Source organism: Epinephelus fuscoguttatus, linkage group LG1 (genome assembly GCF_011397635.1).
Source record: "Epinephelus fuscoguttatus linkage group LG1, E.fuscoguttatus.final_Chr_v1".
NCBI lineage: Eukaryota > Metazoa > Chordata > Actinopteri > Perciformes > Serranidae > Epinephelus > Epinephelus fuscoguttatus.
The window spans coordinates 15261073-15330804 of record NC_064752.1 but is presented as its reverse complement, the minus strand read 5'-3'; the positions used below and the strand labels follow the sequence as shown (position 1 = coordinate 15330804).

Here is a 69732-nt window from a genome sequence, read left to right as displayed (position 1 = left end):
GCGTTTAGGCACAAAAAACACTGGGTTACAGTCAGGAAAATATCATATTTTGGCTTAAAATACTCACTTCTGGGGGACACTCCCAGCTGGAAATGCAGCGATGTCTCTGTAACAAAGCAAACCACTTGTTGTAGCACCATCCAAGCTGGAAAAAATAGCAGTGGGTTGCTGAAGGACACTCACGTTTGGTGCCTAAAAAGTTGCTGGAAAACAGCGACAACTTGCTAAAAACACACTCATGGTGCCCAAAATGCCGCTGGAAAAACAGCAATGGGTCACTAAAAACATTCAGATTTAGTGCCTAAAAAGCAGCTTGTAAAACAGCCAGGAGTCGCTTAAAAACACTCATCTTTGGTGCCCAATAAGTCGCTGGAAAAACAGCAACAGGTCACTAAGAACACTCAGGATCGGTGCGTGAAAAGCAGCTTGTAAAACTGCTTGTAAAGCAGCTTGTAAAGCAGCTTGTAAAACAGCGATGAGTTGCTAGAAGACACTCATGCTTGGTGCCCATGCTTGGCCTGTTGCTGGAAAAACAGCAACAGGCCACTAAAAACACTCAGGTTTGGTCCCTAAAAGGCAGCTTGTAAAACAGCGACAAGTTGCTAGAAAACATTCATGTATGGTGTCCAAAAAGCTGCTTGAAAAACAGCAACAGGTCACTGAAAACACTCAGGATTGGTGCCCAAAAAGTTGCTGGAAAAACAGCAGCAGGTCACAAAAAACACTCAGGATTGTTGTCTAAAAAGCATCTTGTAAAACAGTGACTAGTCGCCTAAGAACACTTAAGTTTGGTGCCCAAAAAGTTGCTGGAAAAATGGCAACAGGTCACCAAAAACACTCACATTTGGTGACTTAAAAGCTGCTGGAAAACAGTGACCAGTTGCTAAAAAACACTCTCATTTGGCGCCTAAAAAGCTGCTGGAAAACAGTGATGGTTCGCTGAAACACAGGCACTTTCATTCATTGGTTGGTCTCAAACACTGCTCTGCAGCTTGATAGGCGACCTGCCAACGTGACACACTATCCACCATCCCTTCCACCTCCAGTTGACAAACTCAGCTCATACACTCTTTAGAAACATTGATATAATATGTATGAAACGTGCAGATGTAACGTGATTTGCAGAAACGTACAAAGCTGAAATTTTCTTGTGGCAACTGTGCCGCTCTGTTGCATTTGAAGCCCCAGAAGTGTTTTGGTAATAACGGCAAAAAATTCCCATTAACTTTATTATTTCATACGTCAGTGTCATCTACAGGGCTGCAACTAGTGATTACAGAAACAATATGACACTTTTGTGCATCCCTGAACATATTGAATTAAACAAGGGTGTGTTTTATTGCTTATGAGTTTGTAACGGGGAGACAGAGTTCTCATCTTAAAGTGATTCATGACAGACCGTGTTGTCGTTATTGTTCACAAACAAAAGCCGATAATTTCTAGGCGGTGTTAAAGGAAGCAGGAAACAAAACTCAAAGGGGACTTTATTACCGTCTTCCACTTGTTGACTCTACACAATGGGCCATCATTGTAGGGGTCGTCGCATCATTTCCTGAAATGCTTCTTCATCGAACAATAGGACCCCTGGGATGACAGAACGTGCCCCGCCATAGGTATTTTATCTCTTGACACAGAAACCAGAGGAGTGTGTGACGTGCGACTGTACATCCTTCACACTGTTAGATAACTTACTCTGTTAGATAACATTTTTTTATCTCCAGACATGTCTGTGGGGTGTGAGTTTAGATTAGATATTTAGTTTTAGATTAATTTGTAATGATCCCTATTGGAAAATTGGGTTGTTGGAGCTGCGGGAAATAAGTTATTGATCAGACTGGAGCAAGAATATTAAAGACAGTGCAACAAATTACCACAACAAATGAACACACTGAATATAAAATAGAAACTAAACAAAGATAAATGGTCTTTGTTGCAGATTTAAGTAGGAAAGAGGGACTTCATATCCATCCATCCATTTTCAACCACTTATCCAAAGCCGAGCTGAGCAAAGCATTCCAGACGCCCTCTCCCCAGCAACGCTTTCCAGCTCCTCCTGGGAGACCCTGAGGCATTCCTAGGCCAGATGAGGTAAGTAATCCCTCAAGCATGTTCTGGGTCTGCCCCGGGGCCTCCCACCAGTTGGTAGGGCTGCTTGATTATGTTAAAAAATCATAATCACAATTATTTTCGTCAAAATTGAAATCACGATTATGCAAACGATTGTTTTGACTTTGAAAACATGCTGTATTTATTATTTGTTGCCCAAAAACTTTGTAACAGAGGACATTTCGAAGTGCAAGGAGGTTCTCAAATGCCTGTTCTAGTAAACATAGTTAAGTCTCCTTAAAAAAATATACACAAACACAAAATCTCATTTCACTCAGTGCACTGCCACAATGTTTGAATTTCCCCTGATAACTTTCAAAATGCCTTTCCAAAACATTAAAAACTTAGTTCTAATGCGCAAAACTGCAAATGGTAGAAAATAAGACAAACAGAACACCATTTGTTGTAGTGCACTCTTACAGTATCTCTGAAACTGCTAACGAATAAAATAAAAAGCTGGAAGATAAAATCAGCCATAGTAAAACTTAAATTTTAGTGCAGTGCCACAATATATTGCATGTATCTAACTTTTTTTTTTTGTAAGAAACACTCAACGATTCCAGACAGTATTTACCGACCAGAATTCAGCATACCATCGCAAGTGCATATCTTACCTTTGTGATTTTAAAATAACTGAGGGAAACACACAGATGAACTGTTTTCTTGAATCTTTCATATTGTGTAGCCTCTGTAAATGCTTGTGTTATCCAGAGCTGCTTTGTGGAGGCACTTGTTGCTGGGCGATTTTTTTTGAGCCGTGCACTGTTCATATTCATTAACGTGATTGTGCTCCAAGTGCTGACACAGATCAGTGGTATTACCTTTGGTCGCTGAAACGTTTTTTCTGCAGTGTTTAGACTCAATTTTTTTCTGTTTGGTGTCGTCTTCACGAAAGCTAAAATGTGTCCAAACGAAGGACTTAGCATTTCTGTTTGTACAAGCTGCTCAAGTTGCTCAGTTGGCTCGGTGTTTGAGTTCTCCTCCATGTTGCTTCCAGGTCGCGGACTGGACAGGGCAGCGTCAGGTGACTACAGGCGCAGTCGTACATTTTTAAGGGGACACTACATGAACACACACACACACAGTGGGGAAGGTATTAACAGAATGTAAAATTTAAAAAAAAAGAAATTACCGACATGGGCAAGATTACATCGATTAAAGGTTCTGAATGTCGGTTTCGATTAATTTTGAAATTAATTTCCCAGCCCTACCTCAAAGATACATGCAGTGTGTTTAGGTGAGAAAGTGAAGTGACAATATCTGCAAAATTTTGATTTTGCGTCTATGACGTACATCGTCAGAAGGGCTGCAACTAATCATTATTCTGTTATTGATTAATCTTCCAATATTTTCACATTTAATCATTTAGTCTATAAAACATTCAAAAAAAAAAGTGAAAAATGCTCATCAAAATCCTCCAGGGTCATTGACGTCTTCAGATTGCGTCTTTTGTCCAACAAACAGCCCAGAACCTGAAGACTCTTCATTTACTTTCATAAATGACAAAGAAAAGCAGAAAATTCTCACATTTAAGAAACAAATGTTTGACATTTTTGCTTGAAAAATGGTTGAAACGATTAATCAAATTATTAAAATAATTGGCAATTTATTTTCTTTCGATCGTCTAGTCATTGGAGCTCTGATCGTCAGGTTGTATTTTAAGATGGAAGTATCCCGATATACTCAACATTAATAAAACACACCAGCCCCGACACAGGAAACTGCCCAGAACACAGCACACATGGCAGATGTGCTGACAAGTCCAGAGATAGAGAATAAAGAGAAAATCAACCCAGGGCTTTAAATCAGTGCACGTGCCCTCGGTTCAGTCCACCTTCTTGTTGGCCAAAGTTGAAGCCTTTATGGCAGCAAGCATTGTGCAGCCGGATATCTGACAGCACAAAGGAGTGCTTGAAGTGTTCAATAAGAGAGAAAGTATACACTGTGTGTGTATGATGGAAGGGAAGGAGGCTTGTAAACAAACAAAAGATCAAAACAAAGCTTGTGTGACGGAGGTGTTTATCAAAAACTCCTCTAGAGTTGTAGTTTCCGATCCTTTCACTGGCCACCTTTGTGGCGCCCACCGCTGTGTATCACCACCCGCCATGTGCGTCTCAGAACCTGCATGATAACATTGAAATGTGCTCTGACATGTAACAAAGCATTCAAATGCTCCCCCAAAAATGCCTTTGTAATTTGATGAAATACCTCCGGGCGTGATGCAGAGGCCCTGGCACAGACCTGCATGCTGGTCACATCAGGATGCACAATCACCCCGGTGTTCAGCCACACAACACGGTGCAAATTAGAAAGATTAAATTGTGTAATGGCATTAATGCACTCAGGTGTATCTAGAAAATGAGTGAGTGCTGTAGCTGTTGTAATCATTATCCAGGATGCCCCTTCGACTAAATGTTGACACTGTCGGCTCTTAGGATACGTGATCAGGTTCATTTTAAAGCTGCCATGGACACCAGGTTTTTAATCTCACCAGGAAATTTGAAGTTTGAAGATGAGGATAAATAATTGGGGGTCAGGTTCGTCAGTAGTAAAAGTAGTGCTGACAAAAATACTATTACTTTGAGGAATGTTAACACTTATTCTCCTCTCTTCTGGGTTCATGCTAATGTTGCATTATTTATACACAAGAACCACAGGCCTCCTAAAGCTCATGCCATATGTGTAAACATGTAAATATTGGACTTACATTCATCGGGGGTTCAGAAACACGACTCCAAAGGAATAGTAATGTACTGGATAAGTAAATAAGCAACTCTATGCCAACAAACTCTCGGCTGTAAAGGTGATACATCAGTGTTGTGTTTAAGCTTGTTTTCATTGACTTGAAGTGGTCAAAAAATTGATTCCTGTTGTTTTACATTTTACATAATTCATTTAAAATACTTGTCTCTGAGTCTGATCAAAGTTTAATACAGAAACTAGGCCTGTGATTCAGCTGTTTTTGCTAACTGGATATGGTTTAACTTCATAGTTATTGCAGGGAGTACAAGTACTGAGACAGTGTCATGCAGTTATTAGCATTTAACAGGAATGCAAAAAGCAATAAAGTGTAGAATAATGTCCATATTTACAGTGGCAGTATATAGAATAGGGCTGCAACTAACGATTATTTTCATTGTCGACTAATCTGTTGATTATTTCTTCGATTAGTCGACAAATCATTTTATCGAAAAATGTGTTAAGCTGTTGAAAAATGTCGGCCTGTCTCTCCCAAACCCCAAAATTATTATACTAAAATAGTCACAGATTATTTTAATAGTCGATTAGTAATCAATTAGTCAACTAATCATTGCAGCCCTAATATAGAATATAAAATAGATGTAGATATGAATACACTGATATGTATACAGTATGAGCATCTGCAGCAGTCAAGGGGTCATTTTGGGGTCTGAAAAGTGAAGCCAGTGCAAAGGAGCCTTAAACCTGCATTCTTTCTACCAGGAAAGACAACCAACAACCTCTGAATAGATAGAAATAGTTAAGGAAACGTGTGTCATAGAACAGCTGACTTTTTCTCTGAGATAGCCACTAAAAAATGTGAAAAATATTGGAAAAAAATTACAGATAGAATTGACTATAGATCATGAATGCTTGGAGGATTTCTCCTTACCTAAAATACCCTGGATTTCCAGGAATCAAAGTCAAGGATCTTCAGGACCTTTGTGATCTTACAAGACGTCCCATTATCTGTGATACTACAATTGTAGATTAAAGCTGCATTCTTTCTAATGGCCAGCAGGGGGAGACTTCACCAGTTGCAAAATTTGTCTGACTGTATAAAATCTATGAGGAAATGACTGGACTTCTCACTTGATTTATTACCTTAGTAAACATGTTCCTAATGAACTTCTGGTCTCAGTCGCTAGTTTGAAGTGTTCTTAAATACAGCATGATATTTGTTCTGTAAATTATGATCCCATTTAGAGTGAAATAGATGATAAAGCAGGGTATGCTTTAGGGCATGGCTACCTTGTGACTCACAAGACGCCACCAGAGCAGTGTCCTCAGGTTCTTAATCAAACCCCCTCCCCTCGCTCCACTCTCTCATCCCAATATGGTCACCTCTGGCTCCAAAAAAACAAAATGGTGACAGCCACAATGCCTAAATCGCCTAAACCACTGACGGGTGGGGTGAATAATATTGTACATCTTATTACAGTACATTGTTTTGCTGAGAAACCTTGTCTGCTGGATTTCATGTGGGTGGCACTTGACACATATCATCCACCCAAACACTGCTCAAGACAAGTACACCCCTTCACGGCAGCAGCCAATGCACAATGTCACACCATAGAAACTGCTCAGGAATGACCTGAAAAACATGACACAAAGCTCAAGGTGTCAATTTGGACTCCAAATTCCCCAGATCCCTATCCGATCGAGCTTGTGTGGGACGTGCTGGTTACGCCACCTCGCAACCCACAGGACTCAAAGGATCAGCCGCCAACACCCTGGTGCCAGACACCACAGGAATCCTGTGTTCGTGCCTCAACAGGTCAGAACCAGTCCCATCCAAGGAGGTCCCACTGTGGATCGGGGCTACCTCTGGGTTACCAGCACGTCAGCAGAAGCTCGATCGGATTAGGATCTAGGGATTTGGGGGCCAGGTTGATTGCTTGTGCTCTTTGTCACGTTCTTTGGGTCATTCTTGAGCAGTTTTTGGTGTGAGGCATGATGCAATTTCCTGCTGGATGTTCCTCTGCCCTCAGAGTGTGCTGATTACCATGAGGGGTTGAACTTTGTCTGCAACAGTGTGTGGGTGGGTGGTGCGTGGCAAGTGACGTCCATATGAGTGCTAGGACACAAGGTTCCCCAGAACATAGCATCATAACAAGATGATCAACGTCATTTACGTCATAGTAGCTTGGATGTCTTGTCTGGTCAGTGTGTAATACCATATATTGTGCAGGTGTAGTGGCAATAGTAAGATATATACAGAATAAACAGCTGGAGGTATCATTTTGGGGCAAGCAGGAAATATATATATTCTATAAAGGTCATTGCTAACCTTTGGTACCTGACTGCCTTTGATCAGTCAGTACCTATAAAGCAGGAATAGTTTGATCGCCAGCCACAGCCCTGTATATGGCTCTAGCTCTGGTCTCTAGAGATACAACAGACTTCATTTTTTAGAGTCCAAAAAGTGCATTGTATCCCAGTGTGATGAGTTTATTGTCTCGACTCTCAAGGATCTAATAAGTGCATTACATCCTTTAGTAAGCCATTCAAGAGACTAATGTCCCCTGAACTGCTTTCCTGAGCAGTTGATGCATTGCTGTTGAAGCCAGAGCTGGACAGACCTTCAGTCACTTTGAGGCTCAGTGTCTCAGTGACTCTGCTGCCTGGCGTCGTTCCACAGCAGAAAATGTCTGCTAAAAACGGCTTCTCTGTCCTGAGAGAAACACACACACACACACACACACACACACACACACACACACACACACGGTTTATGTGAATGTGTGTTTGAGCTGGAAATGCAGTAAGGCCTTTAAATACACTGTACCAGGTGAAAGCTCTCTTGTCGCTGCAGCCACTAACTGGAATAAATATTTTCCTACTTGTATGTGTGAGCTAATTGGCTTTTGCAACACTGTGCCCTCACCCTGACCCTTATTGAAGACCCCGCTCTCTCTCGGTTCAGTAAGCCAGGATTTACTCCAGTTTCATCCGCACCTCCATACCTGGGCGATAGGTAATTGCCACTGACTTTTGACCTGTGAGTGTCAATGCTGTTGGTGCAATTACACTCAGTCCAACTGAAGCTGGAAGTGATGCAATGTTTATGTGGGTCCTGGTTACACTGGTGGTATTGTTTTTGTTAAATAACCAACTTCACGAGCCACTTTATGGTCCTATAATATCACAAATCAGATTTATTTCGTAATACTTGAGAAAAAGAGGAGGTATATCCTGTGATTAACTTAATGAGATGGGATATACAGTACAGCAAAGCATTGCATTTAAGCTCCTAGTAATGAACAAAGAACACTAGTGGTGTATATTGATTGCTAATGTCCTCGTTTGAGAACATAGAGCAGTTTTACAGCAGATTATTATACTGTATAGGAGCTGTGTTTCACGTAGTTAAGCTAATCAATTTTAATCCCTCTTGACAATACTGTAGGGTCATTTACAGCAGTGGTTGCTAACCACCAAGCTGCAGACTGAACCAGACCTCTGAGGAAATGTTAAGATTAATCAGAAAAACTGAATCATAATTCTTTAACTGCATACTCTTCTGTCTTCTCTCTTCACTCCCTGTCATGCCTTCAGTGCGTCCTTAGCACATGAGGTCATCAGTTTGTCATCATCCACTTCCTCTCAGTTTACTGTGTTAGCATGCTAATATTTGCTTTTAAGCACTGAACACAAAGTACAGCTGAGGATGATGGGAAGTTTTGCAGGTATTTGGTCACAAACCAAAAAAGTTTGACCTGATTATGGTGCTAGATGAAAGGTTATTGGATCAGAGTCACTTTAATTCATCCTTGGAGGGGGGCAATGAATGTCTGAACCAAATTCAACAGCAATCCATCCAATAGTTCTTGAGACATATCACTAAAAAACATGAAGGTCAACTTCTCGGTGGTACTGGAGTAGGGGTGCCAAATATACGGCCCGTGGGCAAGAACCTGCCCACCAAAGGGTCCAATCCAGCTCACTGGATGACTCTGCACACCTAATATTGATGCACATGTGAAGGCTGAAAGTGCTTTCAGACCTTGAGTTGTCTTGCTTCAGTCCAAATCAGGGACTAAATTTGTAAGAAAGTTGTGCTCTCCAGCACCATGTACAAGCGGACCAGATCAAATGCCTTTGCAAGAAAGCTGCTCTTGATTGGTCAGAATTTCCATGTGGGAAAAATCCAGGAAGTAAACCAAACGTTGAAGAAGAGTACACTTGCAAGATAAATGTGACACTTTCTAATGTCACAATGGAGGGACAACTACGCAGGTTGATTTTAGCGCTGCTCATCGTTTTTAGTTAAACCATACAGTTTGAAAACGAGGCGCGGCTCCAACTAGAAAACAATGTTTTGATGCATTGGATGTGCTGAATGTGCATATTAAGGCAGTACAGGAGGAGGTGCACATTAATAATCCTCCAGGACTGTAACATGCTCATGTTTAACCCAAACAATGTGTCATGTGACTGCAGTTGGTTCAGATCGAGGTCGGAACATGTTCTCACCACAAATGAACGACACCAGAGTTCGTTTGTAAGCGGACTGAGACCTTCTTGAACAGGTGGTGTTTTGTTGCCCACCCAAGTGTGATTGCTGTGTTCACACCTGCCCAAACAAACCGTGCTTAGGGGGCAAATGAACTTGAGTTTGATTGAACCCAACCAAACAGGGCAGGTGTGAAAGCACCCTGAGTGGTGCCAGGTTTCAGGGGCAAGTTAAACAGTGAGTAGTCTACTTCATGTAAAATGCTATCCAGAGGCTTTTCCAACCTGACCAGAAAACGGCCCTCTGAAAAACAATGAATACTTGTTGTGGTCACGTTCAAAAATATTAAACATTGTGCAAAACTATTGTCAATCAGCAGCTTCACAACAGAAGGAATCTGTGTCGGACTTCTATCTTGAAGCAACGTTGGTGGAACAGTATTGCAAAGACACTGACACTTTCTAATCGTAAATGGCTTTTGAAGCAGGGGATAACTTAACTTAGCTTCCTCGATAGCTTCCACTTTAGTTTGGTTTGGTGATGCCAGCATTACTACGCAGGAGTGGAAATGTATGGTAATATGCACATGTAATGACAGAAAGAATTAGACTGAGTGAATGTGGAAAAACTGACACCTGACTTTAAGACACCCCAGGCTGTTCTTCATCTGTTATGCAAATATTTGAATTATTTCAGATTATACTTCTTTACACTAATAGAAAGGAAAAAATGTGGAGGTGTTGCTATTTATAGCAGTGGTTTCCAACTGGTTGGTCGCGATCCAAAAGTGGGTCACTGGTCCAAATTGAATGGACAGCAAGTGACTCGTAAACATGTCAAGTTTGTAAAAAACACACTTTATTTTAAAGTACAGTGACTTTTTCGCACAAAGCTTTTATTTTGAAGTCCCATTTCCTGCTGGATAGTAAGTCAGTAACAGACAGCTACTTAACAGAGACAACAAACTAGCTTGCCAACATGGCCAAACTCTGTTATGACATGAATATAATAAACTGTGTGGACCTTGAACTAATGACTAAAGAAAAATCTGGACCCTGTGACTGCACGAGCCGGGAACCACTGATTTATAGATTGTTATGCAATGGCTTTACTGGCTCGGCCATCTCAAGGTCAAATTGAGCTGTACGTGTCCCATGGACTAAAATAAGTTTGACACCACTGCACCAGAGGAACTCAGGGTGGTGCTGGTGGTGCTTCCAAAGTCGCCTGAGTTTATCCGTGAGGGACCTTGAATATATGGAGCAAATTTAATGGCAATCAATCCGATAACTGTCAAGATATTTCATTCTGGTGCACAAATTTTAACCTGGTGGTGGCAGTGTTGGGCTCTTTCCTCAAAAAATGTGAGGTATTACAAATTACTTGTTACTCTTTTCAAAAGTAATAATATTACTTTACTCATTACTTCCTGCCAACAGTAATTCGTTACACTACTCGTTATATTACTTTTCTGGTACACCTCATAAAGTTGCTAATTGCGTATCTCACCAAAATTCAGATAGATAGATAGCTTTTTTTAACCTGGGGGCTTTCTGTTGCCTGTGACCAGTATTTTCCCAGGGCTCTGCCCGAAAGACGGAGAGTCACACATGGAGCAACATTTCATCCACCACATATCCAACCACAAGCTTCATCACTTCTTTGTAGCCTGCAGCTGTCCACGATTAAAATCCAGTTTTGGTAGGGTGTATTTCCTGGAGCTTCACGTTGTTGTGCTGTCGATTGTACTCGCCGAAGTGTTTCAGACCGTGTTTTTTGCAGTGTAAAGAGTTTAAGTCCGACTACCTGCAGCAACAGTGTTCTTGTCATCTTACCTCCCGACAAAACTAAAGTAATGGGAATATTTCCAGTTGCTAAGGGAAGCATTTCCAACTAGCTTGCTGCTTTGTTCATCCGCAGCATGACAATTACTAAAATGGGTCCGCTGATGTGATGTCATATTTCAAGTCAGTCCTGATGTGATATCGAAAGTAATGTAACAAGTTGTTTGGTTTTGGGGTAACTGTAATATTATTACTGAAATTTCATTTGTTATTAGTTACACTACTCGTTACTGGAAAAAGTAATATTATTACTATCACCAACACTGGTGGTGGTGCTACAGGAAAAGTCAGGAATCACTAAGGGTCGGCAGGCTTCATCCTCTGGGGACCATGAATGTCTGTACAAAGTTTCAGGACAATTCATGTAGTAGCTGTTGAGATATTTCACTCTGGGTCAAAGTGGTGGACCAGCCTACGGAACAACTCTGGAGGCTGTCATTAGCATAGCTTTAAGATACGTCAGAGATTTGACAAAAAGTTTCTTTGTTTAGAATTTCTAAGCATGTATTTGAAGTTTGTGGGCAATCGCAGATTCCACGACTGCATGCAAATAAGCGTGTGGGTGTGTGTGTTTGAGTGTGTGTGTGTGTGTATTTGTGTGTACAAATATGAATGTCTTTGTCCTAAATCCATTCCCATTCTTCACACTCTTGCACTTGTGAATAAACGCTGGCCCAGGAGAAAACAGTGAATTGTAGGTGGTGCACTGCTGCATCCTCTGTTTGAAAAGCAATAAAAGTCCTTATTGGAGTGTAAAATATGAAGGGAACAACACAAAACAACGTAACAAAGAGAAATAATGTTTCAACGGTGTCAAGAATTTGAAGGCACTTTGCGAGTACACACTGTTTCAATAACCTCCTGTACTCAGGCCTTTCCTTTCCCAAGCTCCAATACAGACTCATTAATAGCACCTCAGGGAATTTCGGGATAAAGGCTCAACCATGTCTGACCCCTCAAGTGTTCAGAAATCTTTCTTTCAGGAGGATGAGGGTAAACAATGTCTGTTGTTTAGGTAAACCGGATTTCTTATAGCAGCAATAGTCAATTGAAAGGCGCTGATAAATCAGCTAATGCAGGAAATCAGCGTCTCCGAAAGCATCTTATCTCTTAGAGTGCAGACGGTACTCGATATCCTCTGGGGTCACACGTACTACAGGGCCGTGCAGTGAATTACTTCAACCATGTGTGTGTGTGTGTGTGTGAGCTCAGCACATGACAGAGGGGAGGAGAGAGTATTGTAGGGGCCCAGCACTAAGCCTCCCACAGCCAATAAGAACTTGACTGACCTCCACTTTTAGCCCCATAGTGTCCAGATCCTGTCCAGCTGTTTGATGTGGACACTGAATGAACTCAACTTTTCAGCTTCACTTAACTCACTTTACATGAGGTCTGAGGCTGAGGTGCCACTGGCAACTTTTGGACTGTCACAGTGGATATAGACCTACAGATAACGTCTGGAGTATCTGTGAAACATATGCAGTGACTTCTTTTTTTTTCTTCTTCATTTCATACATATTCAGAGACATTCAGTCCCATTCAATGATGTCTGCAGCGTGTTAACGTGCCTCCGAGACTGCTGTTTATCTGCACAGCTCATCTGGGCTTGTTCGAGAGCTGCTGCCAAGGTAAGACACTTGACACACAGACACTATGCACATTTAACATTTAACAGACATCAATTTAAAAATGATTACTTGCACAAATACTTATTATGTGAGTGTGTGATTTCTCTGAGCAAATATTTAACAAGCTATTCTCATCTATAATTAATCAGACAAATTTGCCAGATCTAATAAGTGGTATTAGAAACCTGGGGTCATAGAAGGCCCAAAGCATGGCTGCAGGGAAAATGAATGAAAACTGGGTTTCCTGCAGCACAAGAAATTAGGCGAAGATGTAGCAGTTCCTGTTCTTTCAAGATTATTCAAGCGACTTTTGTTGTGATAATTTCCAACCTTACTGTCAAGAAAAGAAACAACAGTTTGACGCAGAATGTAATAAATTAATTTTCTTCGACTCACACTTATTAATATTAATCATATTAGCTGAGGGACCTCCTGCTGTTTTGTCCTCAAATCATTAACTCACATTTGCAGAAACTGCATTGTTTCAGTCTTTTATTTTATATAATACAGGTCAATATTATTACTGTATGAATAATGAACATAGCTACCGTGACGTCACCCATTGGTTTGTGGACTGCCATTTTGAAGCCTTAAGTTCAGCCTTTTGGCTGTCACCATCTGCACATGGGAGACATTCTTGTAGGCGTTCTCCAAGAAACCTTTTCTGACAGAAATCGAATCATTTTTAAGCCAAACAGCGACTTTTTCTAACTTTAACCAAGAGATCCCTTTTTGGTAGAAAGCCCTCAAGGAAATTTTCTTCCGGCTGCTCACCGTCTTGGCTTTTTGGAGCCAGAAATGACCAAATTTATACACAGAGGTTAGACATCTCATCTCACAGACAACCTGTCACTCAAGTGGCCTGCCCCCTAAATATGTGTAACTTTGGACATTGATAAAATGTTAACAGGCGAGTACAGTTATCATGAATGTTGAATTAGCTACAGAGACTAAAAACATTTTTTGTACCAGGCTGTTAACACGTTTATTTCTGCTGTAAAGTTGGGCATTTTAACATGGGGGTGTATTGGGATTTACTCTGTTTTGGAGCCAGCCTCAAGTGGTCATTCTATGAACTGCAGTTTTTGGGACTTTCGCCACTGGCTTCATTTTTCAGCCTTAGAGGTTGCTGCTTGGTTCTGAGGGAGCGTTCCATTAGCATGCTGACTGTCCACCAGAGCTGTTGTCCCTGAATTAAAATTTAATTTCAGTACCACAAGCAGCCTCCAGTGTCGTTTCTATGAATTTGACAGTACATCCAAGCATCCACGGGACCTCCTCATCCAGCTTCTTCACCTGCAAGCCAGAGAATTTCTGCACAAATGGTCAGGCAGTGTCTCAGAGACGCTCATCTCAGTGACTGGTCTCAGATCCTCTTGCAGGTGTAGAAGCCAGGATGTGGAGCTCCGGGGCTGGCTCACTAGACAGGTTGAATGTACTGCCAAATTCTTGATAATGACATTGAGGTTACAGTAGTGAAATGATGAAATGATGATAGACATCCCTGCTGTCAGCATGCCAATCGCATGCTCCCTCAAAACTTGTGACATGTGTAGCATTGTGTTGTTTTTTACACTGCTCGCTTTAGAGTGACCTTTTGTTGTGACCAGCCAAGGCACACCAGTGTCATAATTATGCTGTTTAGTCAGCACACCTGTCAGGTGGATGCATTACGGTGGCAAAGTGCCCAACAACAGGGATTTTAAAAAAAGTTCTAAACAAAATTTTTGTGCATAGAGAAGCATTAAATCTTTATTTCAACTCATGAAATATGGGAGCAAAAAGGAGTGTTGCGTTTACATGGACCAGGTGTGTTTTGCCTTAATGTTGGTCAAGTCCAACAACAGGGTTTTATTGCCTCACATACCAAGTCCAGAGTCTCAGCCGTGCTCTGACTAGGTGACTCATGTTAATCAAATTAATTCCTTTATCTTATAAGCAGTGACACCAAATCCTCTTGTGTCTGTACTCCTCTGCTGAGCCTGCCCTTCTTTGTGCGGGTATATCTGTGTTGTCAAGTGGCACTTTGACTGCTTTATTTGGAGCTTTTACAGTGTGACGGGGGTTAGCGTCGCTGCCTTCGCCCATTTGTCTACTTATTTCCTTCTCCTGCACTCGTCTTAAATAAATCAACTCTGCAGTTTTCACTGAATTGTTTGACGCCTTTCTCTCCATTTTAAAGCGGAGCAATCAATCCTTAGTATGAAATTATCTGTTTTATTCATTATTTCAGCAGTTTTGCCATTTTATCTGGGGCCCTGTCCTTCTTAACTCGTCACTCTATTCATCATTTAAAGTCAACCACTGAATTTTTCATTCTTTAAAGAACACAACGTTGTCTCTGCTGCCACTTAAGAACTTTTCCCCAGCATACTGTCCGCCTGGTGGATGTGTGGTGACTGTATTCAGACAGTGAAAATCCTTCAACTGGCCTTATGTTTGTGCAGAACCTCAGTTACTATAGTAGGAAATCTGACAGGTGTGAAGGAACAGCCACCTTTTCTGTGTATCAGAGCTAACAACAATTTCATAACTGTTGCAATAAAGCACCTCATGACAACAATCATATTCATTGTTTAATAAAGTCAATGATGCAGTAGTAAAATTACTGATATTCAAGAGGTATAAACGAGACAGAGGGATGTTTTTCAGCTTAACATTAAAAGTGGAACGAGGTAGTGCACATGCTGATTGCTAAATAACATCACTTAGGTTAAATGTGTAACCAGAATAGACGCCGTTGATATCTAACAAACCTAATAATTTCAAATGAAAAAGTTTAACATCATAAAGGTATGTACAGATTAAATAAATATAATATCCTATCCTATCCTATGTGTTAATTAGAACTGTAGTATCTTGTGCTGTTATTTCAGGACAAGCAAAAAAAAAAAATCTGAATGCCTTTTATTGTCATTGTATTATCTTCGCCATCTTAACCTTATCTTTTTAAAAGTAAAAGCCTGACACAATTAACATGCTTCTGTTTTCATTTGAAGTTACTGTAGTCTTAGCAAAACATACCAACAAATCCTTGATCATCCAGTGTGAAACATGGAGCTGGGTGTTGTTTAAATCAGTGGTTCCCAACTGGTCCAGCCACGGGGTCCAGATTTGTCCTTAGTGATCAGATCAAGGTCCACACAGTTTGATATGTTCAGTGTAATACTTGCATTTGGCCATGGCGTCGAGCTAGTTTGCTGTCTCTGTCAAGTAGCTGTCTGTTCTTCACTCACTCTACAGCAGGAAACACCACTTCAGAGTAAAAGCTCTGTGCTGGATATTCACTGTACTTCAAAATAAAGTGTGTTTTTCCTGAACTTGACACAGCAGTCCACTCAGAATGGACCCTCGACCCACTTTTGGACCGCAACCCACCAGCTGGGAACCACTGGTTTAAAATAATGACAATATCTGTACCCTAAAGGTGATACTGATACCAAATAAAGCTCTTCATTTTATGTCTTTTTTTTCCTCCTACTTTATTCGATACCCATCATGTGAATAGGAAGCATTCAGTAAATAATAGTACATAAATACATTTTGAAAGTGTTCAAATTATTAGAATATTAATTAAATAACTGTATAAAAACTTAAAATGCTGAAATGCCAGTCCCATCAGATAAGCTTTCCTTGATTTGACTGTATAGTTTGCAGCTGCTGGGGTGGTGGGCCGATCCCATGTCACATTAAATTGAAGAACACATGCAGTGATTGGCTGCAAGCAAAACAATACAAACAGTCATTTTTTTCTAGATCTGGCTACACAAAGGACCAGGGGGTATCGTTTGACTGGAGAGGTTTACATCTTAGTGGGTTATGTCGTCAGTATGTTAAAGCAGTGGTTCCAGGCTCATTCTGAATGGACCACAAGTGACTCGCACACATGTCAAGTTTGTAAAAAAAACATACAGTGAGTACAGTGAATTTCTGGCCCAGGGCTTTTATTTTGAAGTGCTGTTTCCTTCGACAGCTACTTGACAGAGACAGAAAACTAGCTCGACAATATGGCCAAAAGCAAGTATGACGCTGAATATATTAAACTGTGTGGCACATGAACTAATGATGAAGGAGAAATCTGGACCCTGGGGCTGGACCAGTTGGGAACCACTGCCTTAAAGGTTTCTAGTACAGATACCCAGCTCTGAACATACAGCATATAAACACAGCAGTTTGTAGGTTATCTATATGCCACTATACCTTGTCTGGCTCAAGTGGTTACCATCTATTTATTTATTCCATGACCCTTAATGTCTGCATGAATAAATAAAAAACAAAAGTTGCTATTTTTCCCCCATTACCTACTGTATCTGTAGAATAATGCAGCAGGCACATTTACAGCTGCATAGCCGCAGCTAAAGTCCCAGCTCAATAACAAAAGTTCTTTAACACATTAAATATTCACTACTCGCTGCACACAACTGGCTTATCCAATAAGTTTTCAGAGCACTAAACCTATTCATCAACCAAATCAAGTCCTCCTCGGATGAAAAACACTATATCATCAGCGCCCTGAGCTACTGAACAGTGTGAATTCAACCAGTGTTCATGGTCTGATCGATGTTTTCTCTGGATAGTCTCCCCTGTGTAAACAATACAGTAAGTTGTTTGACTCTGCAGATGGACTCTTATTCATCACCTCTAAAGTGAGACTGTGGGAGAGCAGCGGGTGGGAGCTCAGTGGATACACGCAGAGAACATCAAAACAAAGGAAGGCCAAAAATGGCATCCTTAATCTTAAACCCTTTTATCGAGTTAGGGAGGTATTTTTGGACAATGCTGACCTCTTTCCAAAAAACATATGAGGTATCAGCAAAGCAGAAGCACTCCGCTGTACTTATATGTCAGTATACAGAGCACAAACTGTATTTAGCACATGTTGAGGTGCATTTATTCAGCAGTAGAAGTAAATTTGATCAGTCGACACTGATGAAAAGACATACCGGTCAGAGGGCATGAGACAGATGGAAAAAGACAAAGATTGATGCTGTCTGACAGGTTCTACACAGGAGGTAAAATACTTTTTAAAGAGTTCAAACAATGTGACAAGCACTTAATGGGTCTTAAAGAGATTAAAAAACTGGCTATAATTGAAGGGCAGTTAAAAGGAAAAAATAGTTAATACTTCTGTAAAAGCAATTTTGTCATACTTTGCTCTCCTCTTTCATTGTCTCTTTGAAGAACACAGTCTTTCCTCCTCAGCTTTGAATCATTTGACATCAGCAGTTCAGGATCAAATCTTAACATGAAAACCTTTTTAAACAACATTTAACTTTTAAACTGGTGCGCACCATCTTCCTCCATTCATGGTCATTGAAGCATAGCATGTAGACCCCTATACAGTAGAAGGAGCTTAAGAGTTATAAGGCAATGTGTTGGAGAATAAAAGATAAATGATTTATATGGAATTATCTAATACCTATATGATGATATAGGTTAGTCAGTCACCTTGACAGCCCAGGTCTCAAAAGGTTGTCTGTGAAAATAGTTAAATTGAATCACATCTGAAACACAGATCACAGCTGTGAGTCACATCTACCACCTTGGAAGATGGTAGAGTATGTAGGCATGCAGGTGTTAGCTAATTAGTGATCCTGTTACATTGGCAATTATTAACGATATCAACAAACTTCTGCTACAGGAAACACCCAAAGTGAACTCTTAATGATACACAGTGGGAAAATAGTTTTTAACAGAAAGATCCTTCTTTTCTGAAACCTTTGTAAAATGTCTATGAATTCAATTGTAACGTTGATTCTATGGTAAAACTGATTTACATTTATTCTGTGTTAAGTCTTTTTAATTCTTCTTCTTATTGCCCAATTAGATATCAGCTAATGAAATTCTTAATAACTATTTGCCATGCTCCTTATGCATGATTAGATCATCTTGAATCCAGGCTTCCAGGAAAGCCACGCAGCCTTGCTACCAGTTTTTCTCAATGGCTACTAGCGCTACTATGACGATAAAATCTCCTGTGGCCCACTGTGCGGAGTTTCCCCATGTCAGTGTGGGTCTTCTCAGGGTATTCCGGCTTCCTCCCCCAATCAAAAGACATGCAGGTTAGGTTAATTGGTGACTCAAAATTGAGCGTGAATGGTTGTCTGTCTCTATGTGTCAGCCCTGTGATGTTCTGGCGACCTGTCCAGGGTGTACCCCGCCTCTCGCCCAGTGTCAGCTGGGATAGGCTTCACTGAACTGCAACCAAGGTCAAATCTGACTCTTCCTATCATGAATTTTTGTACCATTGACGTCAAGTCAAGAAAAGTGATTTAAAAATCTGTGATGTCATCATAATATTAAGTCCATAACTGTGGGACCTCACAGGCGGGGTCTGAGGGGGAAACAATGCTGTGCATATTTAGAGGGCCACATGCCCTGAGAGTAAACCCTAGAAGCAGTAACTGAAACTGTATGTACCATACGAGCAGTTGTCATCGGACTGAGCAGATGCCATCTTAGGGTCCAGTATCCAGGTCTAATAATATAGCTGTTGAATCCCAAGTGAAATTCTTGTTGATGTTTGCCCTTCACAGAGCTGATACAAGAATGTTCTGAGCTCTTGATGTCAAACATTTCAAATCTGAGAAGTTTAAATAACTGAATTTGTTTTGTTTTTTGCTCCACAGGTCCTCATTTCTGTAAAACGTGTTGAAATCAAAGAGTTTTGTGAGAGAAAATGGCGCCTGCTGTCGGTGGTCCTGTAGGCTACACACCACCTGAGGGTGGCTGGGGATGGATGGTGGTAGCCGGGGCCTTCATCTCTATTGGCTTCTCCTATGCCTTCCCCAAGTCCATCACTGTCTTCTTTAAGGAGATTGAGGCGATTTTCGATGTGACCAGCAGCCAGGTGTCCTGGATCTCTTCCATCATGTTAGCCGTTATGTACGGCGGAGGTGAGCTACGACCCAAAATACAACCTGCCTAATATGGGTTTGTTAACTCTTGACATTTAGCACGTCAGGAAGATTTACAGATGGAATCAATTCTTGGCTCTTAGCTCAACTGTTAAAGATTTATTCCTGGAGTGCTAAAAGCCGATCCATTGCTCAAGCACAGAGTTGCATTGTTTCCTTCCAGCTTCAGTCAAAGAGGCCACAAATTCTCAGCGTTATAGTGTGGCTTAAATCAAACATTTCATACTGAGATAAAACAATACTGTAACTCCTCGACTGAAGTGTTGTTAGGAAAGTACAAACATTATCCGTCTCTGGAGAACATGAATCGGTTCAAGCCTTGTGTACGGGCTTATTGTTTTCTCCCTACGCTTCGAGAGCGGGAGACCACCGGGGGTTTGGTTGTGTTTCTGCACTGTTGAGATGAGTGAGGCGCTGCGTGATGTCACAGGTCAGGCCAGGTGATGATGAAGTTATTCATGTGCGTGACACTCAACAAGGAGAGAACAGAGTTCAAAGGAGTTCTCGTCATCCCTCAAGACCGTCTGCTCTGAAATCAAAACACTGCAGTTCTCTTTACTCTAACGTGTGATAACCTGGAAATATGATGACTTAGGCATCTTTTTCTAATCTCAGGGAGGTTTTAGGAAAGTTGCTTCAGTGTGCCAAACTGATGTGATGTGGAAAAGATTACACTATATGAAACTACCTCTATATATCAAATGTTCTGTTCGAGACCATAGTGGAAAATATATTTACAAGATCTGCAAGCAGTAAAATAAAGTTATTACACGGCCAGCATTGCATCCATTGCATAGTGTTGAACATTGCATCTAAACTTATCTTAACTGTATATCATATTTATAGATATAAGTTGCCAAATGTCTGCCATTAACTTCAACAGTATGACATGTTAAAGGCGAGCAGAGCTTCACTTTCAAGTGTAACTTTGGGATTTTTAACCTTGACTCAGTTTTCTGATGCTTTTGTGTCTAAGGGAACAACGGAAACAACAGTTTTTGAAACTGGTCCAGTATTGAGAGAGAGAGTGCTACAACCAGCAGCAGTGAAACAGGCTGCAATGTTATCCCCGTGGGCAGTTGAGCACCATAAATTACCACTAGGAGCACTTGTTTTTGCCACTGACAGGCTCAAAATATCATTGCAAGTGTGCAACAACTTATGGAAAGGATCCCTAGAGCTACAGACTTTATGTTAAAGAGTTAGATCCTTTTTGTGCAACCAGAAACAGCCCCGAAATCACCATCGTCAGACTCCATTTAAATAAAGAGTAATGTACTGTGTAAGGAGCCAGCATAGTTTCACATTTAACTAGATACTAAAGGGTTTGTTTCAACAGAACCAGAGTTGGAGATTGCTGCAACAGTGCAAAGATGAGGGTGGCTGCGAATCCTTAAAAAGCCTCAGAATGTCTGAAATACACATTTACCAATAAAAGGCCTTAAAAAGTATTAGATTGGAGTCTTACATTTTTGGTGTTGGTGCTATAGGAAACATAATCTTAACAGAAGGGAAACACTATTCGACGAAGTACCAGACTTCGACACAACACCTATATGTGCCCATTTAAGGCACTTAGATCACGTAATGAGTCTGCATCGTTAAACTAGGACCTTGCGAGCTGTGAAAAATGGGGAAATGCAAGTGAAAGGACAAAAATCTTAAAAGAATAATAACAGTTACTCGTGGTGAATGAAGCCAGTGCCCAAAAATGTTTACCAAGCAAACTGCACTGTATGTCAAAGGTGTTTCAAACGTGGTAGAGTGGGGTCTAGAAAAACACACTTTGAAGAATGAGATAGTCGTACGTTCGAGGACCGTCTTTATCTTATGATGCTCAAGAAAAAAGACAGGTGCTAAGAAAAGGTGTGTCACATGGGAGGAAAAAATGAACTTCAAGCACTCATGCATAGAGCAGGAACAGATGCATTTGAATTAAGTTAAGAAGCCTTTATTTCAAAACATGGCTGTTTACATTAAAACAGAGACCAGTTTCAACCCTAAGGTCTCTCTTCTCATTGTAATCCATCGCTGTCACCCACTTGCGCTCACTTATTAATCAAGATTGGGTGATACCCCTTACCAAGCTCAAACGTGATTGGTCAATATCACGCGGACTACAAACAGCCTACAGCCGGCAACCAGGGCTCTTCCGCTCTTCTTCCAGAGGCAAGATCTCCGGGGTTTGCCTACAGACTCTACATTCACTGAATGTAGAGTCTGTATATAGAGACTAACTTAATTCAAATGCATCTGTTCCTGTTCCACACAAGTGCCCTATGTTCATTTTTTCTACCCATGTAGTAAAATGGGGATCAGGGCAGTGGAATCGCACATGCAGAGCTGTGAGCACAGAAAGTATCGTCAGAGTCATTTTTACTATTCATTTTGAACTGACATCAATGTGTTTACTTGGGAAGAGTATATTTTTGCTTTTGGTGTGTATTTCTATCGTAAGTTTAGTCTTAAATTTCATTTAAAGTGGTATTAAATTTACCTGTAGACACCCTGAAAGATGAACCAATACAGCTTTTGGGAATTTATTTGTTGCTTCCCTCGACTTTGAATGAAGTGTTTATTTCAATGGAGTCTGGTGGGTTTGACGATAACAACTCCAGGGCTGTTTCTGTTTAAACAAAAATGATCTTCTGCTTTCAGAGAGTAATGTTGCTGTAGGGATCCTTTCCTTAAGTTATTAGACATCTAGAATAACAATTTGAGCCTGTCAGTGGCAAAACAACCAGTTTTGTAGACGTAAATTGACGGTGCTCAGTTGCCCACTGGGACTACATTGCATCCAGTTTTTCTTCTGCTGGCCACCGCAGTTCTGCTTTCTATTAGACAACTTTCACACGCTGTTGTTCTGATCAGACACTTGGACACAAAAACATGAGAAAATAGTGTCCAGGTTGAAAAATACCAAAGTTAGCCTTTAAGTCCTCAATGGGCTACTGTACAACAGAAGTACTGTAAAGGAATCAATTCAGCTTATGTTCAGACACTCATCCCCTGCAGTGGTTAAAGTTTACTGAGCTACACTGTGAGAACATTGGATTGTTCTTCACTTTTCCTCCACTTTGCAGTGCGTTGTTTAAAATTGTGTGTCAGTATTTATCAGCTTGTGTGAGTTTACCACCTTCTTCACAGCTGTAAGAGTGAGAGACGCGCCTGTCCTAACCCGTCCTCCCAGTTATGAGTCACAGTGGACTTAATATGCATATTCAGGTGTAACACTTTTAATTAATGCAAATGTTTAGGTCTAAATATACACAGATGAAAGCAAGCTATGCATGCTAATTGAAAGTAAGTGAGGAAATGTTTGTCAGCGCTGTGAGGAGATGACAGCCGAGTCGGTCGCTGTATGTTAAACATTCCGAGCACATCAGCAGGAGAAGTTCATTAACAACCTACTGTTGCGTACCTCTGTACTCCTTCAATTTTTGATTCATTACATTCATAATATTCTACATTGGTTTGTCTCCAACCTTTTTATCCTAAGCAACTCTCCCTGCAAGGCGGAAGGAAAGAACTCATTGTTAGTGTGGAGACTGCCTGCATTACAATTTAAAAACCCTTTGTCTTGCACCGTGCTGGCAAATGAGTCTGGACAACCTCTAAACAAAAACTGTCAGTTTCTATTTAGGTTCATTGGGTAGTGCAGGGATTTGGCAGGAAGGCAGAAGTGTCTTCCATGTGGGTCCTCATACTCATTTAGGCCGGTTGTTATAAGCTGTACATGGAGATGGTGTTTTGCAACCTGAGCCCTGCGTGCATTTTAGTCATTTGTTTACAAGTCATACTGATTTTTCTTGAATTGGAGTTGAGTTCAAGGTGTGCGCATATGAATAAGGTGATTTACTGTTACCTCATTCTGTCGCTCTTTCTTTGGTGCTCGTGAACCAGGTGCCAAAATTGCAAAAACTGTACTTACAAAGGTATTGGTTCTTATTTTAACCCCATACACACACCAGTCCCATAACCCCCACCCCTACAAACACACACACACTTATACACCCACCCGCTGGTCTCAACTGTACTTCCAGTCATGATTTTAAACGTATTCAGAGCCCATTTAAGAAGAATCCACCAACAAATGACTCCTCTGTCGACTTTTGAGAATCTCTAAAGCAGATAGATGCTCATTTCATCACGGTTTTCATGGTGTTTCTGACACATCGCATCATTAATGGCATGAGAACACATCTACTGCAGTGCAGCACTGACAAAAATGATTGCAGAAGTTGTCTGAATTTGCAGAGCCACAGCTGTGGCACTGGAGCCCTCTGGTGGTTAAATACACACCTGTGCATCAGTGACTGGAAGGAAATCACCATCTCTCAGCTTTTAATATGTGTGTGTTCATGCATTGTTCTTTGCTCCTCAGGTCCCATCAGCAGCATCCTGGTGAATAAATATGGGAGTCGTCCTGTTATGATTGCAGGAGGATGCCTGTCTGGACTGGGCCTCATTGGTGCTTCCTTCTGCAATTCAGTTCAAGCGCTGTACTTCTGTATTGGTGTGGTGGGAGGTACCTAATTTTAACTTTCTATATTTTTAAGTTTGGTCATGAGTCACTTATTTATTTTTTTACTGCGCGCTGTTGCCATCTAGTGTTCTTCAACAATAAAAGCACCAAGAAACACTTTGAATCTCCAAACACAGTATAATGCTCAAATCCTTCTTTTTCAACTCGGATATTAATTTATATTTTTTGTTTTATAAAATGTTTCTCTTAGGTTTGGGATTGGCCTTCAACCTCAACCCTGCCCTCACTATGATCGGCAGGTACTTCTACAATAAGCGGCCTATTGCTAACGGAATTGCCATGGCTGGCAGCCCTGTCTTTCTCTCCACCTTGGCTCCTATAAACACGTGGCTCTTTGACAAGTTTGGCTGGAGAGGAAGTTTCTTGATCCTGGGTGGCCTGCTCTTCAACTGCTGTGTTGCCGGCTCCCTCATGCGACCCATAGGACCGAAACCCAAACCTGCAGAGAAGACCACAGAGAGGATGACTGTAGCACAGAGAATTAACAGCTTCATCGACCTCTCTCTGTTCAAGCACCGTGGCTTTTTGCTTTATATTATTGGCAATATCATCATGTTCTTCGGCCTCTTTACACCACTGGTGTTCCTCAGTAATTACGCAAAGAGCAAAGACATCCCTAAAGAGAAGGCAGCTTTCTTACTGTCTGTGCTGGCCTTTGTGGACATGTTTGCTCGGCCCTCGATGGGCATTGTGGCGAACACCAAGTGGGTGCGGCCCAGAATACAGTACTTCTTTGCTGCCTCTGTGTTGTACAACGGCGTTTGCCACATTCTAGCACCAGTCTCAGTCGACTACAAAGGCTTTGTGATTTACTCCATCTTCTTTGGGTTTGCTTTTGGCTGGCTGAGCTCAGTGCTGTTTGAGACCCTGATGGACCTGGTGGGAGCCCAGCGGTTCTCCAGTGCTGTTGGGCTGGTCACTATCGTGGAGTGTGGTCCTGTGTTGTTAGGACCCCCTTTGCTCGGTGAGTACATTACTCACTGTACCAATTTTAATTTATTTCTGTGTAGTTACCAAAGCTTTAAGGGAAACTGTGCCGATTTTCAACCAGGTTTGTTTCAAAGTAATGTGGGCAGTATGTATAAATCAACTGCGGTAAACTGTCCTCCATCTTACCTGCTCATCTCAGCTGATGGTTTTTCGCTGGCTGTAGAGCTTTTGCTCAAACTACAGATTGTACTTCTGCCTTTTCGTATGGCTGCCACAACTGACACGAAGAGAAGTGGATTGCGAGAGACCCACCCCTTTCTCTTTCTCAAACTCAGACCATACTCAGATCAAACAGTAAATCTAGGCAGTGCTGATCAAATATAAACCAAGATTCTGTTTTCATAATGCCCATTTCTCACGTTTTATAGAGTTGAGTTGAACACTCGGATGAAACGAGTATCTGGTACAGATAATGTACTTTTTACAACTATGAGTACCATACCAGTAAAATGTGTCAATATCCGTATTCATGATGAAGAAAAAACTCATCTAGGTAGCTGTGTTCAGTGTTATAGGGTGCTTTCTCACCTGCCCTGTTTGGTTCGGTCCAATCAAACTCAAGTTTGTTTGCCTCCAAAGTGCGGCTCGTTTGGGCAGGTGTGAACACAGCAATCATACTTGGGTGCGCACCAGAACATCCAGACTGAGACCTTCTTGAAGAGGTGGTCTCAGCGCAGTTACAAATGAACTCTAGTGTGGTTCATTTGTGGTGAGAACGTGTTGCAACATCGATCTGAACCAACTACAGTCACATTACACATTGTTTGGGTTAAACATGAGCATGTTACAGTCCTGGAGGATTATTAATGTGCACCTCGCAAGTGAACTCTAGGTCTGAAAACAGCCTTACTCTTGTGATCAAAAATGATCTGAAGCTTGATTTTGAGATTTTTCAGTAAATACATTGTTAATAAGTAATAAATATAGCAGCTTCTGAATAACCAATGTCAATTTCAGGCTTAAAATAGAAATGGCAGAACTAAGCAGTGCTGATCAAATACGAACCATATCTTTAAATGCGTTGCCGATTTCTCGCCTTGGATGTTTTCAGAGACCTATTTTAGCTTACAATTTAACTGTAATTCAAGATCGTTTGTTACCAGCCAGTGGCCATATTGTTTTCTGTGTCAAAACAGACAAGCTCATGTTGCATCATTTATTGGTTGACTGTGGTGCAGTGCATTCTGGTAGTTGTAAGTTTTCAGCCCTTTTCCTCTTTCCTCTGATCATAACGCAACTATTAAAGTATTTGCATCTGTCTCCTGCATAGACAGCCCGGTTTTATGAAAAGACCATCTTTCCAGCAGTGACATACTTCTTAAATGTTGGCAGTGACTAAAAACTCTGCATTGTCTTTCTCTCTTCACAGGGAAGTTCAAAGACATCTATCACGATTACAAGTACACGTACCAGAGCTGCGGGGTCCTCCTCATTATCTCCAGTGTCCTCCTGTTTGTGGGAATGGGATGCAACTATCGACTGCTGGACAAAGAGAAAAAAGAGGAGGAGAGGAGGGCCAGGGTGGGAGGTAGAGAAGCAAAGTACACCAGGGAGAGTTCTACCAAAGAGGCTAAGACCACAGACGACACTGTCTAATATTATGTACCATCTTAAATTACATTATTGTTAATCTGAATTTGGTCTGTGAGGCGTATATATAAAAACAGATGGCTGAGTGAAACAGGACAGTGGATAAACATTATTTAGTCCTCTTCTGTTTCATAATGAATCATTTTTGGAAGACCACCACAAAAAGCCTCAAATACCTCCAATATTCTCATGGGGACTGTTATATGTGCTTTGTTGACAATTTTACATATCACTTATATTGTTAGGATATTACGGTATTTTTTAAATCTCAGATGGTATCACTACATTTTTTGCAGCACACCATTTCTAGTATTTTAACCTTATAAAATGTACCATCAGATAATTAAAGCTATTTTTCAATAGGGAGCATTCAAAGTGCCGCTCTCTTATTTTTTAAAAGCGATTGCAAAGAGTTTCTGTAAAAGTGCTTAATTATAGTATTCATCTCACTATGCTTGTATCACCGTCTCTCAGACCCATTTATAAAGACTTTCTGCTGTTCACATGGACCTGTTGGCTCTTGTGCAGTTTAGGAGGGTTTGAGGACATCCTTGGTGCCAATATCACTTTGTTAATTCCACAAATATATTCATATTAATTATCTATTTCTCATTTATATGTGTATGGTCCATTTTTTGGTGAAAAGTATCTATGATTCTGAGGGCTTTTAAGCTCATTATATATCTATTCATGGTAGGAAAATGTGCCACGGACTGCAAGTTACTGTATATGGAACACACCATAAAAACAAATAAACTGTCATTTGACAAGAATACAAAATGTATTTTGTGTTTCTCATTAATCTGAGATTAGAAAAATGTTTTTTAGAGATGAACTAACGCTATTTGTCTTCGTCACAACACCAGTATCATGTCATTAACCTTTATTAAGCAGACCAGATGGAGGAAGTGCATTTGTATAGTCATCTGTGACACTTGTATTATAAGATAAATGGCTCCACAGCATTAAGCCATTTAATCGAACTGTGCTCTTGGTGTTTTCTAACAACCACAGTAGGTAGAAAGAGGTTTCCACACGCTTACATCTATGCAGTGTTTCAGTCTATTTGACCTTTATCAGAGCATACATAAGGCAACAATGGACAGGCAGGTAAAAGTAACCAGTCTCAGTCTAATGACTGGCTGTATGCAACACACCTGTGCACAACCCTGGTGGTAGAAGCTCCAGAAATAGCTCCAGAAATACTGAATGGCAAACTGTGAGGCAAATAAATGGAAGTCATACTTGTCTTGTTACAATACCAGAATACTAGAAAGAGGGTGGAACACAGTGAATACAGAATAACATATAAAATCACAGTTAGTTTGATACTGTTAAAGGGTGCTTTGTGATTTTATGTTTTCTCTATTCACTGTGTGTGTATTATTTTTTAAATACTACAACTCCCAGAAGGTGGAGCTTCTGACACTAACAAGAAGTTAGGGATCTGGTTCTGCCATCTAACTAATACATGTCAGCTAATACGCTCAGTTCTTAAGGGACTGTTGGTTACTTATTCAGGGGAAGGGCGTGATGCAAAAAGGGGGAGGCATGTCAAATAATTTTTAAGCACTAAGGAGGGACTTATGTTTTTTTACTTTGGCTTAGGGAAGGGGCATACAACTTTAAATGGCTATATTTTATATTTATCTTCCCAAAATTTTTTAAAGAAAACGTTTGGAATGAATGTGTTCTTGAAAAATTGCCAAAATTACATTATTTATCATAGCCTGAAACTGTAAGATCAAAAATTATCATTGGATTTTCAAATTTCAAACAGTCCTTCACATCATGTGCGTCGAACACTTCCGTCTAGAAAAAAAAGTCATATATATTATAATAATATTTCATCAAAATCACTTTATTCTGGGTCTCTTTTAAAAGTTAAAAAAAAAAACAAAAAAAAAGAAAACAACTTAAGAGCATGCATTACAAGAGTGGAAAATATAGAACTTTTTTCAGCTCCAAGATTTCATCTTCAAAGTTTGATTTTTAACTTTCGGACATGGAAGGGTACGTTTTGAAAAAGAACATATTACTAATATATAATGGAGGGACGGTCATGCATTTAGGCCAGTCACTCAGAGATACTCAAAGAATTTAAATATATGTAGCTTTGGGGAAGGTCAAAATTAAAATAAATATATAAATCTAAATTTAAAAAAAAAAAAACAAAGTCCCTCCCCTGTCACCACTCTCCTTTAAGTAAAGAACAGTCCCTAAATGGCAACCAGGAGTCAGACCTATGCAAGTGACAAAGGGACAGTTGATTAACTTACTGTGTTGGGAAGGTTACTTTTGAAATATGATAGGTTATAGATTACTAGTTACCCTGATAAACATGTAATAAGCTGCAAAGTAACAATGAATATTGAACTCTGCATATAAACTTTTTAACTTTAAATAATGTATCCGAATGTGACCCCTTTGTAATCACCAATATTTTGATTTTTAGCTTACACATTTTGTTTTCTCAGTAACAGTAGCTGATTACTATATCATTTATTTTGTGATTTAATTACATGTAACAGGTTACTCTCCAACACTGTATCCTCAGTGCTGTTTCGTTACATAACATTATTAATTATACACGCAAATCGAGCATCTCTTGCGAGTGTGTCCGAGGAGACTCCATAAGAGCTGGTGCTGTTGTCTGATAATGGATCTAACGTTAATCATCGGAGCGGCCGTTAACACACAGTTTGAAATGAACCGTTAATGTCACGTTACATTTTAGAACGGGACAGTTGTTGCACGCGCCCGCACACAGTCGTCAGATAAAAACCGTTAAGGTGAGTAACTACCTGACCGTTGTTTAACGACATAATGTCGTGACAACTTTAAATGTTTTTGCCTGGTAGTTATTTCGACATGTTTCGTAGGAAATAATTAAGGTAGGTCATATTACTAACTAGCAAAGTAACGTAAGCTAACGTCAAGTGACGCCGGTTAACTTGTTAGCAAAACTGAATTGCTAGGAGAGAGCTAACGTTAACGTTTATTAGCTTATCGTTAGTTAACCTATCCTAAATAATGGTTAATATCATATTATTGGGTGAAATTAAATAATATGAAGACTGTCAGACATTTACGTTGCGTCTCATAGTTTATTCCGACAAAATGTCTCGCTGTTGATAAAAGTCTAATTTAGCCGTTAACCGTTAAGTGTCAGTTACACGCAGCTACTTTATCTGTGTGGTCATTTCAGGATGGACAGAGACCGAGGCTTTAACTTCAAACTGTTGGTACCTCCCCGGGTGAATAACATGAATACTGCACAGGTATCTGCTGTTCGACCTCAGGAAGTCGTTGAAAAAAGTGGTGATTTCACCAATACTTCGCAGCAGGTAATTTAATTAACCACCAGTAAATATTAATAAATAAAATCAAGGCACTTGGATGCTAACTTAGCACTGACACATTCCTTCAGTACAATAACAAGCCAACTTTTATTTATTTACTTTACTAGCAGTGGAAGTCATTAATATACAGTATGTACACTTGTACTTTTTGTTTCCCTTGTTCTAGGCTGAAAGGATTAATAAATGATTGCTGTCATGTAAGAGGTAATAATCATTAGCATAATTGTTTTCCCATAGGTTTGCAGTAAATATTTTGAGAAAGAGCAGAGCATGCCATTACCCAAGACAAATGTGGTGACACTAACCAAACCAACCAGACAAGGTATGTTCTATTAAACAGCACGGGCTATATACACTGCTCAAAATAATTACGGGAATATTTAAGGGTCACAGTATAACACCGGGTCGGTGAAACTTCAGGGATATCAATCTGTCACTTAGAAGGCAAAAGTGATTGTGAATCAGTTTCACCTGCTTTACTGCAAATGGAAGTGACAACAGGTGCAATGGAGAGGCAAAAGCAAGACAGCCCCCAAAAACTGAATGGTTTTACATGTGGTGGCCACAGACAGTTGCTCTCTCCTTATCTTTCCTGACTGATTCTTCTCTAGTTTTGTGTTCTGCAAGTGTCCTTGTCACTACTGGTGGCATGAGGTGGTACCTGCAGCCTAATCAGGGTGCACAGGTAGTCCAGCTCCTCCAGGATGGCACATCTATATGTGTAGTCACAAGAAGGTGGTCTCAAGAGCATGGAGCAGATACCAGGGGACTGACCATTACCAGAGGAGAGCTGGACAGGGCCGTAGAAGGGCATCAACCCAGCAGCAGGACCAGTATCTGCTCCTTTATGAGAGGAGGAACAGGAGGAGCACTGTCAGAGCCCTACAAAATGACCTCCAGCAGGCTACTGGTGTGCATGTCTCTGACTAAACTGTCAGAAACAGACTCCATGAGGGTGACATGAGTGCCCGACATCCTCTAGTGGGACCTGTGCTCACAGCCCAGCACCATGCAGCTCGACTGGCATTCGCCAGAGAACAGCAGAATTAGTGGGTCTGCCACTGGCACCCTGTTCTCTTCGCAGATGAGAGCAGGTTCACACTGAGCACATGTGACAGGTGTGAAGAGTCTGGAGACGCCGTGGTGAACAACACTGCCTGTAACATCATCCAGCATGACCGGCCTCATGTGGCCAGAGTGTGTAGGCAGTTCCTGGGTGACGAAGGCTAGATGACTGGCCCTCTGGTTCCCCTGACCTAAATCCAGTTGAGCACCTACAGAATGTTATGTATGGGTGCATGCAATACCGCAAAGTACCCCCACAAACTGCAGGATCCTGGTCTGGGAGTAGATTTCCCAGGAAACCATCCGCCGACTCATCAGGAGCATGCCCAGACATTGTCAGGAGTGCATACAGACCAAGGGGGCCATACACAATACTGAGTCACATTATGAGTTGCTGTGATGAAATTCATGCAAGTTGGATCAGCCTGTGATTTCAATTTTTTACTTTGATTTTCGATGTGATTTTGAATCCAGCTCTCATTTCCATCGACCTTTGTTACATCATTTTGTTCTCAACAAATAATGCAATGAATCAGTTACTTGAATAATTCCTTCATCAAGATCTGATGATTTAAGTGTTCCCTGCATTTTTTTGAGCAGTGTATTTTCAGGATAAAGAGTTGACAAGTATAATAAACCTTATAATGAATGAACTATTGTCTCTCCCCAAGACAATACCAAGGTGAAAGTCGTGCCACCAATGGAAAAAGGCAAGGTAATATTTTCATTGTACTAATGTGTGAAGCATGAATAGGATAGACTTGGCCTTTGCAACGTGTTTATTCAAAAGTGTCATTTTACTTCCCATTATTGTTAATATTCCCCAGAGTAATTGCAATCCTGGACAGCTTTATTCTGTGCTGTTTGATGAAGTGGACAAAATTAAGCGCTGGAAGGTCAAGGTAGACTCCGACACTGTGCAAAAGGAAAGGAAACTCCAAGACAACAAAAGAACAATTGAAACTCAGCGCAAAGTCATTCAGGAACTGCAGGTGTGTGCCTTAGTTTTCTCAGTCTTTCTCTCGCTCTAACCACATATTCTGTTCTTTTTTTAATCGAGGTATTACATATATATGAGAGGAATAGTATACTTAACACTTGATGTTGCTGTGTCTTATTGTGTGTGTGTGTGTGTGTGTGATGTCTTTACAGTTTGGACATGAAAGTCTCAGCGTAAAACTGGAGGAACAGATCAGTGAAAATGAGGATTTGAGGAAGAAGTATGGGCTTTGTTTGGTTTAGATAAACATCAATGTAATTTTTAAATCTTAATGTTTTGTCTGTATACATTTTTTTTTTTACTAATTTCAAATTCTAAATTTTGAATACAGAAACTGCGCAACAAGGAACTTGTGTAATGTACTGAAAGATACTCTGCAACACTCAGCTGAGAGAGTGCATCTCTGTAAGTAAATCACACTTTATATTTTTCTGCCAGGATATGGGTCTTAACCAGCCATATTAGTAAGAGGTTGAATATAATGACACATTGCTGCATATTTTATAACATATCTTTACACTCTCTAGTTGAATCTGAAAGAGAAGAAACACATGGTCTCTTTATGGAAAACAGTCGAAGTATTCAGGTAAAATACCTCCAAATCTATATCTTTTTTTCCTTTTTAAATAATAATGTGTGGCACAGAAGTCAGTAAAACAGCAGGACAGAAGGTTTGATAGTGAATTTACATGTCATTTTTTTTCTGTAGAAACTGATAGAAGCATTTGAAACCCTTCGCATTCAAGCAGAAGCTGATCAGCAAGAGATGCGGAAAGGTTTGGGTTTCTTTTACTGTAACTTTAGGCTTTTCACAACAGTAACTCTAAATATTAAGAGAAATTTTATCAGTCAAAAATAACTTAAACATCTACTGTGACATACGATGAATGAACAAGCAAGACAACATGTCCTCTAACAAGAAAAATGTACCATTTTATCTTCTTCCAGCCAAAGAGGCATTGCTGCAATTCGAAGATCTCAAAGAGAAATATCATCAAGGATATAATATGAAGGAGAAAGAAGTAAGTAAAATAAAATGGCCTTCAAATCACTTTATTGGTAACTTTTGAAACAGGCAGTTTAAGGATTAACACTCACATTCACAGGTTGCAGAACTTCAAACGAAAATTAAGGATAAGGAAAACGAGCTACAAACACTCCTGCTTGACCTCCATGAAACCCAGGAGCACTGCAAACAACTTCAGGATGCAACAAGTAAGATCATTATGCGTGTATGCCCCCTCACACACACACACACACACACACACACATTATCATTGACTAACTAATTGGCACTACTTACATTATTGTGCTGTATTTATTATGCATACACTCCATCTGATGCTCCTTTTGTGTTTTGCTGTTCATCACGACCTCAAATGCAACTGTAGCCAGTATTTCACTATCACTATCATCATTCATATTTTAAGAAGGAACAAATTATATTCAGCCACAAAGTAAGCCTGAAAATCCTGAAATCAAACTGAAGTACAGAGAGTTGTTGCATAGAGATGATACACTGTCTCATCTAGTTGCATTGGTGTGAACCAGCAGGTCTTTAAAACATTGCAGAACGGCGCATTGCAAATAGTTGCACGTTTCAACTCACCTCGTCGTGAATCTTTGGTCTGAACTGGGCATTACATTTCAGCTTTGACTGCAACATCAACAACTAAAATACTTGAACTATTACTAAAGTTAAAATAGTTCTTATTTCTTGTGTGTGAAATGTGTCAGTATTTTGCAATAGCTGCTTATGGAAAAGTAAACCTTGCTCTAAAATTATAGCACATTTTGTAGTATTAGTATATTTTGTCATTTGAGGGGACACTAAAGAAGGAGACCAAGGATTATATCATGAAATATTTACTAACTTTTCAGGTGAACAGAACGAACTTCTCAGAAGCTCAAAAACCGCTCAGGAATCCCTCCTTCAAAAACTGCAAACCACAGAACAGCGCTGTAAAGAAACTGAGGTGAGTGTGTTGAGATTCTTGTCATTTTCAGTGAAACTGGGCTCTGCCATACATTGTCTGCTTTGATTAGAAATGTCTCTACCCCTCAGAAAAATCGTGAAACTATTGCTGCAATGCTGGAACAAAGTAAAGAAAAATATGCAGAGATGATTCGAAACAAAGACTTACGCCTGCAGGAGCTCAGCAGAGTTAAAAATCAACAAGCAGAGAAGCTGGAGCAGATTCAGACAACCATTCAGGAGCTAGAGGATTCAATAGCCGTAGAAATACAGAGGTATAATTAGCTGCTGAAAATTCAGAGCATTTTCCTGACCAAATACAAAATTTTCCTCATGTTGTTATGCTCCTGTCATGACCCATTTTCAAGGGCCAAGGAGCTTGAGGATAAACTCGAGGCAAACAACAAGGAACTTGAAAGGAGAAACACACTTTTGGGTAAGCCTCACTGAGTGAAGTATGTAGATGTTTTTATTTCATGCTCTCCCAAGCTGAGGGAAAATGTTTCACTCAACAGGAGAGAGCATGGAGCAGAGTGCAAAGAGGGATGGGCAGATCAAAATCCTTGAAGGTGAATTGGTAGGGCGTGTTTTAATTTTCTAGAGGAGTGTATTCTTTGCTTCCCAACCATTCACTGAAGTCTGAATGTGACAGAAGAGAACTTGAAGATGCTCACAGTATGCCATTGTTGCTCTCAGGACAAAAAATCTCAGTCCATTGAGTCCATGAAGGTTAAGATAGACGTCACTGAAGTCAGAATGGAGGAACTCACAGCTGAGCTTTCAAGGAAAACCAAAGAAGCCCAGCTATTTAAGGTGATATAAGTAGATGCTTCATTTTAGAAGGACAAGGGATGTTTATTCCATAGTCAAGTACAGATACCTGGAAATTCATCCCCTATGTAACATTTTTTGTTGATACAGGATGAAGTAGAGGCTGCCTTTGTGGAAAATGACCAACTGAAAAAGGCTTGTGAAGCTGCTGAAAAGGCACAAGAAGATTTAAAGGGGAAGTCCACAGTGATCGAGGTTTTTACATGCATTTTCTTGTTGCACTCATCATCTCTTACCCACAGTGGAGATCCTTCTTAGCGAATAAAAATATTCACTAAGAAGATTGACTGTTAAATTAAGCTCAGTACATAGCTTCACCACACTGTGTTTTTGTATTATGCCCTCAGATCAGAGTGCAGCAGCTGGAGGGTCAACTGTCTACTGAAGTGAAGAAAAATGAAGAAAACACCCTTCAGATGGAGCAACTGAGAAAAGACATCTCACAGCATAAGTGAGTCCTAAATAGCCCGTTATTCCATAATGTTAGCACATAGAATATCATATTAAACTGTCGTTATCGTATCGTAATCTTGTCTAATGTTTAATTTATGTCATTTTTAAGAGTACAGTACAAAGAGCTATTATCCAACTTTAATGAGCTGCAGTCTGAGAAGACAGCCATTCAGCAGCAGTTTGAGAGCGGATCCTCCAATATAAAAGCCATTGAGGCAAATATGAAGGTCTGAATTATCCAACCAAATGTGATAGACCATTTTTGTGTGTACATTATCTGTTTGCGTTAGATGTCAATTTTGTTTTTAATTACTATCATTCTGAGTCTGTCTTGACTGATCAGGTGAGTAAGGAGAAGGCTGTGAAGCTCTCAAGAGAAATTCAAAGACTGGAAGAAGAAAACCTCAGTTTACAGTTAGTTTGCACTTTAATGATCTAAAGAGATTTGATAGTGTGTAGTTTTTTTTTTCGGATTTATATTTTTATATTTTCTCTAAATAGAGAGGAAGTAAACACCATTAAAAGCAAAACCCAGGGGAAATATCAGGAAACTGAGACTCTGCAGAAGAAAATTGAAGGAACTGTAAGTGTGCCAACTAAACCAGTTATCAATAGAAACTTAGGGCCATATAAAAATGCTTGTGCTAAAAGTATCAAATGATGATGTCTTTATGGTTATTGTCTTAGTGTAAAGAGCTGCAGGAGAAAATTACAGAAAAAGAAAACCGGATCAAATCCATGGAAACAAAGGTGTTTGAAAATCTGAACATGTGTAATACTGTTACTATTGACTTTTTTTTCTGCAAATAACAAGGAAATTGTTTGTTTTTTAGCTGTGCAACCTCAGGAAGAAATTTGAAGTAAAACTTAAAGCCCAGGAGGAATACCTGAAAGAGGTTTGTGATGACTGTCAAACTAAAGATTTACAGCACGTCGGATGACAAACAGCTAACAGCTGAATTGTGTATTTTCAGAATAAAATGCTTAAGAAACAAATGGCAAAGGGGACTGCAAAATCCAGTCAACTTGAAACTGTGGTATGGCAGTGTTTTATATGTGTCTGTCAGTTTTTAATATTGTTACAATTCATTTAGATTAATTAGTAGGCCTATGTACCTGATGGTTGTTTTGTCTTTAGATCCACAGTCTTCAGGAGGAGTTACAGAACCTTGAAAGACTGAATGAAGATGACCGTCAGAAATTGCTTCAGGATCTTGAGTCCAAATCAACCTTTGCAGCAGAGCTTGAGAATGAGGTTTATTATGTAATGTTATGTTGTGTCCCACATTTTAGGTGCTCAGGATAAACAAATGAAAACCAAAGCACCTGTTTTCCAGGTACAGACGCTCAGATCAACAGCAGTGGAGGCCATCAAGAACAAGGAGGACACAGAACTCAAGTGTCAACATAAGATAGCAGATATGGTGGCACTGATGGAGAAACATAAGGTAAGGTCATCATAAAGCATATGTTTTATTGTCTGGAAATGATTTTGTGCAGCATCACTGTCAATTTAAAGACGTTGTACTGGAGAGGATTTGACTTGTTTTCACTAGAGCCAGTATGACCGGATGGTTGAAGAAAAGGACGCAGAGCTTGATGAGTTCAAGAAGAAAGAGATGGAGGCTGTTGCCAATAGGAAATCACTGGTATGATGCTGAAAAGTGCTGAAAAATTATGTTTATTGATACATGATGAAATGATTAGATAATGAATAAATGATATCTTAACATTGTTGAAACTAAATTCTTAAAATCAGGAGTTGGCTCTCACCAAGCAGAAGACAGATAATGATCAGCTGAAGCAACAGCTGAAGACAGAACTGGTAGAGAAGGTATGTCCTAGTTTGAATCAGGTGCAGTGTATTTTTGGCTTTTTAATAAGTTGTACTTGAGGCAGTTTATTATTTGAGAAACACTTTTCATTGCGGTTAGGATAACATGCAGAAGGAGCTGACTGAGCTGAAGAAAGAAATGCCATCAGTGAAATTCACTCAGCTCACAGAAGCAAGAAACAAGCAGGTACAAACCTCCACATGAGCAAATAGACTACCACTGACGACATGGTTTGTTGGACATGTGCTTAACCAAGATTTAATCTTTAAAATTCTAGTCACCCACCTCAAACGAGAACCAAGGGAGATTTTCAGAGACTCCAAAAGAGAGGTCATCGAAGAGACACATATTTCAATTTTCCAAGGCCATGACAGTGTCCTCCCATAGCAAAGATGATGGAAGTGCTGCAGTTATGAAGAAAGCTGTGAGTTTAATCTACTTACATGTTTTTTTTAAGAGACTGAGAAAATTGTTTTATTTCAGGCATTTTCACAACTATTGAGGCTAGAAATCCAATCAAGTTGTCATAAAGGTGGAATCTGTGATTCTGGTGAAGGATTGTTAATATTTGAATTTAACACTCAAAATCATACACCTCACCCCAGAAGCTTCGTTTTACAGTTTCTCTCACTCCCACTGTCTTTCTCCTTATACATCTATGGCCTTTCCCCTATCCTGTGTATGAGCATTAACGCCCCCTACTGCTGATTGGCTGAAATAGTGTGTGCTGTTGGTTCTCAGCCACTTTGTTTCCCGTTTACAGAGCCAGGGACATGTTTTTTAAGTGCACACACAGAATGAACAGTAGGCCGTGAGGAGATATTTACTAAGTATTGGCAAAAAGTGTATTGGATTAGAATCTCTGACTGCACCTCTAATTTATTTTGCATTCTTGCATAATTATTACTGGAATTTTAATGTGTTTTCATGTTGAAGACAGGTCTAGTGAAAATACTGTGTACACTGTGTATTAACCCACCTGTTAGTCCCACTGAGTCCATCAGGGACACCAACTTATAATCTTTCAACAGCCCTTTTAGTCCAGACATACTGTCCATTTTTCACCTTAATTGTGAGTGGAAGGTGTTTCACTGTGCATGCAAAGGTTGTGTATTTGTATGTGCATACATTTGTAGTAGAAATGTCATTCTCGGTATTTGCACTCCAACCGTTTTAAAAGGTCACTTGTATCAATCTCAATCCAACTCCTAAATTATGCTGCTTGAGTTAGTAGGATTGTGAAATAGCTCCATGGTGTTTCCTATGTTTCTATGGGACATGTGCAATATGTTTGGGCGTGGGGGGGTATGTGTTATCTGATGTTATTTATAGCCTACTGTACTGCACTGGGGAGGGGGTATGTGTTATTTGTTGTTATGTTTACTGTACTGTTTATCAGTGTTTTTATTGTATGCAGCGCATATGAGTCCAAGACAAATTTCCCTATGGGACAATAAAGTATATCGTATGGTATCGTATGTCAGTGGTTCCTTACTGGTCCAGCCACGGGATCCAGATTTTTCCGTAGTCATTAGTTTAAAGTCCACACAGTGTAATACAATCAGCGTCATACTTGTGTATGCACTTCGAAACTGTACTTCGTAATAAAAGCTCTGTGCCAAAAATTCACTGTACTTCAAAACAGTGGGTTTTTTTTTACAAACTTGACATGTTAGCGAGTCATTTGTGGTCCATTCAGAATGGACCTGACTATTACTGAATGATAGTGCCAAGACTTAAATTTAACTGTGATAATATTTTATTTTTTTCTGTGGTTAAGGAGGATGGAGAATGGATTCAGGACACTGAATCTATCACAACATCACGTGGAACAACAGCAAAGACCAATGTAAATAACACTTTAATCTATTTATAGAGTAAATGTTGATTGGCTTTGATGATAAGCACAAGAGTTTGAGTCAAGGTAATTGTCTGCTACTGTAAAATTCATAATAACTCAGACTGACATTTACTTTGTATCTTAGGAAATTCACAGTGAAGAACTGAAAACCCCAAGACATGTCACAAACAGGGTTGGCAGAACCTCACAGATCAAAGTAATATACAGTATCATTTTGACATTTTCTGAATTAAATAAAAATATTAATGACTTCTGCTGACATTTACTCTTTGAATTCCCTCACAGTCCTACAGAATAAGGACACCTCCTGCTACTGAAAAGGCAGCGCAGTGGAAGAAGAGCACAATAGAGCTTGACCCCAAGTCTGACAGCTCTGATCAAAATGATCTCTTGGTGAGTTTGTTTATCGGTTGATACTTTATGTGTCAGAAGAACACAGTATCAGATAAGATTGCCAAGAGCTGATTTGGCCTTCTGTTTCTCTTTTTTGTCAGACCTTTGCAAGTACGCCGGCACCTAATTTTTCCACTTCACACTACAAACTCAACATCTACAAAAAGGTAACATGCCATCTGAAAAAATATATGTGTGCATTGTATACATGGTCAAAGAAGATATAATACTTGGTCATTTTTATTAAAAAAAAATAATGGATTGAATTTTGTTTTTAGATCAAGAGCCCTGTCACTCATAAATCACCAGGGAACTCCTTAAAGTTAGCTGCAGTGAAAAGGATGAGAGATGCTGGTTGGACTGCTGTTACCGGCTGTGACAAAAAAAAGAAGACTACCAGTGAGAAAATCTTTGGATAAGTAGAGCTGTTACGGGTCAGGTCAGATAAACCATAATCGTAATAGTATTATTGATGTTAAGGTATTTAAATTCCAGTTTTCTTCTCATGCACACGTAGCACTGTTAGGGAACAAATGGACAGTATGCATAAAACAGGCTAATTTATTTCTTGACATGCAAAGAAGGAATCGTTATGAATCAGTTAAACAGTATTGTTGATGACAGAATGATTTAGGTGTTCATATTCTTTGTTCACAGACATGTAGCACTGTTAGGAATCAGTCAGACAGTATTTACAGTTATAACAGGCCATTTTTTCTTCACATGCATAGAAACAATTGATGTGGATCAGTTCGACAGTATTGTTGACAACAGATTGATTTAGCTGTTCAAATTCTTACTGTCTTCACAGACATATATAGCAATGTTAGAGATAAATTCGACAGTATTTACAGTAATAACAAGTCTTGTTTTTTTCTTAAAATACAAAGAAAAAATCGTTACGCATCAGATTATCAGTATTTTTAACAACAGATTGATTTAGATGTTCATTTTCCTACATTTTAGCACGTTGGTCTTGGGTTTGGATGTTCAAGGTTTTAAGTTACTGTAGAGTCACGCTCTATGCTTTCAGGTGCTTTGAAAGTATTCAGTTTATTGTAGCACAGTTGTGTTGAAAAATTCATCCTTAGTGGTGTTCACATGAAATCTCATTCATTCTGCACAAGTGTATGTTGTTGGTGTGGGGAAACTGTGTAGTTCTGTATTCCAGTCTTAATATATTTAATATATTTATGTATCCTGGTATCAACAGCGATATAAGTAAAGGTAATGTTTAAATGGACCAGCATTGTCCTTGTTTGAATGTTCTGCCCATCATAATACTCCCTTCCTCCTTGCCATCAGCCTCACATCAAGAAGTTAAATTTCACAGGGGTGAAATTTCAGTCTTGGAATTGTATGAATGAGTGGATAAGGAAAATTGATTTAGTCCATCCTGTCAAGCACCAAAGGTGACATCTCAGACTGTAGGAACTCTCTTCTTAATGAAGGAACTCGAGGCGGAATTGAGATTGGTCTGGTGGGTCTGGCGGCACGTTGTCGTATATTGGATGGCCGTCATAAAGTCCTCCAGAAATTACGAGTGTGTCATCGTCTGCCTCAAACGTATCTGCTGAAAATTAAATTTTCATTTTTTGACTGCTAATAACAGACATAATAGTTTGTATTAATTGTGTGATAAAGTGGGAGTCCTTACCCGTGTCATCAGTGTTGTGAAGAGGTTGATGGAAGTACTGGATTTTGTGTTTGCATCTGTGAAACATGAACCCAACTAGTGCCAGAGCAAACACTCCAAGTACAACACTAAAGAGAATAGTCATGTTCTTGTCTGACATGTTTAGTCCCAAACCTAATAACACAGGAAAAAGGAACAAATTAAAGTCATTCACATGAGTTAAATATCAGCTTACAGTTAAATGTGTAATAAAACTGACGCCTGGTGCTTACCCTCTGTGGTTTTGTACGTTGAATCTGAGGTGGTGTTGACAGTGTGTGATGAATTTGCAGTCGTAATGACTGTAGTATCAGGTGTGCTTATGTAACCTGCTGTGGTCTGTATTGTTGGCACTGTCAGTGCAGTAGATGTTGGAGTGCCAGCTGTTGTGGTCATCTGTGATGTACTGTTTGTTAGTGGAGTCATGATGGTTGTTGGCTGAGATGTCTGGAGATGGCTTGTGCTCGCAGTCGCAGCTGCTGTAGTCGTGGTGAATGTTCCATTGTCCTGGGTCGTGTTGGTTAAAGGAGTCGTGTTCTCAGTCACGTTTGAGATAACAGTTACATGAACAGTAGAGTTAGATGAAGTTACCATTGTGTGTGTCAGGTTTAAGCCAGTGGTTGTTAATGTAGGTGTGACAGTCAAATTTGTTTGTGCCGCAACAAAAGAAAGGGCCAGAAGGTAACAAGCCAGTGTGGCAAAGATGGTAGCCATGGCCGTTAAGTCCTGTACTGGGAAACAAAACATAGGCTGAAAAACACTTTAGTAAACACTGTAAAATCTTTGTTTCCCTTATCTTAGTAATATTCAGTTAACATCTAAAGTCCATGCAGTGAAAACAGTATCTTAAGTAGGTCATGTGTATTACATTAACAGATCTGCTTCAGGAAATGGCTTCAGGCACACTCAACGTGACTATGTACGCCATAAGAAAACACATAATTACCCCCATGTTCTGACCTTTTGTAGTCACCACAATGGAAACATTCCTAATCTCCTTCTCATGTGAAAACTTGACTCAAGTCCAAACCTTGATTAAGAAGTAAACAACAGATCAGACTCACCTTGATTGTTTGTGTCAGTGAAAACAGTGGCTCAGTTCACCTTACTGGCAGTGCGTCTGCCTCCATGTCACGGCTGACTCTCCACTTCCTATAAACCTGGAACAGCGAGTGTTGATTTGCTGGCATAGTGGCAGGTGAAAGTGGGCAGGTCAGTTCTTTGTAAACTTCCTCTATTGTATGTTGCCAAGGATACAAAGGACACAGTTGTTACAGAGACCAAAGCTCAATCTCTCTCTCACTCTCCGTCCCTCCCTTCTCGCTCAGTTCAAATAAATTTTACAGCCCGGAGAAGAAGCTCAGGGAGCTGTGTTGCCAAAGTATTAACTGCACTGTAAATTTATTTTTCTTGGCGTCACTGTCCTCCATTCTCTTACATACATACCAAGGTCATAGACTCACTGAGGTGCTCTGTGCTGAATGTGTATGCTTGTGTACATGTGTTTTCAGTCAACACAGTTGAACTTTGTACAAAATGTTTATTATCAAGTAGAATTTGTGACTAATTTACACAGACTGTTCATAAAGAGTGCACAATTTTCATATAAAAATAACCAGGTGTTAAACAAATACAGTAATGCCATCACACATGAAATCATACCATATTCCAGTGTGCCTGTCTCTGTCAGCATTAAATGAAGGACAGTGTTCAGGCAGAGAATATAAAGTTATCAGCTGCTATCAGGGAGAACAATTAAATAAAGGGCAATAAAAGTAAATTTCAGTGCTTAACAGGAAACAGGAGCAGCTCTGTCATAGTGGGGAACAACACGTCATAACCCATATCAACACAAATAAGCACATACTGGAAATGGAGTTATAATTATTTGTTTTTGCAGATCATATACATCATGTGGATGCAGCATCGCAATAATCGCAGCTTGTCATTTATGTCCGTTGAAAAAAAAAACGTCTCCACAATACAGTATATTGATGTCGCAGCATCACAGCTTGGTGGCTTTTTCAACATCTTTACTCATCACTTCATGGTCTGGGAATGTTGACCTGTCAGCTTCCAAATTAATGTCTGTCGCAGCCTTTTCTGTGACGTCTGATACCTGTGGTAGGTTGAGAACAAACCATTAATTACATATGGCAAAATCTATATATATCTGTATGTAATAATCCAGTCAGACTCCTACCTCTGATTCACTCCTGGAGCTGAAGCAGATCAGGTCACTCTTTTTCACAAACAGATCAGGGTTAAGTTTTTCTTGCTTGCATCCACCTGAAAAGGAATAGATACATACATATTCCCAAACAGTAAGCGTTTATGTTTTGTTAAGATTGTAATAAGGAACATTAAGACCGTACAAGCACGGACGTGTCTCTTGCAGTAAAAGTAGCGGTTAGGAAATAATGTCCTACCTGTGATCATGCTCAGCAGCAGACCAGACACGATTGTGACCAGTGTACCCAGGAGAGAGAAGTAGAGGTAGGACAGAGAATACCAGGAGTCTGCCAGAGGCGGCCTCACACTGACACACATAGGAAATAATTTTAGTCGTCATCTTCCTGTAAAGCTACATTTGTAAAACCAACATGAGGGTTGCAGCTAACAGTTAACTTTATTATCGATTAATCTGCCAATTATCCTCTGGATTTCTTGTTTTGTTTTTTTTGTCCAACCAGCAGTCCAAGACCCAGAGATATTCAATTTATAGTGATATAAAACAGAAAAGCAGTAAATTATCACATTTGAGAAACTGAACCAAAAAATATTTGGTAATTTTTCTTCATAACAAAATTCTGAAAGAATTGGTCGCTTGTCAAATTAGTCAGGGATTCATTTTCTGTTGCCGACTAATCGATTAATCAACTAATTGTTGCCGCTCAGGTATATATATATATATATATATATATATATATATATACATACATATATATATAGATCTTTTCAGTGTTCTGTTGTTGTTAGGGCAACAGCTTTGATCCTTTTTACTTCCTGTAAGCAAACATCCTGAAGCCTATTTACACCTAAATATTAACTTGGTTTAGGTGATCCGAGACACATCTCCGTTCACACCTGTGTCTATCATGCTTCTCCAGTTGACCACTTATGTTCAAATTTCGTGACTGCCTTCGTGACACTGCAAGGTCAAAGGGGCCCACGCGTTTATTTTTAAGTCATTACATTATTCAGTGACTACCTCCACATTCAAGCTGCTGTCAACAGAATTCAACTCATCACCTTCCAAACGGAAAAACAGTGGACGGTCACACAATATTTAGTCCAACTCATCCTAAAATGGGTAAGTTGTAAAGTATAAGCGCGTTATCACCACAACAATCCCCAGTTCCTGCACCAATAATATAGGCCTACACTAAATTGCAAGCACAGTTGTTTAAAGAAACAGTGTTCTATTTCTACATGAATTAATTAACAATAAAGTTAATCACACATTCATTCCACTCGGCACTGTGCTGCTCCGTCTCCCCAGACGGAGTGCCCAGAGTACGCTGTGCTGCTCTGAGAGTGTGGTGTTCTGAATAACCAAACACTACATTCCAGTAGTGAGTATTGCTGAACCCTCCCGTAATCCTTGTTGGAGATTCTTTAGGATGCATTAGCATTTACACTTCAAAATGCGTCTTAGACATCCCCAGTAAGTGGTTTGAGTGATTGGATCACAATGCGTCTTGGTGGTTGTTTACACTTGTATTTAGTGCTGTCTACTTGTGATGGGGTCACACGACATGTTAATACCAGTTATAAACAGACTCTTTCAAGTGTTGTCAAGTTTGAAAAAGTGTCTACACATCTACCCTGAGTGTCTTTGGTTCTTCATAGGCCTACACAAAAACTTATTTCTGAAATGTTGTCCAGAAAAGCAGTGAGTGTAGCATATTTGATAAAGTTACATTTTGGGTATAGTAATAAAGCATTACAGCATTCACATGGGAGCATCCCCTCTCTGAGCAGTCTTAGCGTAGTGACAGTAAAATCTGCTCTGACAATGTTTTACTTTTCGTTGAAGCATTGAGTCATTTTTGTACTCATTTGCCACATTAAAATGCTGTTGAGTTTTACAGTGACCACATCACATGCTTGAATGACAGCAGATGGACCTTCGTTTATGGGACTCACTCAGGCTGCTCGGTCAGAGTCACCGGACTGGTCCAAGGAGCTGTCGTTGTGAAGTTTTGGTCCTTAATGCTGCACCCCACGGTGCTGAGCGGTAGAGGATTTGTCTTGTCAGCTGTGGGTGGGTAAATCTGGCCTCCAATCCCCACCCACAGAGTCAACACCAGACCAATGATCATTCCCCCAAGTCCTCCCTGCAAAGTAAATACGACTGCTGCAGTCAAATACTTCATGTATGTGTCACATTTGTTTTATGAGGCAGATTTCTTTGTGTTGTCAGAGGGTGCAGTTGTGCAGGCGAATGTTCCAGTAAAAAGAACATACTCACTATTGAATTAGATGTGCGGAAGAGCATGCCTAAAAGGTAAAGACCAAGAAGAGGCCCGCTGATCATGCCGAATACCGACAGGGCTGCCTGAAAGTAGAAACAGGCAGCTTGTAGTTCTTAATATTGAGCTCTTGGTGGTGCAGTAGAGCAACAAATGGTTGCAGTGGTGTCGGTGTGTGGTTTTTACCTGCAAAACGCTGCCCATCACTGAAGCAACCCCAGCCATTGCAATACACAGGGCACCAAAGAATACACCTGCGACATGTTAAAGTCAGCATCATTGAAATAAAATAAAGGATCCAAGTACAGCTTTCAAAGTGTAAATCAGAATGTGCTGTGGTGCAAATTTTAAGGCAGATTAGCTAAACTTTTAATAAAGTTTTCATACATATTTAAATGTTCTCAGCAGAATTTAGTCATAGTGGTAACTGAGGTCTGATTTTAATAGGAAATTAGTGCTTTTACATGTATTTAATTAAAGTTTTGTCATGCTTTTCCACAGTATCTGCACATCTTGAACGTCTTAAAAAGCAGTGAGTTTCAGTTTTAAAAACTAATGTTAGTTTAAAAAAATATCTTTTTATCTGTTTGAAGGCTGTTAGATGTTACACATACAATGAATAAAAGTAGCATTGATGTGACAGTTATTGATCTATCCATTTTCTTTGTGACATTTCAGTCAGCACCATCAGACTTAGAGCAAGTACTGTCACCACTGGTGGCTGCAGTAGGAAGCTTATCGTGTCATAGCAGGCAAGTGTCAGTTTTAGCAAAACCTTAAATTAATCCTTTAAGTGATTAATCGATGCATCCTTGAATTTATTTATATATCTAGGTCACCATATCCTACTTTCACACTTGGTTGTGAAACAGGTATTAAATTGCGTTCCATGCAGTTTTACAAAGTCACATCAGCTCTGTTTAAAGACTATAACAGTGAACAAGAACACTGTGATCCTGTTTGACAGCTAAATGGAGCCACACCCTTTATCTTATTCTCCCAAAAGAAGTTCACAGGACCTACGTGTTCCAGCCTGTGCAGGTGTTCCCACAGTATATCTATCTAATGAAACACTGTAGATTATTGTAACCGCTGCTTGTACAACGCGCCCTGTGAAGTCTGCTTGTTCATACAAACTCTTCCCAAATAATGATTTCATTTCATCAGCTATCAGGATATCTATTTGTTAGCACATTTCTCATCATGTCGTAACTCACACAGTGGAACTGGAAACACTTAAAATGACCTAAGAATAACATGATAAGATAATGGTTATCTTGGTGTCTACTGGTATCTTTTGAGCTTCTTTCAGTCATACCGTTTGATGATTACTGCGGTATTTTATGATTTTATTTCATCACTCTGTGTGCAAGCAGTTTTTACACAACTTACTCAGGCCCATGTTCATCCAGGACACTTGTCTCTCTGTGAGGTTTTTGAACACTGGGAGAATAAAGTCTTCCACAGTGACAGCAACCAGGGCATTAATGCTGGAAGACACCGTGCTGAAAAATATGCAACAGTAAGCTCTTAGTCACTGGACAGAACAGGAAGACTTGAAATGATTGGAATATAGATAAGATAAGTCTCAGGTAGCATGCAGGTGGTAATGTCCTGCATCATGTATGAGTAATGACTTGAAATGTAAACAATAAGTTGTTCAGTTGTTGGTGAGACAGTGACATGGATTTTTCCCAGGAAGAAACATAACCCAGGTATGGACAGCTCATTCTTTCCTCACCTTTGCACCTTATCTACAAGATTATTTCCTTATCAACACAGCATTTCTAACTTAAAATGATGCATTTTTCCTTGTTTGCCCCAGTCCTCACCTGAGGGTGCCACTGTATGCAGCAGCCACAAACAAGCCAGGGATTCCAGGGTAGTCTGCCAGAATATCCATCACGAGGTATGGCAGCAGCTGGTTCACAGACACAATCCATTTACTGTTAACAGTGCTGCTTTGTTACACAACAAACAGCATTCCTTCAATGTGTTGAAATGTAAAGAGACAGATACAACTGCAGTTACCTGGTCATGTGTGCCTATATCGCCGTTTGTATATGGGTCACAGTTTTTGTAAATGGAGAACATGGTGAGGCCAGAAAACACAGCCAGGCTCACAGTCACCCACAAGCCAACCATGTTCACATACAAAGACCTGAGAAGTGAAAGAAGACTTGTCAGTGCATGAACCTTGGCTCACAGCTTATAATATCCTGTTTGCATTGCATTGCAGGAACGCTCACATCTTGGCATGTCCCAAGGTTTTGCAGGAGATGTAGCGTTGCACCTGGGACTGGTTAATTGCGTAGATGGACACCCACATGATGCTGCCACCGACCACGATAGTCCAGAAAGTGTGACGCTTCAGAGGATCTGGGTCAAAACTGTGACAAAAGTCAACAAGATGTCAAAGAATACTGAATGTAATGTCACGGGCCATCAACAGTACAAACATCTGATTATGTAAGATGACACGTTTGAGGCAGAAAGCAGGTATCACTGATAGTCAGTTTCCTTGATTATTGCATGCAGAACAGTTCCCAGTGAACTTTCTGGGATACTAGAGCAATAGGTACAAGAAACAATTATAGGAAAGCTGATCTATCTGTTATCACAATTGGTTTAAACAAATTTACAACAAATGCTATCTGACACTGCTTGTGTACGTACTCAAACGCCTCTAGTCTCCCTCCTTGGCGGGCATCCTCCCAAATCTTTGTCAGGCCTCCCTGCAGTACGGCTCCTCTAGCTATAACAGCCACAAAACCTGCCAGCATGATCACCATCTGCAGCACGTCTGTCCAGATTACTGCTTTCAGTCCGCCCTGAAACAAAACCCATGTTGATTCAGCTTATCATTTCCCAGCACTACTTTAGTCTTTACAATTTAGTTCCAGTTGAGGCTTACTGTGATGTTAAAATTATACGTTATCATGAAGAGAACTTGCATCACAAGTAGATCGGACAGCTTTATAGAGTGGTGCACGGATGACATTCTTTGTAGGCTAACCAGGAAGTTAATATCACCCTTGTTCCCTTGTTAAAAATCCAGTGGGATTTTTCCATTGATTTCTGATTATTGCAGGAAATAAAATCTGTGGCAATCAGAAGTTTATGATACTTGTAAGTTTTGTTCAGTAGGGTAATCTTCACAAAAGAACACCAGTTATATGATTTTTGATGTGTAAATTCAGTAGCCAGAGCTACAGAAACATCTAATGTTGGGCTATAAACTAACTACAGAAAGACCACGTGACTTCATAATCACCACCACAACAAGGCTGTAAAGCCATATTTAGTGTGCTCACGTTCCACAGTCTCATTCAGCCACTTGTTGGCAACCACCTTTTTAAGATGCCTACTGTAAAAGCTTCAGCATTTACGAGTGGGGCATTTACTCACGTATTTTATGTCGTAGAACAAAACCTGGCAGTCTCTTAACTTGTGTTAACCATGGACCTTATGTCGGGCATCTAACCAATAACCCACTGACTTTGACACAAGGGAACAGGAAGTGTAAAAATGCAATCTCATTCAGGGTTTTAGAGCTCACGATGATGACACCAAAGTATAAAACCACAATGAACCAGACAGCTGTGAGTTTAACACTTATATTATTGTTTGGTATGCAGATCATTACGTCAATACAGTACATAAAAGGTCTTGAAATGCACAATACCAACCAAAGTGCAGTAGAGGATGCACACTGCTCCTGTAGCCACCAGCACTCCCCATAGATTAAGTCCTGTGACTGAGTAATGACAAAAAAATCTCCATTATGATTCAGAATAAACCTATTTTAGACATAACATGACAGTTTAAGTTACTTCAAGCCAAATCTCTGAAATGGTGTGTTTAGCCATTTATTTCAACATGGCACTAGCAGTGAATGTTCCCTTTGTTTAAAACAAAAACACACATGGTCACCTCTTTTGTTTTAGGTTCAGTCTGTGTTTGACATAAACAAAAGACAGAGAGAAACACAAATGTATCCCTTAGCTACTATCAGTAGTATATAAACTCTGTTATCAGGTCAAATCAACACTAACACAGGTACCTTTGGAAAACAGTCGCATCATAAAGTACTTTTTATTCATAACTGTTCCGAGAAGAGCCCACAGATACACTTACTTTGATTTAGTGCTAGAGCTGGAGCGTAGATGACCAACCCGGTGTACAGGGCCTGAGAAGAGAGCCCACCATTAGTTGATTAGGTGGAAACGCAACAAGCATGTGATTCATATGTAACTGGTATCAAGAATCAATTTTACATAAAGTCAAAAAGGAAAAAGACAGCTGCTTTTTACTATGCTACATTTACCATGATGATTAGGAATGATTTCCCATTCATCGTGGTTTGGCACTTTTGTTTTTAATTATCTAAATATAACAAGTCATTGAATAATTCTTTTTTATGAAAATTAAGCCATGTTTTATTTACCGTCTGTACAATGTACATTGATGTCCCGATTATCCTGATGAGCCGGTTGAAGCGCAACTCCAGGTACTAGAAATAAAAAGGAAAACCTCCAAAGTCAGACATCATTAAAATGATTTGAAATGACACAGTGATTAACATCCAACTTAACGAACTATTAAAGGTGTTTTTGGGAAGGAAGTACTTTTATAGCACTTAAATTCTGTGCAGCCTTTGATAGCCATGCACCCCTGATCACTTAAATAAATCAATTGCGTTGCCAACCATGGTGGATGAATCATTAACCACATTAACTTTTAAAGTCTTGTATTTCTGTAGCCTATCAATGAAGCATGCTCGTTGTATTGATCTTTACACTTTAAGTTGTTTGGTGCTGCACGTGTCAGCCCTTATGATCAACCATAACCATTATAATCATTTACAGCAGGGGTGTCAAACTCAGGGCCTGAGGGCCAGAACCGACCTTCCAAAGAGTCCACTGTGACCCACTGGATGGCTTTGCACACCTAATATTGATGCACTTATGTATCCTACTTCATGTTAAATGCTGCTTCAGGGGCTTTTCCACCCTCACCAGATTACAGCTCTTTGAAAAAACAATCAATACCTGTTGTGGTCTTGTTTAAAGATACTGAATATTTTGCAAAATATTGTCAATCAGCAGCTTCAGTACAAAAGAATCTGTATCAGACTTTAATCAGTATTGATGGAACCGTAAAGGCACTGCCAAAACGTTTAGATTTAGTCAATAACTTCACAACTTCACCTCCTTCCTCAAATGCTTTCATTGTACTTTGTGGTGGTGATGCAAGCATTACTACACTGTAGTGTAAGGCATGGAGAAATATTCAAATGTAATGACACTGAGTAGAGGACTGAGTGAGTGTGGAAAAATGCATGATGCTAAATGTATTCTTCACACTAAAAAGGGTAGATTTGAAGGTGTTGTTACTTACAGGTTTTTACACAGTTTTACAGGTCTGGCCCACATTAAATCAAATAGGGCTGTATGTGGTCCATGAACCAAAATGAATTTGACACCCCTGATTTACAGCCTGTGACATTTTCCTCACCTCATAGGCGCTGGTGATTCCTAGTCTGTAGAAAAGCGGGACAAAGATCTCAGCAGTGATGGTAGACATGATGGTATAGGCGAAGGCGAAGATCCAGAAGGCGGCTCCAAACCGGTAGGCCTCAGTCGGTGTGCCAATGACTGTGATGCCAGACATGAAGCTGGCAGTGAGCGACATGGCAACCGGCACAGCTGTCATTTGCCGTCCACCCAGCAAGAATTCAGCGCTGCTGGTCTCCTTACGGCTTCGAATGGCTTGGAAAAGGCCGATGCCGGCTGCCCCCAAAATTGTTGCAGCAAACACAACATAATCCCACACAGAGAAAGTGGCCACAGGGCCACCTGTACCAACCATGGTTAGTTCAGCAGAAGGAGCTAACACTTTTTTCTAAACTGTCATTAAGAATGCTTAGATCCAGAGGGATTTCTATATTGTGCAACCTTGCTCTTCCCTCTAATTTATTCTTAAATTCTCCTCAACTTTACGTTACGTTACATAAACCATGAGCCTATATTAACAACAAAGACAGCAAGAAAAATGCAGACCGTCAACTGTGAGGCATATTTAAATCAGCTGCTGTCGTGTAAAAAGTATCTCTTCAAACCTTCAACAAAGAATAGAAAGATCCAGAGAGCCCACTGTTTTAGTCCTGTTATTTTCAGCTCAGCCAAGCCAGCTATCAGCTATAAGTTTCCCTCCGACTGATAGGAGAATGAGAAAGTTTAACCAGTGCCACTGCAAATCTCAGAGTGTATGAACCACTCTGATGCTTTCGGCAGACTATAAAGATCAGCTCACGTTAGTTAATAATCCATCAAGGACACACAGCATTGAGGACAGTCATAATTTCAGTGATAGTAAAAAGTGATGATCCAGTGGTTTCTTCTGATGACAAACAAGAGACTTCCTGTTGTCAAGACGTCTTCATTCCCGATGAAATGAGGTGACACATCCAGGAGTGGTCTTTATACAATTCCAGGTTACTCAGTAGTGTTGATTATGTAAGTAATTTAAGGAGGCAGGGCAGGTTAAACCTTAATGATTGGGTCACTTTGTGGTCGTGTGATTTCAAAAACTCACAAATGTGACAACTTTTGTAAAAATATTGCAGATAAGAAGGAAAAGTAGACGTTAGCTGTTGGACCTGTACGCAAGCAGATACTAAGTGTCATGACTTGTATTAGTAAACTAATATATTTGGATTTTAAGGATGATTTTGTTCAAGTCACTCTTGGTGAGATCATGAGTTCTGGTCAAATCTTGGAAAGTTAATGTACAATGGCTCATACTGTTACTTATTGTAAAGGTGAGTGAGAGCTGCGGAGAAGGAATGAGCTGCTAAAAGGAACAATAACTGACTGTTATCATTTCTATTCACTGACAGATTAACTTATCACCAGTGATTGACAGTGTTTATTATAAAAAGGTAACTGTTACAAGATGAAGGGTAAAATTCAGTAAGAATGTTTTATGTATGTATGAATGTTTCCATTCATGCTGTATTTATATTTCTACTTTGCACGGAGCATTGGAACAAAAACAATTTCCCCCCGGGGATTAATAAAGGAATCTGAATCTGAATCTGAAGTAGTGATTGAAATGGGAAAAAAAATCCATCTGCCTTATGTTTTTGTGAGATAATCCAATTCATGACACAAAGAGGAATGCCAAGAAACCTACTGAACTCTAAATGAAGATGTTATGAAAAACAGCCACATGGCTAAACTTTGACTCCCCTCGACAATCAAACATAACTATAGACAAGGAAATAGCTGCAGACTGGCAGGGTTGGCAGGGGGGATGATACTCCTCACTCCTCACGTCAAATTACTGCCTTGTCAGAAGTTTGAAGTCTCTGTCTTCAGAATTTGATGTTTAGAAATGAATGCTAATGTCCACAACAGCAGTTTTTAATTTACTTACTTAGAGAGCTGATTAGACAAACCTGCTCTGAATGTTTTCCATCCTTGTTCAGGACATGTTTGGACTGTGACAGTTTGTAAACATTTAATGTTCACATTGCCGACTGGTGTAGGTTTTTATCACCAACAATGCATGAATCATCATTTTGACATGCACATGAAGGGCTCTGAAGTTAGTCAGAGAAGAAGAAGAAGTGTGTTTTCGTCAGTTAATTTTTAGCCAAATGGAAGACAGATAAGTTAAACTCAGGTCAAAATTAAGTGGCTCTTTGTAAAATATGCATTCTTTCCTTTTTTTTTCTTTCTTCTTTATGCATTCTTTCTGGCAGAAATGAAGCTTTTAGGCATTTTGTGAACAGTGGACACAGTTTTGGACCACTTTGGAAAGAATGACATGCTGAGTTGCACACAGGGTGTCTGCTGGTGCAGAATCCATTGTGTAGATTTCCTTGGTTAGTGTATTAACTTTGTTCATGAGGGAAATCATTAATTCATGTCATCCACTAAATGGACTAAAAGTTCAGGTCTTCTTGTCGTCACAGGTAGAAGATAGCTGCTACCTTGGATACAGCCGGATTACATAATGTTTGTATAAATACTGCTCAGGGGGATGTTCAGACTCACAGCATCATCAGGCCTGCAGGTGCCTCAGGGTCTCTAGAGCAGGTGATTCACACACGCAGAGGGGAAGAAATTATATTTAAGATACTAAACTTTTCACCCTCTCTGTTATCTGGTTGTCAGTTTCTGTCTTTATCTTTCCCTCCCATGCAGGTCCAAAATTGACTGGGGAAAAATACCATTGCTCAGCATGGAAAGTGCAGTGTTCTCCTGCTGGCTCCTTTTCCTGATGTTCAGCCCAGCTGTTCCCATGTGTTTACCCACTGACTTCACCCTGTATGTGGAGAGGCCAGAGTGCGACTTCTGTGTGGCCATCAACACGACCATCTGCATGGGCTTCTGCTACTCAAGGGTATGTATGTCCCAGATTGTCATTCATTCAGGTGGAAAAACACAGAAAAAGAAGTGATGCAAAAGTTTTTACCGTGGCAATACAAATTCTCTAAAAAACAAATTATTTTTCGTCTGTAACTGAACCTGCTCTGGAGTAGATGCAGCCCTTCTTTGTAATACTTAGTTCAGTGCTATATATAATATATGTTGTACATATATTCTCATTATTATATACTTAAGTTTATTATTTGCCTCTTATTGTATCGTTTTGCTTTGTTTTTTGTTTTTTTAAACATAATTTCTGACATAAGTCCTATGTCAGAGAATGTTCTGTTAACTGAAAAAATTGAACACTAAATAAAAAGTTAAAAAGCAAAATTATCATAACCAAAGTGTTAGTGTTAATATAGAACAAACAAAAATTAATAAAATAAAGCAACATAATAAAAAATATTATATAAAAATAGAAATTGTACCACAGAAGAAAGACATTATATTGTTAGTATTACAATTACACATCTTTACACAAGCACAGTTAACATGCAAAATCATGACTGATTCATGACTGAATCATAATATTTTTTTAAACTGTATTTATGAATAAAAAAATCTTTCCATTAAAATCATAACATTTACCACAAAAATGATGTGTCTTTACCCTTAAAATATATTATGACATCAGTTAAGTCTCACTGATAAGGTATCTGAAGCTTGTGAGTAGGGGCCCAGACATTCATTCATTCATCTTCTAACCGCTTCATCCTCTTGAGGGTCGCGGGGGGGCTGGAGCCTATCCCAGCTGACATCGGGCGAGAGGCAGGGTACACCCTGGACAGGTCGCCAGATTATCTCAGGGCTGACACATAGAGACAGACAACCATTCACGCTCACATTCACACCTACGGACAATTTAGAGTTATCAATTAACCTAGTCCCCAATCTGCATGTCTGGCGAGAGTGCTAACCACCACACCACTGTGCCGCCCGGGGCCCAGACACTACGCAGATGATATTTAATATATATATTCACAAAAATGTTGTCTAGATTAAAAAAACGAGAGCGAGCAAGAGTGCATGTATTATAGAGTAATATTTACAGCCTACAAACACTAACCAAAGACCCTTAAAAGTACAGTTACCGAAACTCTAAACAGAAACTACAAAAACAGAAACAGATAATTTTTTATAGTGTTATCACTCTCATTCCATATCTGTGGATCTCTGCAAACTGCGATAAAGCTCATACTGTACATTTGAATTAATAAAAATTAAACTATTTTTGGACCCATTTTTTTTCTCATTTCAGTTGAAAACCAACTCCTAAAATGTTCTGTGTTGTCTGTTTGAGCCATAATATAGTTTTATTTGTTTATTCCATCCTTATCTAAACAAGGTAAATATAAATATACACATGCTCTGTTAAACTGAACACAGGGTTGAGTAATCACGAGCATTCTCCAGGTAATGAGGATCAGGTGTGTGACGAGGGAAGCAAACAGTTTTTGACTGTCTTTGTAGCATGTTGAAACTGGAATTGATGAGAGGAAACTTGGACCCTGAACTATTGAACGGACACTAACCTGTGATTGACTCTGAAATGGTTCAGTGGAAACCTACCTGAGATGAATTATGGACTGACAATGTTTTACCTGTGTGAAGGTGAGCACATGTGAAAAATAAATGAGTTACCGCACTTAAAGAAACCTGATGAATTGGACATTGGTTTAAAGTTGTTGCCCAGAAGCGTCTACCCAAGTGTGCCATTTTGGAGCCTTAAATGTAACGTTTTTTTTATTGAAAGACTCTACATTGTCAAGTTCATTCGTGTGTCTGTGTGTGGTGAACAGGACAGCAACATGAGGGATATACTCGGCCCACGCTTCCTTATCCAGAGAGGCTGTAGCTATGACAAGGTGGAATACCGCACAGCCATACTGCCCGGCTGTCCGGTCGATGCCAATCCCATCTTCACCTACCCCGTGGCTCTCAGCTGCCACTGCGGTGCCTGCAAGACTGACAGCAATGAGTGCGCACACAGGGCCAGTGTGGACGGAGCTAGGTGTACCAAACCAGTAAGCCGTATCCACCCATATCCTGGCCAAAACAACTACATGATCCCTTTCTGATTCTTCTCTTGTTACCAGCATGTCCCTTTATTCTTTGTTAAAATTACCAAACTAATACTGCACAACCCATGAAGAGACAAACGTCATTCTCTAGCTTGTGCTGAATATAGTAATATCTGTCTGTTCTGGTACTTATTGTTCCAGCATGATTTACTGTGTCTTTGTTGCCCAGCGTGTCTGCACTCTTCTCAGTTTACAATAGGGGGGGTTTGATCCCGGAGCGTATTTTTGCCTGCGTCATTATTTATCCTCCTGTGCTGTACACTCCTGTGTGTGTGACTCCCAGACTTACTGTGTTTAAAGGGATACTCTGAATTCAACCCAATTAAAGCTAAAGTCTTTAAATAGCTCTCTGACTAAGCTGTGCTTCACTTAATCACATCCTGTGCCAAACCATACTGGAGCTTTCTGTTGACTACATAAACACACAAAGCCGAGACGCTCCACAATGTCACCTCAGGATCCTATATTTGCCTCAGCAGACATTGCAGAAGGCACGTGACTGTTGACACACCACCTCTGGGTAAATAGATTATCAGTGAGCATGTCGAACCTCAAAGTTTGGGCACACAAGAGTCACCAAACACCAAAATTATAGTGTGACTCCATTATCCGTTGAGTAAGATTGTCTCATCTCCAGCAGAGCTTATGTGTGTAGTTTCCCATTCTCAAAGGGAATCTGGGAAGACAGCTGGAGCCTATGAATAGCACAGCAGCTCAGAGTGGGAGAATGCATGATAAGTCCATCATGTGGATCTCTGTGACATTGCTCTCTCATCCCAGTATTTTATATTATGTCCTTTTTATTAAAGCATTCTTCTGTTGGTAAGTTTCTATATTAAAGTGTATCTGCTGATGTTTGAACTATTTTGTTAGGCTCAGACTGTTATACAATAACTGAGCCTCACTAAAGGCCTGAAAACATCAGATTTGGGAGGATAGCACAGAGAGCGAAGATCATTTTCTGTCTCACTTTATCAGTCAACAGGGGTGATCACCATCTGCATTCCTCCACATATCAAGTTATGCCTTGGTGCCACTGATGCCTGACATGATTCATAAAATTACAAACCCTGAAAGAATCTTCAATGGGAGGTGTGTTTTGGGGGCCGGTGTGGAACAAAGTAGGTAAGGGCGAGCTGACTGTCTGGGGTTAAAGTATGGATGTAAAGCCAGTTTGTAAAATGCTGAGGAAGCTTGTGCTGCTTCTGACAAGCCAGCACTCTGTTTAACCTTGCAGTCAGCTGACAAAATGGCCATTCAGGGATCTGTAGACAGTGTTTATTTCTTTGTCTATCAGTGTCAAAACTGCTTCTTTAACTTTGACCCACTTGTTAAAATGTGATTGTTGTTGTTAAAATGTTTAATGCTTGTTCATATCCCAATTTGGGAGTATGTTTAACTCTGCAAAGGAGTGCCAATTTTTATCTTACGAATGTCCATAAAACATACCGGGAGAACAATGATCTATATAGTCTACAAACTCATAAACCTACATAACTGGAGAGTTAATAATGGTGTATACTTCATACAAACAAGTTGACCTGATATAACTCTAAAATTGTCAGACTGGTGTGGGACAATGGTTTGAATTGCCCAGCTGAAATTCCCTGTGTAGTGGTGTTTTGAAAACCGTTAATACCCTTATGGAAAAAGCAGTGGATGAAATGGAATTTGCTTCCATCAGCACTCTAACAGAAGCAGCTATGTGGCACACATACCGATCACTCTTTCATTCAAACCATTTTGTTTGTGTTGTGTTTATTCAACTAGAAAAAATGTGAGAACTTTTAAAGCCATGCTCCGGGGATGGCAGTGTCAGGTGGTCCGTCCACCACTTCAGTCTAGACTGAAATATCTCAACAACTATACAGACATTCATGGTCCATTCACAATCCCCCAACTTTACGTTTAGTGCCACAAACAGGTTGACATTTTTGTTTTTTAGTGACGTGTCTCGTCACCTATGGAGAGATTGTCATGAACTTTGGTACAGATACTCACAGTGCCCTGGTGATGTGTCCTATTAACTCTGGTGTGCCCCTAACCTCCTGTTGCGCCCTCATCTGGTCAAAATTTTACTTCATATCTCAGCATCTACCTGATGGATTTGCACAATTTTATGCAGACGTTCTTGGTTCCCAGATGATGGATCCTAATAATGATTCCCTGACTTTTCCTCTAGCACCACCGTGAGGGTCAAATGTGTGGTTTTGAGTGAAATTCCTCCACAATTTATCTCACACATTGCCATGAAATTTAGTACACACATTCATGTCTCTCCTCAGGATCAATTGTAATAACTTAAGTGATCCCTTAACCTCCTTTAGCTTCACTATCAGGTCAACATTTTAACTTGCAACCTGCAAAACTAACTCATGTTCACCCCCAATTAGCTAATGATAGCACGCTAACACACTGAACTAAAATGTGTTAGCATTTATCTCCCAGAGCCATGGTGCTTAAGTACAACCCAGTTACCATATATAAAGATGTACAACGTATGGCCTCACTTCCGGGGCGCTGTCATTTCATCCATCTTTATTATACTGTGTATGATACAGCCTAACAGAGCTGCTAGCATAGCTTAATAGCCACTGGGACCTTGTGACTGTACCTTGATATCATTGCAACAGATTTACATTATGACGGCCGATGCCTTTTATAATTTTGTCTGATTGCTATAATTCCTAGATTACACGACAGCTTAACCAAACTGTGCAAGTGCATATCATACGGTAAATGTTCTTAAGTATCATTCAAAAGTTTTTCTTAGTGAACTGATGAGGTTATATTTAAATACAAAATATAATGATCAAAGTAACCCAGGTTTAAATTAATAGAATTGAATGGAACAGAATGAATTACATAAGAACACACGGCATGAGAATAGTGATGTAGGTGTGAGAGTGCTCCCGATGGAAAAACTGCATTCTTTACCTGTCAGGGAACCTCCCACCTTTACACAACTTTTCAGCTACTAACCTGCAAGTCACTGTGGCTTGGAATGTGTATACCTTTTAAAACCAAAGTCTTAGATAAACCAGTTTCAATCCTAACAAGATCAACAAAGGGAGGAGGCTTCTAGAAGCCTCTTGTAATTATCCGTAGTATGCACCCAGGACATGGTATGGTGAGCATGTGCTACTGAAACGTATTCAGTAGTATTTACCAGATGGTGTGATAATACTCTGGAAAGCCCCTTTTGATATTCAATAGGCTGCCTTTTGTTCCTGATTTAATCTTGAGGAGAGATAGACTGTGTTTGTCTTACCACATTGATACCTTTTTTTCAAAAATGATCTTTATTTACCTAAGGTGAAGTTACCGGCTACAACTCTTTTTCAGCAAAACCTACATTTGATACGTAGCTGCACACAAACACACCTGAGAGTTCAGTGCCTTCCTCATGGACACCTTAACAAAGACGGGCATGAAGAGGGGTGAAACTTGTTCTGCTTTGTTGTCTTTGTTTTATCTGTAGCTGTCGCTTCTGTTTAGGTACACTGAGAGCAGCAAAAAGCCAAGTCCAACTCTCTGTATGTGTACACATACTTGGCCGTTACCCCAACCACATTTACTCTGCTGAGGGTTGACATGAAGGAACAAGGACCAGCTGTTGGTGGAGGAAGTATTCAGATACTTTGCTTGCGTGAAATTAGCAGAACCACAATTTAAAGATACACCTTTACAAGTAAAAGTCCTGTATTTAAAACTGAGCTTAGTAAAAGTGTGTACAAGCATTATCAACAAAATGCAGTTAAAAGTATCTAAACTAAAAGTACTCCCAAGGCATCAAAATTGGCCCTATAGTTTTTATGTACCACATTAGTTATTATTATCGTTATGCTTTACAATTTAAGCACTTGAGAGAGATAAGTGTAACTCTAGTCCCTTTCCCACTGCACAAAAACACTTGCTAACATCTGGTTTTGTAATGAAATGGGAAAAATTACAATCAGCATTCACACCGGGGTCAAATAACTCTGCAGTACTCTCGGGTATTTATCAGCTCCAGCTTTAATGGAGACACAACACCCCGGGGAATGTGCTAATTTCAGCCCCTTAACTGGCGAGATGCAATGTTGCACCATCACAAAATACCATCCATCTCCACCCAAGCAGTACTGAAACATCGATCCAAAATAGTCTGCACAGAGACTAAATAAGTTAGAGATAAATTTAAAAAAAAAAGAACCAGCGTAAGGTTTTCACAGGCCACCATGCTGCTCTCCACTGTTTACTGACCTGTTTTCTGGCTTGTCTGTGACATCGAACATGACACACTAAATACGCCCCCACACAAACAGAAAGCCAAACTTGTCTCCTGCAGGGCCATGTGCATAGCTGGGTCTACTGGCAATGGGAAAGGAGTGTATTGCCTATTTTTAGCAGGTCTTCACATGTTTAAAAAACCTGCGTACATTAATTTTAGTGTAAAAGGGGTGTATGTGGCATACTGTGTTGTGTAATCAATCCTTACAATGTACTATATTTTATGAACTAAAGATGGGTTTTGTATGTCAACTATTATTCTGCAAAGTAACTAGCAACTATCAGATAAATGTAGTGGAGTAAAAAGTACAACATAAAGTACAAGCACCTCAAAACTGTACTTTAATACAGTAGTGTGTTTAGTAACTTTCCACCCCTTACTAGATAAGGATGATGTCAACTCACTGTTGTAGCAGACAGGCTTTCCAGAATGATCTGATGCCATCATGATCTTGACTCATGGATTTACAATGAGACTGGGATTATCTTTACTTTTAACATCCTTAAGGGGATTGGTACCATTACCCCTTCACTGGCTTCAGGGATAGTCCTTTAGAGAACGTATTTAAATGTCTAACCTTAAACATTAGTATCCATTTTATATTTTAATCATAAATGAACAAAGGCTTTTTTTCCCTCTACTACCCTTCAATATCTTTGTAGCTGTATGATTGGTGGATTGGCGGATTGATTGCTGGCTCCTCCAATGAAACAAGAGGAGGCCAAAGATAGCCAATCAGCAGCGGGTATGCAAATACGCTATTGTCTATGCTTTGTAATTCAAGACCTGGATGACCCGCCCCCCGTTTCAAGCTCAATGGAAATTTCCACTCTCTCCTCTCAGCGCTATATTAACAGACCGGCGCCGGAGCACACGGAAGCAGAAGAGAAGTTAACAGACCGAAACAATCTTCAAGAACTACGAAAAGACAATCTTTTGGTGAGTAAACGGTTTCGATTTATGTCTAAATGCTTTAAGAGTGCGTTTTAAAGTCACTGTGTTGTTCGTGATAGCTAGCTTGTTCACTTTAACGGACAGCATTGTTTGAATGGGTTTCCTAGCTAACCTTAGTCAACCAAGCGTCACGTCAACGAATCTGAAAGCAACGGTTTTTAACCGCTACGAGTCAACGCTGTGTAGATTTTGTTTCTCCGCTTAATTTCCAGCTTCTTAACTCAAACTCTTCTCTGTAACATGACATTTTTGTCTTTGTAATGCAAAACCTTTTGTCTGAAACATGCGAAAGAGTCTTATTGCAGATATTAGAGGTCACGGCGGCTTTTAAGCATTTATTTTTGTTGACGGTGCCTCCATTAAACTCATTTTGCACCCTATCTTATAACTTCACGGCACCGCCTGCATGTTCTTTGGAAATTCAACTGCAGGTTAGATCCTATCAAGAATGAATTGAAGTCCGCTATTCCCATATATGGTGTTCCGGTATGTGAGCTAGGACACGCCCACCGGTTGTACTACTCATATTGCAAGTAACGGTGCCGCTGCATCACCGTCCCGTGACTCTGAAAGTACCGAGATAAGCTGAGAGCCCCTACTGTGGGCGGGATAAGCTCTGTGAACATAAGAGTGTGTGAGTAACTCAGGAAGCTGCTCATAGAGCTTAAGTAACTCCTTCCGTTTTTCTCTGTCTAGGACTCTATTCATTTCACTGAAGAACACTTGGACCTACATCTTTACACTTATATCTGTACTTACTTGAATCAAGCATCATGTCTCAGCAGCAAGTCAGGTGAGTCTCATTTATGTGTCTTTTTCCATCCTTTCATTATTCTTCTCCATGTAGTATGATTAGATTAATTAATTGGATTATTATTGGCACCAAAACTGTACGATAAGTCCATTGACAGAGATTTATGTAGCTATTTTGGTCATTGATTACCTGTTACAAGTTTTTTCAAAGCAAAAATGCAAACCATTGCCTAGTTTCAGCGTGTCACTTAACAGGATTTGCTACTTTCCTGTTCCTGTGTCACTGTAAACTGATTATCTTCAGGTTTTTGACAGTTGATTGGACTAAAGTAGACATACCAGCTTAGGAAATTGTGATGGACATCACTATTTAAGCAATTGATCAAGAAAATTGTAGTCATAACCCAAGGATATTGGATTTACAAAGCTATTTAAGTGATAAAAGCAACAAATCCTCAAAATTCAGAATTTCATTTGTTAATTCCAGCCCTAATCACATACCTACCTACATTTTATTTTTTTAATTTTTTATTAGCTACCAATAAATTTCCACATTAAAGTGTTCATTCTTTTTTGTGCTTCCCTTTCAGCCTCCCAGCTAAGCTCATTAATGGAGGAATTGCTGGAATTGTTGGGGTTACTTGTGTCTTCCCCATTGACTTGGCAAAGACCAGGTTGCAGAATCAGAGACGAGGTCAGCAGGTCTACAAGAATATGTAAGTATATTTAGTTACTGTTGTCTTGCATGACAACGCTATGTTTGCCAAATCTCTGTGCATTATACCCACAGTGTACATGTGTAAACCAGTGCTATTCTAGCTAATCCTACAATGACACATGCAGGGCGTCATGATGAATGTATAGATTTAACAAAAATCCTGACTTGATGGACAATGATGGCTCTTCATCTTTGTAATTCTTCTCCTATGAGGTTGTCCAAATGCCTTTTAAGGGTGGAGGTGCACTGCTCCAAACCCTTTCAGCAAGCATCGATATTTGCGCAGAGCGGTCACAGTTCCCTGACTCTTGTTCAGCTGTCATGACGGTCCTTGATGTGTTTTTTAATAATTAAGCTTCTCTAAATGAGTGATTTAAATTATTCATACCAATAATAATTTCCTTGTTTCTTTGTTCTCTAGGATGGACTGCCTTGTCAAGACAGTTCGATCAGAGGGGTACTTTGGCATGTACAGAGGTAAGAGATATGCACATCTGAACATTAAGAACCAGTAGGCTAAAACATGCAGGAGAGGATTAAATGTAGGAGAAAGTAAGATCTTTCTATGGTGAAATTGATCATTGAATATATGATTACAGCTGGGTACAACTGGTGATGGCTCCGATACAGTGTATTTTTGAGTGCATGGGTTGCTTGATTTACATAAAGGAAGACTTCATCCCCCCAGATGACCATCTGTATATCATTTACTCAACCATGCATGTCTCCACAGTGAACTAAGTATCCAAAAACAGAAAATTCTTGATGATTTTAAGTCAAAGGGGGATGTGTTCAACAGCATAACTGTATTAAAACATGTTTATAAACTGTCACACATCTTGTGTAGTATAACCTTAGTGTCATATATCCAGTCATGTGCGCACTACTTGCCAAACACATGCATTTTTGCAAAAACCTTGCTATATAAAACACACGTGTGCTGTTAATGGGTAAGTGTTTTAATTAAATGGTAAGGTTTTAACAAAAGTGCACGTGTTTTGGAGTTACTGAGCATAAACTGTATAGATGAGACTTGGAATGTACTGCATCATTTGTGTGAGAGCCTGTTAACAGATGCTTTTTTACATGTTTTGCTGATGTTAAATGCAATCCCCTATCACTTCCGTTTATCAAGAACTTTCTCCATTTCTGGATTCTTCATTCACTGCGAAGGCAAGTGCAAAAAAAAGTTTTCTTCATTAAGTCAGTGTAACTCAGGGCAAATAATTGATATACAAATGGTCATTGGGGGGGCGAAGAATAGTGGAATAAGTCATAAAAATAAAGTGGCCAAAGCTGTTGTCATGTAAAGTGGTTTTGCAGCTTTAAGATGCTCTTTTAGTAGCAGTCATGCAGTAAAGTAAGAAAACACACTGTTTAGTTATCAGTTTATTGATTTAATGTCAAAAAGAATGAGTAAAATCTTGTGGATAAGTAAAATATGAGGAAAATGGAGACCTTTTCGTGTGGGTCTCTGCTTGTGTGAGGAATGCTGTTTGTTTGCATCTGTGTTTTTCATATTACAGACTTGGGTCCCCCTGGGATATTGAAGGCTAGCCGATAAGGCGCAGCCACGCTGGAGGCAAATCATATAATGGTTCTTACAATATTGCTCTATTTGAAACTGTAGGCACATGTTTTGTTTTGCCATCTATTTGTTCCGTATCTTGACTTCTTGTCAATAACTACCTGGTTGTCCCTTCACTGTCCTGTCGACTTGTTGTAGATCATTTTCTTGACTGTGGAGGTGTGTCCTCGCAGACTTTGAGTGATCTTGGAAATGAATCTGTGGTGGACCCAAGTTGATTTCAGAACAGTCTCACGGATCATTTTTAAGTTTGCCTAAAGTATGCACGCACTGTACATAGTCAGGGATTCAGTCTGTCCTTTGACTAACATCTCTTCATTTCTCTGGTCCGTTGTTGTCATTAACCTACTTACTGACTTGTAGCCTTTCAGTAGAAACAAAATTCCTTTCTTAAAGTTTTCTCTATGCCAAGTGGGCCATTTTCATCATAAACTGACTCACTGTGCTTCATAGACTTGATGTTTGCATCTTCCTCCGGATATTCATTTCCCTTCTCATTTCTTCTTGTCTTGTATTCTGCTCGTTTCTCACTTTCCTTTTTGAAACTCATGTTTTTTCATGTATTTTCTGTTGACATAATCCCCTTCCATCATTATGACTGAAGCTACTTTAAATTGAACATTTGTCCTGTCTGTGTAGACTACCCATACAATGGACTTTCTACATTCTAATGTTGTAATGATAAAGGTGGGGATTGTTTCTGTAAATGTGCTGAATGAAAACTCGATTGCGACGTCAGTGCTAATTGTGCATTTGTTTGTCCTCAGGTGCTGCAGTTAATTTGACCCTGGTCACCCCTGAGAAGGCAATCAAGCTGGCAGCTAATGACTTCTTCAGGCATCACCTCTCCAAGGATGGGTAAGCAAAAATTCACCTCATGAAATCATCAAAAATTCACCTTAGGAAAATGCAGTATCTTATAGATTGTGTTGCTTAATATTTCTCCTATCTGTTATCAGAAAGGGGCTGACGGTGTTCAAAGAGATGCTGGCAGGTTGTGGTGCAGGCATGTGCCAGGTCATTGTCACCACCCCAATGGAAATGCTCAAGATACAGCTGCAAGATGCCGGCAGACTTGGTGAGACGAATACAGTGTTGACATTGAATATTATGTGTATTTATTTAAATCAGATCACTGCCTCTGTGTGTATATTAACCTGTCTTGTCTTTTGTCCAAAGCTGCCCAGCATCAGAAACCCATCATGATGTCTCCCACCAAGCTTGTGGCCACTAACACCGTGCTCAGTCGTTCCTACAACTCAGGCACAGTGGTGTCAGCACCACGAGCTGTATCCGCCACACAGATTGCAAAGGAGCTCCTCCACACAAAAGGCATCCAGGGGCTCTACAAAGGGCTGGGGGCAACACTGATGAGGTAAAACTCTTAATCCCCAATGAAGAGAAACCGTGTAAACCTGTTCGACCAGTTCCTGTATATCAGATTTTTTGGTCTAAAACAACCTTTTGTTTTATTTCTTTCAGGGATGTTCCCTTTTCTGTTGTCTACTTCCCGTTGTTTGCCAACCTGAACAACTTGGGCAAGCCCAGTCCTGAGGAGTCGTCACCCTTCTATTGGGCTTTCCTCTCAGGCTGCGCTGCAGGTTCCACTGCTGCTGTGGCTGTTAACCCCTGTGATGGTAAGTTTTGTCAGCCATGATGTGCCCAGTTTATTAGTAGCAGCTTTGTAATGTTCCTGCAATGTAATCTAATTTATTATTTAAATCTTTTCCACAGTGGTGAAGACCAGACTGCAATCACTGAACAAAGGGTCCAGTGAGGAGACTTATAATGGAGTTGTGGATTGCGTGAGGTAAGACAGTTATCATTCATTGTTGCATAACTATATTTCTTTTTTTTTTTTATTTATGCATGTGTGTACATGACCTCGTCTCTGGTTCTCCACAGTAAAATAATGCGGAAGGAGGGGCCCTCTGCATTCCTGAAAGGTGCTGGCTGTCGAGCTCTTGTCATCGCTCCCCTGTTCGGCATCGCACAGGTTATGTACTTTGCTGGTGTTGGAGAATTCATCCTGGACAACTCACCTCTGAACATCCTGTCTGCGTGAGAGCACATCAACTTGCTGGCTATGCATAGGACCTTCTGAGCGTAGATAGTAGAACAACTGGCAGCTACATACATCAGTTTACAGAAAAAAATCAAACAAGTCTTGTCTGACAGTCAGAAAGGCTTACGAAGACCTTTGATTTCACCTTCTGTAGGTCTGACAGCTGTGTTGCACTAAAACACTTTGTGACTTATTCAGTAGTGGATAACCTACGTTTGCACTTGAAGCTGTTAGCCTTACTGGGCCGAGGGACTCAGAGTTGCAGTGTTATTCTTTCTTTGTCCCTGAGCCCTGTTCTGTTTCCCTCTGTGAGGGAGGGGAGCTCACTCCATCAAAGAGTCAGACCTGTTTTTTGTGTTTTCTTCCATGCTATCATTTTTTATATTCTGTATTTGTATGCTAGTTTTATTTTAAAAGCAGCAGCTTTAAATACTTTGTATGTTTTTTTTCCTTTTCCATTATTGTCTCATGTTACAAAGCCTTCAAATCAGAACAAGATTCCAAATGTTGGACACATGGGGCCCAAGTAAGACAATTCATTCTAAAGGGATCTATTTTATTTTATTTTATTTTATTTCCACATACATTTTGATCAAGTACTGTGAGTATACATGTTAAATTTCAATAATCATGAACCTTCCTACTGACATGGGACCATATGGTTTGCCAAACCATAAACTGTGTCCTGTCATATACTTGATAGTAGCCCTACAGTTGTTCCTTAGTCTTTGAACTGCAGTGTTTGTATCCTTTCTGCAAAAACTTGAGATGCATTCATGCATATTATATATATAAATGTATGTTTGTCCACCTAACCTCAGTTTAGACATTAACAAATGCGTACCTGAACCTTGAAAGAGTTTTTTTGGTTTATGCCTTAACAGAGCAGACTGACTTTTCTCTCTGAGGAAACACTTAGCCAAAAAAAGCATTACTGTGATTGAGCATTTGAAAGATGACTGTTACCATATTATGTGTTTGTCATGGCTTTTTGTACATACCTTATATATACATATTAAAATTTGCAATGAACTAAGTCTGTGTTTGTGGATTGATTTGACTGAATGGGTTAACAAGGGACATGCAAATGTAGGGAAACTAATATTATCTGATCTTAGGAAGGGAACAGGCAAAACCAGTACTAACACTTAGTTTGGCCTGGTGGTGACAGAAAAGTGCATCCTAAAGGGAAGTTCAGCCATTTCTCAACGCTGTCACCTTTTTCATACCACCTGAGAGTGGGGGCCTTTTCTACCTCTATATGATAAAACAGCTGCTGTGTTGCAGACACTGTTGAAAACGTGTCTTAACTTGTGCTAAGCTAATAGCAGCGGTTACAACAAAGGCAGGAACAAAATGTCTTAACAGGGAGGGAAAAGATATGACAAAGGACTTCTCTTTATATGTCCTGCCCCTCTTAGTGTTGCTAGGTCGGACAACAGCAACACTGATGAATGTAAAACAGCTCTATTTAAAAAAAAAAAAAAAAATTAAAAACATTTTAAGTGAAAACTTTGAAATGTTAAGCAAGCTAATATTGCTAGCATGTTAGCTGTGTAAAACAGTGCATGCATAGAGCATCATATATCTTAAAATGTTTCACAAAGGAAGGCTACATCTAGTTGCTTATGCTAATGGTAGCGATTAGCTATGAAGTATCACTAAAAAAGGAGCAGTTAGGGTAAAGGGAATAGGAAGGCTACATATCTTTACTTATGCTAACACTAAATTAGTAAATAGGTAGCTTTGATCATTACAAAAGAGGTGGTTAGGGTAAGGGTAACAGTAGGGCCCCATATCTTTACTTATGCTAATGACGAGTTAGCAATTAGTTAACTATGAAGTATTATCATTGAAAAAGAGGCTTTAGTGAGTTAAGTTAGTGATTAGCTATGAAGTAGTGTTAAAAAAGATGCAGTTAAGGTTAGGGTAAGGGTAACAGGAAGGCTACATATCTTTACATGTGCTAACGCTAAGTTAGCAATTAGCTAGCTATTAACTATTCTTGTAAAGAGAAAGGCGGTTAATACGAGGGTAAAGGTAATAGGAAGACTACATCTTGTTACTTATGCTAATGCTAAGCTAGCGATTAGCCATTAAGTATTATCATTAAAAAAGAGAGGTGGTTAAGGTTAGGATAAGAGTAATAGTAAGGCAACATCTTGTTACTTATAAAATTACTTATGTTTTCGTATATTGTGAATTTTAAGATAGACTTGCTATATTTTATGGGGTGCCGTTTGTAAAGTGTCTCACGCTGAAAATAACATCAACATTTTGCCACATTTAGCTTCAAACAATGTTTAAAAAAGTATTGTGATTTTTTTAACGTCACCTTTTACCACATTTACAGCAATATTTGTTAACTTAGAAATATATTAAATAGTTAAATCTAAATATTAAATGTGGCACCTAAATGTTAAATGTTAAATCTAAATATTAAATCTAAATCTAAATGCTAAATCTAAATCTAAATATTAAATCTAAATCTAAATCTAAATGTTAAATCTAAGTGCTAAATATAAATATAAATGTTAAATCTAAATATTAAATCTAAATCTAAATGTTAAATCTAAATGTTTTGGGTGAAACTAAATATTTAGCTAATATGCAAATTCACACTGCCGGTCACCGTAAGTACCAAAATAAAAGCTCGAGATGGTCAGACTGTTTATAGAATCAAATAACGAATTAAAACCAACTTATCGGGGGAAATGGACACTTGAACATACATTAGCGTGATAATAACTACCTAAAATAACAAGAAACGTGTTTGGAGAAATTTTATTTGACGTGTACTTAGAGTTGTTAGTGTCCCTTCGGAGGGATTAACAACCTAAACTAAGCTAACAACCGTCAGTTCTTAGCCCCGTTAGCAGTGTCTGTAATGACTCATTAACTCTTAAACGGTCCGTGAAAAATATTTTTCCCAGCGGATGTCTTAGTTACAACATGATTGAGCTAGCAAAGCACTTTTGTGTTGCGATGTGTGGTATTTATTCAGTTTTGGGAAATCACGATGTCTAGAGAGCACCAGTGGCCGCAGCAGCAGCAAAGCTATCAGGACGTCATCTGTTAAATGTCTCCCATTGTCGGATACGACATTAAACTACTCCAG

The 69732-nt window shown here is 39.7% G+C and overlaps 6 protein-coding genes across 10 annotated transcripts; 4 read left to right on the top strand and 2 right to left on the bottom strand.

Annotated features, from left to right (window-relative positions):
- Positions 1–12432: 12432 nt before the first annotated feature.
- Positions 12433–27571, top strand: slc16a1a (solute carrier family 16 member 1a). The gene is made up of 5 exons (XM_049578979.1): positions 12433–12773; positions 19403–19669; positions 24075–24218; positions 24427–25200; positions 26596–27571. Exons 2-5 carry the CDS (start codon positions 19453–19455, stop codon positions 26820–26822), a joined length of 1362 nt encoding a protein of 453 aa, XP_049434936.1. The 5' UTR covers positions 12433–12773; positions 19403–19452; the 3' UTR covers positions 26823–27571.
- Positions 27572–29473: 1902 nt separating this feature from the next.
- sycp1 (synaptonemal complex protein 1) lies at positions 29474–40021 on the top strand. 2 transcript variants are annotated; one of them, XM_049578905.1, is made up of 35 exons: positions 29474–29608; positions 30025–30163; positions 30416–30500; positions 31915–31958; positions 32071–32235; positions 32396–32463; positions 32575–32648; positions 32771–32829; positions 32953–33019; positions 33192–33265; positions 33350–33458; positions 34125–34219; positions 34396–34493; positions 34587–34654; positions 34734–34795; positions 34915–35031; positions 35140–35244; positions 35397–35500; positions 35612–35729; positions 35846–35916; positions 36004–36085; positions 36190–36252; positions 36336–36398; positions 36477–36539; positions 36641–36757; positions 36840–36950; positions 37059–37151; positions 37262–37336; positions 37437–37523; positions 37615–37761; positions 39118–39186; positions 39323–39394; positions 39484–39591; positions 39693–39758; positions 39870–40021. In XM_049578905.1, exons 2-35 carry the CDS (start codon positions 30026–30028, stop codon positions 40008–40010), a joined length of 3078 nt encoding a protein of 1025 aa, XP_049434862.1. In that variant the 5' UTR covers positions 29474–29608; position 30025; the 3' UTR covers positions 40011–40021. The 2 variants fall into 2 exon arrangements, with proteins under 2 accessions (XP_049434862.1, XP_049434853.1); XM_049578896.1 differs by having other exon boundaries at positions 34309–34493.
- Positions 40022–40134: 113 nt separating this feature from the next.
- Positions 40135–42477, bottom strand: si:ch211-105j21.9 (sialomucin core protein 24-like). 4 transcript variants are annotated; one of them, XM_049579099.1, is made up of 5 exons: positions 42331–42477; positions 41858–41992; positions 41500–41773; positions 41249–41401; positions 40135–41164 (listed from the first exon to the last, which is right to left on the bottom strand). In XM_049579099.1, the coding sequence occupies exons 2-5, from the start codon at positions 41978–41980 to the stop codon at positions 41034–41036; spliced, it is 681 nt and encodes a 226-aa protein (XP_049435056.1). In that variant the 5' UTR covers positions 41981–41992; positions 42331–42477; the 3' UTR covers positions 40135–41033. The 4 variants fall into 4 exon arrangements, with proteins under 4 accessions (XP_049435056.1, XP_049435030.1, XP_049435047.1 ...); XM_049579073.1 differs by having other exon boundaries at positions 41500–41992; XM_049579090.1 differs by having other exon boundaries at positions 40135–41161; positions 41500–41992.
- Positions 42478–42791: 314 nt separating this feature from the next.
- On the bottom strand, positions 42792–52207 carry slc5a8l (solute carrier family 5 member 8, like). Its single transcript, XM_049578917.1, has 15 exons — positions 51259–52207; positions 50189–50254; positions 49879–49930; positions 49431–49498; positions 48418–48572; positions 47991–48131; positions 47773–47902; positions 47574–47662; positions 47134–47246; positions 45928–45995; positions 45741–45827; positions 45416–45606; positions 43696–43805; positions 43470–43555; positions 42792–43385 (listed from the first exon to the last, which is right to left on the bottom strand). The coding sequence occupies exons 1-15, from the start codon at positions 51610–51612 to the stop codon at positions 43272–43274; spliced, it is 1824 nt and encodes a 607-aa protein (XP_049434874.1). The 5' UTR covers positions 51613–52207; the 3' UTR covers positions 42792–43271.
- Positions 52208–53621: 1414 nt separating this feature from the next.
- On the top strand, positions 53622–60655 carry tshba (thyroid stimulating hormone subunit beta a). Its single transcript, XM_049579138.1, has 3 exons — positions 53622–53846; positions 53955–54153; positions 55982–60655. Exons 2-3 carry the CDS (start codon positions 53992–53994, stop codon positions 56258–56260), a joined length of 441 nt encoding a protein of 146 aa, XP_049435095.1. The 5' UTR covers positions 53622–53846; positions 53955–53991; the 3' UTR covers positions 56261–60655.
- Positions 60656–61361: 706 nt separating this feature from the next.
- On the top strand, positions 61362–67650 carry slc25a55a (solute carrier family 25 member 55a). Its single transcript, XM_049579026.1, has 10 exons — positions 61362–61475; positions 62187–62283; positions 62834–62959; positions 63383–63438; positions 65317–65407; positions 65509–65627; positions 65729–65924; positions 66032–66186; positions 66284–66359; positions 66455–67650. The coding sequence occupies exons 2-10, from the start codon at positions 62264–62266 to the stop codon at positions 66612–66614; spliced, it is 999 nt and encodes a 332-aa protein (XP_049434983.1). The 5' UTR covers positions 61362–61475; positions 62187–62263; the 3' UTR covers positions 66615–67650.
- The last annotated feature ends 2082 nt before the right edge of the window (positions 67651–69732 follow it).

Bases quoted from the DNA above. Each gene is read 5' to 3' on its own strand.
- slc16a1a (XM_049578979.1), top strand. From the start codon at position 19,453: ATGGCGCCTGCTGTCGGTGGTCCTGTAGGCTACACACCACCTGAGGGT. The intron at 19,670-24,074 runs GTGAGCTACGAC...TTTGCTCCTCAG, and splicing joins AGCCGTTATGTACGGCGGAG to GTCCCATCAGCAGCATCCTG. The intron at 24,219-24,426 runs GTACCTAATTTT...TGTTTCTCTTAG, and splicing joins CTGTATTGGTGTGGTGGGAG to GTTTGGGATTGGCCTTCAAC.
- sycp1 (XM_049578896.1), top strand. From the start codon at position 30,026: ATGGACAGAGACCGAGGCTTTAACTTCAAACTGTTGGTACCTCCCCGG. The intron at 33,020-33,191 runs GTTTGGGTTTCT...ATCTTCTTCCAG, and splicing joins TCAGCAAGAGATGCGGAAAG to CCAAAGAGGCATTGCTGCAA. The intron at 37,337-37,436 runs GTATGTCCTAGT...CATTGCGGTTAG, and splicing joins AGACAGAACTGGTAGAGAAG to GATAACATGCAGAAGGAGCT.
- si:ch211-105j21.9 (XM_049579073.1), bottom strand. From the start codon at position 41,980: ATGGCTACCATCTTTGCCACACTGGCTTGTTACCTTCTGGCCCTTTCT. The intron at 41,402-41,499 runs GTAAGCACCAGG...CTGTGTTATTAG, and splicing joins AACGTACAAAACCACAGAGG to GTTTGGGACTAAACATGTCA. The intron at 41,165-41,248 runs GTAAGGACTCCC...TTTAATTTTCAG, and splicing joins TCACAACACTGATGACACGG to CAGATACGTTTGAGGCAGAC.
- slc5a8l (XM_049578917.1), bottom strand. From the start codon at position 51,612: ATGGTTGGTACAGGTGGCCCTGTGGCCACTTTCTCTGTGTGGGATTAT. The intron at 49,499-49,878 runs GTAAGTGTATCT...GTCATTACTCAG, and splicing joins AGCTCTAGCACTAAATCAAA to TCACAGGACTTAATCTATGG. The intron at 47,903-47,990 runs GTGAGCGTTCCT...TTCACTTCTCAG, and splicing joins ACCTTGGGACATGCCAAGAT to GTCTTTGTATGTGAACATGG.
- tshba (XM_049579138.1), top strand. From the start codon at position 53,992: ATGGAAAGTGCAGTGTTCTCCTGCTGGCTCCTTTTCCTGATGTTCAGC. The intron at 54,154-55,981 runs GTATGTATGTCC...TGTGGTGAACAG, and splicing joins TGGGCTTCTGCTACTCAAGG to GACAGCAACATGAGGGATAT.
- slc25a55a (XM_049579026.1), top strand. From the start codon at position 62,264: ATGTCTCAGCAGCAAGTCAG. The intron at 62,960-63,382 runs GTAAGTATATTT...TTTGTTCTCTAG, and splicing joins CAGCAGGTCTACAAGAATAT to GATGGACTGCCTTGTCAAGA. The intron at 63,439-65,316 runs GTAAGAGATATG...GTTTGTCCTCAG, and splicing joins GTACTTTGGCATGTACAGAG to GTGCTGCAGTTAATTTGACC.